The sequence below is a fragment of the Podarcis melisellensis genome, assembly GCF_964234715.1.
Source record: "Podarcis melisellensis genome assembly, chromosome: 5".
NCBI classification, from domain to species: domain Eukaryota; kingdom Metazoa; phylum Chordata; class Lepidosauria; order Squamata; family Lacertidae; genus Podarcis; species Podarcis melisellensis.
In genome coordinates this window covers 99,108,218-99,179,898 of record NC_138537.1, presented here as the reverse complement: position 1 = coordinate 99,179,898, position 71,681 = coordinate 99,108,218, and the positions used below count along the sequence as shown (strand labels likewise).

The following is a 71,681-nucleotide window of genomic DNA, read 5'->3' as shown; positions in this document are numbered from 1 at the left end:
AGACCTTAGCGATGTGGCCCCTTCTGGAACACTTCCTACAGATGGCGTCTCTGAATCGACACTTGGCACGGGAATGGTTGCCTCCGCAGCCGGCACATTCCGGTTGGCCCTTGGACTTCTGTTGGAACTTCCTGCGCTCCCGCTTTGTCTGGTGCACGTCATCGTCTTCACTGGAGGATGCCTCATCACTGCTGGCCTCTTCATGATGCACCGGAACTGGCTCCCTAGCAAGACGCGGGCTGCTGGACTTGCGGATCTCCTGGGCGGAGCGTTCAGCAGCTTCTGAGGCCACAGCCTCCTCAATGGCTTTCTGTAGTGTGAGGTCTGGCTTGGCTAGGAGACGCCGTTGCAGATGGATGTCCCGGACCCCGCAGACGATTCGATCCATCAGGGCATCGTCTAAGTCTCGGAACTCACAGTGCATTGCAGCCTGTCGCAGGGCGGTGGTGTAGTTGTTGATTGACTCCCCCTCTGCCTGGTTCCGGTGGTAGAACGCATGGCGGGCAGCAATCTTGGACGGCTTTGGTGCGTAGTGGTTGCGGAGCTTCTCTTGGATCGTGTCCCATGGTGTTGCCTGGACTGCTTCAGGCGCAACCAATGCTCGGGCCGTCTCAAACACCTCAGGCCCACAGAGGCTGAGGAACAGGCCCCGCTTCCGATCCATTGATACTGCTGTCAGCTCGTTGGCTTGGAGGTAGCAGTCGAACCGAGCGAGGTAGGAGTCCCATGATTCAGAGGCTGGCACAAACGGCAGTAGAGGCACAAGTGAAGCCATGATTCCGATGCCGGCGTGAAGGGCGATGGATGGAACACAGTGCTCTAGCCAGAACAGTCAGCTCTGAATTGGTTCTGCCCAGTGATTTCGCTCTGTGATTTCACTCTGTGATTCAGCTCAGTGATTCAGCTCAGTTCAGAGGCTGGCCGCATCTGGCTGTGCTCTGATGTCCATCCATCCCATCCTCGTCGCCAGTGTTAAGTTGTGGGTTGACATAGCAGCTGGCACAGCGATTTCTTCAAGTAGCTCTTTATTTTGTAAGCTGGAATAGAACTGACTGCAAACAGCTCAGCCGGCCTGCTTTTATAGGCAGCCGGCTGTCAACATTGTAACAACAACAGCCCAGAGTTCCCGCCTAAAATAACTGCCGCGGACCTGAGTGAAAACTATCTACAGACCTGAGTGAAAACTATATACAGTATCCCCCTGTTGGCCCAGGGTGAAACTACACTACATAACAACAATCTATTGCAGAGTTTTCCCAACTTTTCATGTTAGTGATACACTTTTTAGACAGGCATCATTTCATGACACAGCAATTCAGTTTTACTAGCAAACTGGAGGTTAAACTAATCCATAAGAGCGCGGGGAGCATTTGCACGACACACCCACACACTGCAGCCAACACACTAGCGTGTTGCAATACACAGTTTGGAAAGCTCTGATCTATTGGCAAGAACTTAGCCCACCTTACCTCATAAGGCTGTTGCAAAGATAACAGGTGGAGGGAATAATGCATATAACCTGGAGTTCCTGGTGGAAGAGCAAGATACAAATACATATTGCAGGTCATGCAAAGCAAAATAGACAAGCACAAACCTTAGAAAAGCCTTGCTTTAATTGAAATGTTTCATAGTCCTGATGATGCAGGAAAATGCAAAAAAAGAAAAGAAAAAAAAGCATTTTGCTAACCCTGAAGCACTGCAATATCAATGTTAAAACATTGCAGCTCTCTTGCAGTGATGGCAGTCATGTACTTGGGATTCTCATTATCTGTGTTATCCAACAAAGTCTGTATATTCCAGTTCCAAAGTTCAATTGTCTTTTATGACTGGGCTCGGTAATCCAGTCAGGGAAAAAGGGAGGCAGACTGTGTTTAGAGCACCTTTTCTAGCCCTTTCCCTTTTTGGGGTGAGCAGAGTGGATCCTAAATAGGGCTGCTCGGTATGGCCTTAGAATCATAGAAGGGACCTTGAGGACCATCCATTCCCCTGCAATGCAGGAATGTGCAGCTGTCCCATATGGTGCTCAAACCTGAGAATCTGGTGTTATCAGCCCCGCACTCTAACCAGCTGAGCTTTCCTGATTTTAAATTTGTATTCATTCATTCTTTTGTATAGAGACTGGCCTGTTTGTCCTTTGTAGAACTCAGTGGACTCAGTGCTAACTGGGAATGCTTAGGTGGTGGTAGAGGCCAGGGGCAGCTTTTACCAGCTTAGGGTCCAATTAGGTCCTTATCCAGCCTATCTGGAAAGAGTGGACTTTGCCCCAGTTATCCATGGGGGCTAGACTACTGTAAGGCACTCTGCAGGCAGCTGCCTTTGAAGATCATCCAGAAATTTCAGTTGACGCAATTGTAGCCATCTGTCTACTGGTTGGAGCCAGATTGTCAGAAGTAAAGGTAAAGGACCCTTAGATGGTTGAGTCCAGTCAAATTTGACAATGGGGTGCAGGCCTCATCTCACTTCAGGCCGAGGGATCCGGCATTTGTCTGCAGACAGCTTTCCAGGTCATGTGGCCAGCAGGACTAAACCACTTCTGGCGCAATAGAACACCGAGACAAGGGCCAGAGTGCGTGGAAACGTCGTTTACCTTCCTGCTGCAATGGTATCTATTTACTCGCACTGGTATGCTTTCAAACTGCTAGGTTGTCAGGAGCTGGAACAAAGCAATGAGAGCTCACCCCATTGCATGGACTCGAACTGCTGACCTTCCAATCGGCAAGCCCAAGAGACTCAGTGGTTTAGACCATAGTGCCAGCCACCCCCAGATGGTCAGAATACATATTGTACCAGCATATTTCCAGACCCAATTCAAAGTCCCGGTGATTACCTTTAAATCCCTGAAGGGTTTGGGCCTGGGTTACCTTACTTTTTGCCTGCAGCTGTATCAACCTATGTGTACTCTATGATCTTGGAGATGTCTGCAAGTAAAGATAAAAAGGTTGTTGGGCACATGGAACAGGGCCATTTTGGCAGTGGCCCCAGAGTTATGGGATTCAGTTCCACATTAGATAAGGGAAGCCCTATCCCTCAGTATTCTCAAATGGGTCCCCCCACAAATACTTTATTATTTTCACTTATTTATATGAGAAACACGAAGCAACAATAAACATTCAGCAATCCCACCCAACCCCAGCAGAGGCAGCAGTTGACTACTTACAATTAACTTGTTCTATCAATGCTGCACGTTGGGTCTTTTAATTTTTTTTTAAAATGGCATATTTATTTCTGGTGTCATTCATGCACTGGGTCAGGTGATATCCCTGGTCACATGACAAGGAAGGAGCAGAGATTTCTGAGAAGTGGGCCAGCCCATCTCCAGCTTTCTTCTCTGCCTTGTTGACAGTGACTTTTATTTGCTCTGCAATACTTGGGCCTTTTTATTTCCTGATCTTATCTTTGTTCTAATTGACTTTAGCCTTATCTGCCTTACTGATTATTCTGCCTGAGCTCCCTCACAGCCCTTCTCCTCATCCTCCAGAGTGGCTGTGTGCCTTCCCCCACCCACATTTAGTTTCCTTCTGCAGCTATTTTTTCCTAAAACTTTATGAAATTACAAAGAACCTTTCTTCATGTTCTCCCTTTCCTTGCTGCTGCTGTCGGGTGGGAGTGATCAGAGGACATGACGGGGGAGGGGGGAGCCTCAGAGTAGTCCTACTGCTTGCCTGCAGTTTCCCACCCAAAATGCTTGCTGTGTGGTTGGTGGCCTTGCGCCCTCCCTCCTGGCACAGGAGCATATCTAGCCTTAGCCCTGAGTTATTCCTCTTCTGTACCCAGGAAGGAGATCAGAGCAGGAGATGGTGGCAGCAACAGTACCTGAACCCTCTTTTGGGTCCCAGGAAAGCAGTGCAGGAGTCTAAGCATATAGACTGTGCTGCAGAGACACTGTGCTTGCAGGAAAAGGCATGCTGTGCTGAGATAGAATCAAGAAGAGGGCGACCTGATAAAATCTACTCCTCTTCCTCAGCAAAAGGCTGCAGTGTCTTCTGAAGTGCCTGGGGCACAATTCCAAAAACTGGAGTGGGGGATTACTTCAGCCATCAGAGGAATTATGTAGTGTTTTTCATTTTTCCTCCTGTGAGGAGGATGAATTTATGGGGTTTTAAGAAACAGCTTCTTAAAGCCATCTTCCTGAGACCTTAGGGAACTGCTGCTGTTCAGGTACTATGATCAAGGGAGGAGATTTATTTTTATTTTGATGAGCTGGGAGGCATGGATACTGGTTGCCCAGTGTGATGAGAAGAATTCTAGAATTCCCAGTCATTCACTCTATGGCAGTTGGGGCTATCAGGAGACAGTGGCTGCTTCTGGTCCAAGTTTTTTTTTCTCATCCTCAAGATGCACCTTCTATTATTCTTCACTCTCCTCTTCTTAGGCTGGGGTCGTTTTCAATATGCAGCAGCCATGACCCCTTATTTACTGCTACCTCTATTGCTGGTCATATGCTCTGACCAACAAAACTACATCCATCAGCTACAAGAGGACAAACTCCAGACTTCATGGCTGCAGGATGGGCATCCTGGGCATAATCATTTAACAGCTGTAAGATTTGTTTCAAAGACTGGGAAACAGCAGACAGTATTACCACCTGCTCACTGCTGCTGGCGCTGGAAGGTTGCTTTCATGTGTAATATGATTCTTTGGTCAGGCCGGATAGTGCTGGGCCCTAAGTTAGCAAGAGGAGACATCCATCCATCCCGCTGCATCCTCATACAGTGTGCGTCACCTTCCTGCACAACACCTGCATGCCTTCACCGCAACCTGAGCATTGAAGTCTTTGGGCAGGATGTCCAACTCTTCCTGCTTTGGCCGCTCACCCGTCCCATCCACGAGTGGCAGCTGGTGCAGCTGGGCTGGTGTGCACACCTCAGCACTTCAAGGTGGCGTTATCACTACAGCAGTCGGCAGGGTCGTCTCCTCCCCACCAGCTATCATCCAGATTCTGCACACTTTGCCCACTACCATAGTGGTGAACTGCACCACAAGTGCAAATCCTTCTTCAGCTATCGCCTGACTGTGCATTACACACACCAAGGGATATATATTTCTTCCCTCCATATTAAGCAGAGGCCCCAGATTAGCCTTAGCCTCGATTTGCAGGTGGAACCCATTCTGCTACACATTTGCAGTACCCATTCCAAATTGCTTAGCATCTCTCATAAGACCATCAGCCTCTCTTGGAGCCTCCTACCTGTCAACTCCCAAAAAATGGCCTACAGACTATGGGATGTTAAGGGTAGAAGGGTCTGGTCTACTTTCTACAATCCGTATGCTCTACAGAACAATTACACTGTTGTGCATATCCCACAGCATTCCAGGAAGAAAACAGTGGCCAGTATCTACTTTTGCGTAGATGAGGCAGGCTCTGGGGAGCTAGGTGGAGAACTTGGTTACTCTAATACCACCTTAAATCTAACATCAAAGAGTGAGCCCCGGGCGCACCTCACTCTCAACACACAGAAAATCAAGATGGGCACTTACATTTTCAGCCACACACAGGGGCTTTACTATTTCACCCAAGGAGGAAATGCTGCCAGTTCCTCTGGCAACCTCTCAAGCACTCACTACTTTTTCTATCAGCATCAGTCTCTGTCTTATTTGATCGCAATAGAGTTTATCCAACTACGGTGGTACAAGTTCAATGTACATCTATACCTTAACAGGAAAGGAGCCCTTCTGAGTTATTTCTCAAGGAAAGATATAGAGATTCACATTTTCAACAGTGGTCCTTCTTTTTTACAAAGTGTGGTCTATATTGTGTGGTTTATTCCAGTGCAACACCCTCTCTTGCAATTCAAGTGGGCCTTCAACTTAGAATATTTTGATTCAAGGAAAGAATGCCTCTTTTGGAACAATACCTATGCTTACAGGGATCATGTCAGAAATGCTGCCCAATTCATTCCTCATACAGTTTTACCTTTCAACCCTGCCCTGTATGCAGGGTATGTAGCCCAAGTAAACTGCACAAGAACTGGGAATACTCAAGCAGCTTTGAAAGCTACAGTCCACACTTATGCTTCAAAGACTGTGGAGTCCACAGTGACTTGCCTTCAAATGAGTTGTTTAATTAAGAAAGTGAAGATCCAGAAACCTCATCCTAAAAACTGTATCTTAAACCATATTAAAAGGGTACCATTTACTTTGTCCGCTGACACAGAGGTGAATTGTCCAGGTTCTAAACTACAAGACCTAACCTGGAAAATCTTTAAAATCCCAGATGTGAACAGTACTCCAGACTGGTCAAAACCATTTAATGCACCTGGCATTGGAAGCAGAAATCTTCTCATGTTAGAAGTTCCTGCATCTAGCTTAGATTATGGTTTGTACCTCTTTAATTTTACAGTGAAATTAATTGCAATGGATACTTTGGAGAGTGTGGAAGACTCTGATTCAGTGTTTGTAGCGATTGGAGCAGGCAGTCTTGTGGCTGTCATTGCTGGAGGTGCTGTGCAGACCGTTGGTTTCTCTAGCCAGTGGACTCTGGATGGATCCGCTTCCTCTGATCCTGATGCAGCCCAACCCTTTGAAGGGCTCACATTTACTTGGTACTGCACTAAACAAAAAACAGACTATGCATCCATGATCTTAAGTGGAAATGGAAAATGTTATCCAGAACAAGTGGATTTGAAATGGACAGCTTCCTCTGACCCAGTTCAAACAGTTCTACCCAAAACGCTTCAGGAAAATGTTGTTTATTATTTCCTCCTGGTAGTTCAAAAAGGAAGCCGAATGGCTCAAGCTCAGCAAATGATACATGTGCGGTCTGACTCTGCACTGATGCTGAATATCACATGTATTGAAAATTGTGGTAGGTCAATAATACCAACAGAAAGATTTTGTCTTTCTGGTAAATGTCTAAATTGCAGAAAATCTAGCAGACCACTTTACCACTGGTCACTTTTCTCACCAAGTTCCACCGAAATACATTTTGACTGGGACTCTAAGACTACAACTGGCAGATCAAGTCCATACTTATGTATACGTTCTTTGAGTTTTGTGAATATGAGAGAACAATCATATATGCTTGTTTTAAAAGTGAGCATGTGGAAAGGAGAGTCATCAGTCTATAGTTACTTATTTTTTGTAAACTTTCCACCAGTACCCGGAAAGTGTGTCCTTAGCCCTGCCATAGGAATGTCATTCTTAACAAAATTCATTGTTCACTGTAGTGGGTTTAAAGATAAACATTTGCCCCTTACATATAAAGTCAAAGCAGTATCAGATAAATGGACCTCTACTAGACTACATTCTCCAGACAACGGTATATTGGGGACAATTGTGTATTGTGGGCATCAGCCTAAAACTCCACCAACTTTTTTACCCACTGGTGCTTTAACAGTATATGTTGAAATTTATGATGCACTTGGAGCATACTCCCAAATAACTTTACAGACAACAGTGAATAGTCCATTGAAAGGTAAGCAAAATTATGCCATAATAAATGAATTACATGATTTAACCCATGGACCCACAGCTCCAATAGCATCTTTTCTCAAAAGTGGAGACTATTTTAGGGCAGGTTATTTTGTCTACATGGTGGCTTCTACTTTAAATGATATTGAAACCTTGCAGAAATTTCATTCCTCTAAAACTGAACTGCGGGAAATCCTTCTAAATAGGTCTGCAGCTATCCCTACAATAGACATAACAGGGACAAACCAAATGATCTCAAGTATTTCTCAGATAACACAGGAAACCTCTGAAATAAATAGGAAATCGCAACTACTTGCCATCAGAAAACTCAAAGATTTAAGTGAAGAAGTGCAAAGGCAGAGCAATGACAACCTAGGTTCTAAAGAAACAGAGGTTCTTTGCACTAGTATTTTTGCAGGGTTGTCCAATGTCCTGAAAGCTGCTCTGTTAGAACATAGAACTGTTCACAAAAATGGGGTTAAGGAAACCATTTCTCTCAGTGAGATTTTAGCGGACCTAATTTTACAAGGTAAAGTTCCTGGAGAGAGTGAAACTATTATGGAAGCCAATGGTTGGAGCATCACATTAAGAAAAGATGAAAAGTGGGATGTTATCAGTGCTTTCTCAAAGAGAAAAGACTGCAGGAACTGCTTTTATCCCAAAATGAGACAGGAGAACAATGAATTACCAGTGGATGCTGTGATCTCCACTGTTGTTTATGAGTTTGACAAGAATCCTTTTCCTTGGTTGCCAAATACAGATAACATTGGCACAATGGTGACTGGATTCAAGATGATAGGGACTAAATCTAATGGTGACATGCTTGGAATAATGCCTGATACAGCAGAAATTATAATGACCAGAAAAAATGAAGAAACTGTCATCTTTGAGTTGATGATGGGACATGGCAGCAAACACCCTAAAACAACTGGAGAATTTAGTTTTGAAGTGTGTAAGAATTCCAAAGATATTTTCATTCAGATTATGCCAAAACTAAAGGTCACTTTCCAGGCATTTGTATACCTTGGTTTAAGGAACAGCAATCTTGCTGTAGCGGCTTTTAGTATTTTCCATAACAGACCTGCAATACCAAGGAGAAATAGCTCCAGTAATAATGGCTGTGCACTTCAGACTCCGTACATATTTTGTCTTTCCCAGACATTGCTCAGAACAATATTCCAAGGCAACAGTGCAAAACAATTGAACATATCCATTGTTTTACAATCCGACCTTTCTGTAAGTCAGCTAGTTGGCATTGTGATTTTTACTGCCAACTGCTTACACATGGATGGAGTCCAAAGTCATTGGAAAGAAGACCTCTGCAGCCTTGGCCCTCAGACCAGTTGGCAAAAATTACATTGCATTTGCACAGGCAAAAAGCGTATTCCAAGGACTGCAAATTCTCAGCCAAGAAGAACCTACAGAGATAACATCAACTTTTTGGCTGGGGAAGTAACTGCATATCCCAGTCCAGTAGAAATAAAAAAGGTCCAGTTAACCCAAAACGACAAAAATCCTGTGACAATGTTAACGGTACTTTTCATTTTGATAGTATACATCTTCTTGGCTATTTGGACAATAAGAAAAGATAGGGTCGATTTGAAGAGCAGAGACCATGCCATAGTCTTGCCAGACAATGATCCTTTTGATCAGGTGTGCTACCTGGTCACCATATACACAGGCAGCCGTTTTGGAGCAGCGACCACAGCCAATGTTTTTATTCAGCTAATAGGCCAAAGTGCTGTCAGTGACGTACATTGCTTAAGACACCCCAAACACCCGACTTTTCTTCGAGGGGCCATTGATACTTTTCTTTTGACGAGTAAGAATGACCTCGGAGAAGTTTATTGCCTTCAAATCTGGCACAATAATGCAGGTTCTTCCCCTGATTGGTTCTTGAGTAGAGTCAAAGTGGAAAACATCTACTCCAAACAGTCTTGGGTGTTCATGTGCCGGAAATGGTTTGCTCTTGACAAGGCAGACGGCCTAATAGAGAGGACATTAGTTGTTACTCAGCCAGCAGCACCTTTAAACAAAATTGATTTCTTAATGATAAACATTGCCAATGACCTGGTGGATTGCCACTTATGGTTCTCGATCTTTGCTCCTGTCTGTACAACTTCTTTGAACAGGCTTCAACGGCTTTCTTGTTGTTTAGCAATACTATTGTGCATCCTGCTTATCAACGTTATGTTCTTCAACGCAGATGAGGATCAAAACATGTTTTCTGAAGAGTTACAGTATTTGAGATCCATAATAATCGGAATCCAAAGTGCTTTCATTGCTTTTCCTTTGCAAATGATTGTAACAGCTTCCCTGAAATATTCTCAGAAGGAACCTTCACCACTGAATGCAATGGAGACCTACCCTCCAGAATACTCTGCTTTCATGTCTGGGGACTTTAGAAATTGGCAGGAGCGTCTGCAGAAGTGGTACCTTGTAGAAACTGGTTCAAACATCCCAGGACCTAATTTCCCAAGGAGGCCTTCCAGTGTCTCAGAATCATCCGAACTGGAACAATCAAAAAAGATAAAATGGCGACAGGCAGGAAAAAGTTGGACCAACTGCACAATTTCTGAGGGTGATGCAAATGTAATTGCAACAGAAGAGGACATAACCCAAGATTCTAAGCCCAATATCAATTCTAGTAATAATTATGTGAAGAATGATATGTATCCTCAGATAAAACCACCAAATATTCCCCACATGCTCTTTTATAGAAAGCCACAAATAGTGTTTTCATGGTGGAATCAATCTATTTTGTGGATGGTGGCCTTGGTCATATCTGCCGTGTCATCATTTTTTATCATATTTTATGGTCTGCACTATGACTATGAAACATCATTCGAGTGGCTAACAGCATCCACCATCTCTTTTTCTGCATGTGTATTTTTGCTTCAAACTCTGACCATAGGGATTTTTTCAGCCTTGGAGACACTTTATCCCAAATACTGTGAAAATGTTCCATGGTCAAGCAAAAACACCTTCTTAGAGATTAATCTGGAAGATGCAACTATGGATGCTGATGATATGCGAGAATTGCATTATGATCTCGTTAGAGCGAGAGGTACCAAGCACTACCAACCCCTGGAAGAGGATGAAATCACAATTTTTAAGAAAAAACAGAAGATTGAACAACAAGCTTTCATTTTCATAAAGGACATAATATGTCACTTTGTCTTTTTAATTCTAGTTTTAAACATTGCTTACTCAATGGAAAACACTGCTAGTTTTTACTACAACCAGGATATTCAAAACAAGTTCTCTCCGGAGCTTTCAAGTATCACTAAAATAGAGCACATTTACAGTTGGCTTAGCAATGTCTTTTTGCCTTTGATCCACAACAATAACAAACCATCCTATCTTTCAGATACCTGGTCCAAAATCCTTGGGTTACCCAGAATGCGGCAAGTTAGAGCAAAGAATACAGTAAAAGAATGTTTCTATCCACATAGTTTTGTACATAAATTTGTGATTAGTACAAGCCATTGCCTTCATAAGTATGGCCATGACAGTGAAGAGCAAAGAAACCACTTTGGATCTTGGGCAAACACAGCCAATAGGTCTGTTTCAAATAATTTTGCCAATTTTCCAGGCTTCACTTACCACTCCCTCACTGATCCTTGGCAATATAATTCATATGGAGAACTAAACACTTATGGAGCGGGAGGATACACTTTTAATTTTTATCCAGAAGAGCAACTGCATAACTCAACAGAAAGAATCAATGCTTTAAAAGGGAGCAGCTGGCTTGATGAAAATACCTGGGCACTGATAGTTGAGATGACAACTTTTAATCCAGATGTCGATTTATTTTGCAGTATCTCAGTTGTATTTGAGATTTCTAATTTAGGCCCTGTTAACACAAGCTTGATGATCCATTCATACACACTCCCCATTTTCAAGCAGCTAAGCGGTATGAAAAAGTTTGTCTATATAGCTGTTGGCTATATTCTTGTCTTTTACATCATCGATGAGTTTTCTGTGGTGGAGCAACAAAGGCTAAAATACATAAAAACTGTTTCAAATTTAATTAATTTTGGGATAAAGGGTGTGTGTCTCTTCTTCCTTTTGCAGCTTGCCTTCAAATTTAAATTGGCGTCTGCAATAACAGAATTGTTTTTACTTCACCCAGATGAATTTGTTCCGTTCCATAAAGTTTCCCATGTTGATCAAACATTGCGGATAACTCTGGGTTTCCTGGTCTTCCTCATAGTCTTGAAAACTCTCCGGTATTCCCGATTCTTTTACGATGTGCGCCTGGCTCAGCGATCTATTTTAGCAGCCCTTCCTGGCATCTGTTCTATGGCTTTAGTGGTGGCGGTGTACTTCTTTGTATACATGGCATTTGGTTACCTGGTATTTGGACAACACGAATGGAATTACAACACCATGACTCATTCTGCTCAGACAGTATTCTCTTACTGTGTTTCGGCTTTTAAAGACACTGCCTTTACATCCAATAGGATTCTGGGGGGTCTCTTTCTAGCTTCATTCATGATGGTGATGATCTGCGTTTTGATCAATTTATTTCAAGCTGTGATTATGTCTGCCTATGAGGACATGAAGCAACCCGTCTATGAAGAGCCTTCTGATGAAGCAGAGGTAGTAAATTTTCTGTTTCATAAGATTCGCAGGGTCTGGTTTTTTGTAACCTGCAGGTCAGCAGCCACAGCTGATGCAGAGCTTTTCAACAGAGTTCTGTTTGGGCATCCTGAGAGGAAAAGCACTCACCACCTGGGGCTCAAAGCCAGAAAAATAAATGGCAAAAAAATGGTTTATCTTGTCATTTGATTCTTAAGCTGGCTTTTTCAAAACTGAATGAAAACTGCACATTTAAAAAGACAGAAAGGAAGAAGTAAGGAAAAATGGATTGCTCCGAATATTAATCAGTGCTAATTCCCAATGAAGCTGCTTTTCAGTGCTGCCCTCCGCATCACCCCATTTATTCACAGAAGCTATTATGGAATGATTACACTTAATTAACTGCAAGCACTCCCATACCACTAGTCTGGATGAAGAACCAGTATCGGTGTAACCTCAGTTTCTTACACCTCCACCCGTGCCTCCCTCAACCTTGCTTGTCAGGTGAGAAAACAAGGAGGGAGGGTGTTATAAAACTGTAGGAAAGGGTTGGGGAACAGGTCTTTGGTGTATGTATCCTGCATTTAAAAACCCTGCTATTATTATTGTTGTTGTTTCAAATAGAGATTTCATTTGGGTGACCTAATTTATTATCTCTTAATCTCTTAAAATACAGCAATATACAATGTTTGAGATGAGAGGGTGTGTGTGAAGTGTAATGAGTGCCTTTTTGCCAAAGAGGAAGACTGTAACCTTAATAGTAAAACAGTCCTGTCATTTGCATGAGGCGTTTTGTTTGCTTCACTATTTTATTTGTATGTCCTTACTACTATTATTTTACAAGTACTTTGTGGCATTATTAATATCAGGCTGGATCAATTGCAGAGCCATGAGGGGTAATAACATCCAGGAATGAAACACATTGCCCTTGATTTCATCTTTTGTACCCTATATTTTTGTGGGACTACTGTGCCATGCATGTGCTTATGCAGATGCAGCTGAGCATGCAAATAGCTATGGTGTGCACAGACTGTACATCTTGACAAATGTAGCATATATGCTACTGAATCTAGAGACCAGCCCACTAATTCATGGGTTATTAAAGACATTTCAGGTGAACCCTATTGTGTAAGGCTACCCCAACCCCTGCTCATGGCACCCCTAGCAACTGTGTCTTCAGCATACATAAGAAGTAACACTGCGCATCTAGAGGGCTTCCTCTGAAGAGGTGTTCCTGATTGGGCCAGGACCATCACCACCAGCCTTTGCCATGGAGCAGCTCTGCATGTGTACATCAGTTTGCATGTGCTCCTGGGTGAGTGGGTGGCCAATCGGTGTGTCAGCAATGGGAGCAATGGGGTTAGCCCATGCAACCCTGCAGCTCCTTTGAACATGGTTAGGGATACTTAGCAAACTGAAATGTGGCACATATGTGGTCCAATAAATATTGAACACTAAAAGTCTAGAATGAGACAGGACATAAAATGCTCTGCCTATACTACTTCCACATTTGGTATAGACAGAGTATGGGGGGGATCCATTCCTTTTACAGATGTAAAGGTGCTTTTGGATGGAAATCTGCTGATTTCTTTACCTTCTCATTCCACTTTTATCAGAATATCATTTAGTACAGCACCATTCCTTACAGATTTATACATTTTTACATCTATGGTATCCAGGCAACACCAATGCATGGTGCATAACTGAAAGTGCCTATTTCCCCCCTCCCTGCCTGCCCTTTCTCCATGCTTCCCATACGCTACACTTCATAAAGCATGTACAAAAATGACCAAGCTAGGAGTATTTTTTTGTACTGTAATTGTCTGGCCACGGAAAGCATCTGAGTGTACCATGGATTGTGCAATTGTTGTGCATAATTCTTGCTGCCCTTGCACGTGTGTGTGCTTAAATAGGAGCTGAGCAGAACTTGGCCACCAGCAACAAGCCCCGCCTGGAATGTATTACAGTGCTTCTCATTTTTCCCTTGCCCCGTGTAGTGGACTGAGTGGGCAGTTTGAGGCTACATGGCAAAGGGCAAAGGGCTTGCTTGACCCTTCCTTGCTGTCCCCCTTCCTACTGCCCCTTTCCTTTTACAGACACGTCCCACCAGTGCCACAGGAGAATCACAACCAGTCAGACTTGGTTTCTGCAGGAAGGGAAGGAGGAACTACTGAGGAGGCAGCCCATTTCACCACAAGCACCTTTGATGCCTCACCTGTTTTGCAAACTTTACAAACGCCCCAGGACGTGCACACCAACAAAGAGTTGAGCAGCAAAATTCCAGGTCCTGCTCCACTGCTACAAAGATGATAGATAGATAGATAGATAGATAGATAGATAGATAGATAGATAGATAGCTGGATAGCTGTGCCAAACCCGAGCTGAGGCAGCATGGCAGTAGAGCAGCTCTCCCAAGAAATGCCACAAAACATGTCAGACATAAACCGCCTCCCCAAATCAGATGGTTCCACTTTTAAACAGCTGCAGCTTTGAAGCTTTTGCACCTACGTCCCCCTTAACTGCACTAACTAGATCCCCTCCCCTGAGTAAGGGTGGGGAGAAATGGGATGCTGTTGACTCCAGCACAATGTTATGTGGATGCCACCCCCAAAATTAGTGCCCTCCACCTCAGAGGCTTTGCAGTGGCCACCAGAAATGTTTCTGGAAATGAGAAAAAAACTTATGATAGGAGGGGAAACTATTAAGTTACATCATCACATGTCTTAACAATCAGACTAAGAGCCAAAGCAACAGAATACAGAATCCTGGCTAAAATTAGTCAGTCGAGCCAAGTTTTCCTATCTGCAGATTTTATTGAAGAATTATTGTTTATCTTTACTGAAGAATTAGAGCTGAACCTTTACAAAATGATACCTCTTTAAAGTTTGCCTTGAACTTACTGTTTCACACCTGCAGCTCCCCAATTCTCCAAGTAGTGTGGGCATTTCCAAGGGCAGCTGCTAGAGGGGTGTGTTTGTAATCAGAGTCAACATTGACAGTCAGCATCACTAACCACTTGCCAAGACCCACACCTCAGCTGAGGGCCCACTGCCAACTCTTAGAGCCCCCGGGCCCTCCTGCTGCCGCGGCCTGCACACGCCTACCCACCCTCTCCAAGCAAGCCAGCTCTGAGAGGAGCAAGGAAAAGAAGAAGCAACCTCTCTTCCTCCAGAGAGAGAGACGTTGCCAATGAGTCTGCAGGGAAGACCTAGTCAGGTACTGTATTCGAATTCAGGGCCAGCCCAAGACATTTGGGCACCAGAGGCGAACCAGAAAATGGCACCAGCCCCCCCCCCCCCCGCCAGGGAACTAGAGGCTGAGTGAAGATCTACATCAGGAACAAGGGGGAATGAAGACCCACATCGAGAACAAGGTGAAAATCTCTGTGCATATAGTGTCAATGAAAATCACTCAATGCAAAATAATAATAATAATAATAATAATAATAAAACCTCCTCATGTCAAAGAGAAAAACAACTACCAGATTTTAAGAAGACTTGTTATACACTTTTAACGTTTAATAGGTTATCGTCTTTTAATATTCCGTTGGAAGCCGCCCAGAGTGTTTGGGGAAACCCAGCCAGATGGGCGGGGTATAAATAATAAATTATTTATTATTATTATGTGAAATTTGATGAAAATGTATTTAATCCCCCCCCCCGGCATAGCTGGGTTTATTTTATACCTGTGGAGGAACTAGAACTGCACTGGTTTTTATTATCACCTGCGTGATTTAGGTTCGTGCCTTGCGGGGCGGGCGGGGGGGGACACACACCTGGCCTTTGGGCTCCTTTCCAAGGCTACACTTCTATGATTTACTTGGAGCCTAGACCTGCCCGTTTCAGCGGGATTTCATGCCAAGTATTTTCCGTCGCTTGCAGACTTCACTTCCGCTGGTCCTATTTATAGGTTTGCTCGGAAATGAAGTCCTGTACGTGGGACTTCCGTCCGAGTGAGGGAGCGGTCTCAGACTTTGAAGAGGTCAAGTCAAGCAGCTGCTTCCCCGAAGGGAGCCTTTCTCTCCCGCTCCTTGGAAGGAGGCGCCGGGGCGGGAGCGGGGAGCAGAGCCCGGAGCCCCGGAAAGAGGAGGCGGTGCTGACGCCAAGCCGCGCTGCAAGGAGCATCAGCTGAAGCCCCGCCTTCTCTTTCTGCTGCTTCCTCGGAAGTAAAGGCGCAAAGAGCGCGCTCTCCGGTGGGCAGCGGGCCTTAGGAAGTGGCCCCTTCGGCCAGGGAGCTCCGAGCGTAAGTGACACTTCGGACTCGACTGCTCTGGGGCAGAATCGGGGCCCGCCTTGCTGCAGGGCAGCGCCAGGTTGGCGAGCAAGCGAGGAGCCTCCGCCCGCCGCCCTTGGCCTTCGGAGGCGCGTCTCCCTCCTGCACTCGGAGCTGCACGTTGCCCGAGTGTCTCTTCCTTCCCGCCGCTTCTTAGTCAATCCTAGCAGGTCCCTTCCAGGCCCATCTAGTAGTTTCAACGTGCGCCCCCCCCCACACCGGCCCCCGCTTCCCTTTGCCAGTGTGCTGGCAGTTTTATTGCTGCCAGGTCTACGAAAAACAGATGTGGAGATAGACATGTCCTTGTCAATAAGGGATTTGCAACTAGAATGTAATGGCCGGCTCTGTGAGTTTGTACTCGTTACACCTTTTCTCACCGGGAAGTTCTGTTCCTGTTCCTGCCCTCTAGAGGGCAACGGTGCCCACACCTTCGCAGCCTCTGGCATTCACGGTTCTCTTACTGGGGCGGAGTGGGAGTCTTGAAGGAGCTCCTGACCTTGAGCGCAGGGGCTGCCAAACTTTGTGGACCAAGGGGCACATAGTGAAGTTTGAGAAAATGCTGTGGGTTCCACAAACTGGCTGCTATTTGGGTTTGTGGCATAACAAAATTAGAAGAGGGTCATTTGCTGCTGCTCTTCACACCCAGGCAGCGTCAGGTGGTACATCTGCAAGGTCCTGCTGGAACAGGTCTCATCACCACCCATGCCTCTTCCTCTCTCCCTCCCATTCACAGGCCACAAATTCATGCTCTTGGTCTTTCTCACCTGCCTGCACCTCTGCATCTCTGCTTCTGACACAGAGCACATTTCAGAAAAGAAGGAAGGGCCTGCTGTCAGCTCCACAAATGCTGGTGGGTTACAACCAGCTGAGCATATGGGATTATCCCTGTCGCTTCTCCCTCAGCTAGCAATGCAACACCCCTTTAAAAAAATAAATATCTGATACCTTCATTTTACATTTGCAAATTGAGTTACTTAATATAATTACCAATAAATGAAAAAATGATGATGAGCACACAAACCCCAAATACTTACAGGCCCCGATCTTATTCATCCACATAGTAGTCCACATATTTCCCCTCCTCATTGACTAAGAGTTGATAAAATAGCAGACTTCCATGTTTTGCTGTTGATGTGCATGCTATGGTTAGCATATATGCAGCTAATACAATGTTTGTGCTCTTCAAACTTCTTATTTTATTCCTCTCTAACAACATGATTTGAGGGTTTTGTTGCATCCCATTTCCTACTTTCTAATACCTTGGAGACCCCTTTAATCATGTCTGAATGGAGGTGAGGAGGCAGTTTACACCTTCAGGGGTAGATGGGGGCAGCTTGATCCTGAGAACACTCTGCTATCCAATTCTGTAAATATGCTCATTGGTCCTCCTTGGCATTTAAATAACCATGTGTGCGAACTCCCTGCAGCGGAGGAAGGCCACAAGTGCCAGTATGAATTTAATCTGGTAAAATTAAATAAAGGGTATGGAAGGCCTCCCTGACATAAGCCCAAGATTCAGTTCAGGCTTGTCTGCGCAAAGTACATCTGTTTGTGCTTCCTTAATATGCAGAACAATTAGCTGATAAAGAGCAGCTGTGGAGAAATAAAAGCCACATAAAAATAGTCACTCTTAAAGGCTTGCATAAGAAGAGGAGAAGATACCTGCCCACCTTACTTCGCTGTTCTCTTTGGATTTGTAAGAGAGCTTCTGGAAGGAACCTCCATCCTTACTGGCGCCCAGCTCACACATCACATGCCTGAGGATTCCCTCCCAGCAGTGCACATGTGTTATGCGGGCACGACATGCATTGGCCTCTATGCCTTTAGGCTTGATTTGTGTGACTATCCTCCCCTCCCCCCACAACACTTTTTAGGGTGAAGGACATTGGCCCAGCATGTTCAAGCATCGTATCCCAGTGCTCCCACCCTGTGGAAATCACAACCCTCTGTTGGTTGAGCATATAAACTGGGCGCATGGTGGTAAATAGCATGTCTTCTAGTGCAAATAGTTGTATGATAATGACAGTCTAATCTCCTACTGGTTCAACATCATCCTAGTGAAATCTCATTATACTCTACACCAATCATGGTTAACTCGTTTAAGGATTTCACGTGGAGCCACCTAGACGGTCACAGCAGTTGCACAACACAGCCCTGTTGCAACTAAATGCTCCACCTCCATTTCTTTTTAATTAATCTTTCTCCCGGCCTCCTTTCCTCTGCTGTCTCTTCTGTACCTGTTGGGGGAAGAGACCTTTCCTCCTCGCTCTTTGTAAAAGGTGGCATCTGCTTCGAACACTCAAAAGTTCTAGGTTTGTCTTATCTCCAGCTGCTAATCCCAAAATATTTGGTGACATGAGTTCCACACATTTTCAGAGTAAGCAAATAATAACTCCCATCTTAATTCCACACTGGCTGCTTTGAGATGTTATGAAATGGCTGACTGTTTTGAGCAGATGAGAAGATCCCTATTTAAATCAAAAGCCCACCTCACCCCACCTTCTGTCCCTGTATGGCGGCCAGCCAGATGCGAGGCCTCACTGTTTGCATTCTGCCTCTGACAATGGAGGTAATTAAGACCCAGGACTGTGATTTGTCCCCCTCCCCCTCCCTGGGTGTGTAAGAACATGGGGTGCTGCTAATACATGCCTAGCTTTCAGTTTCAGGTGCAGCACATGTGGACCACTCTGGACAGTCCTGGACCAGCTGAGTGGCTCCACGTACAAATCCATCTGTTTGGGCATTTGGTCGGCAGCATTCCCAGATGAAGTCCAGCAAGGAGTCCCAGTGCTGCGGCACTTTTGAGTGTGAGTTGTGTGGATTAACTGCCCCGTACAGCTACTACGGACAGAAACCTCCAAATGCTGCCTGTGTTACGTAAGTACATCTCTTACCACTTACTCCCTGTGCTGTCCACCAATGATAGTATCTCCACTATGGCAAGCAGCTCCTTTGAATGATCAATGCCATGTAGCTGAGGGCCAGTGGCTAGCCCAGAGGTGGGAATTTCAGCCACCTGGTCTCTTTTTGCAGGGATTTGCAGAGCAGCCGTGATGGGTGGTCCCCGGCTTCCCTTCCCTTCCTTTGTCTGCTGCTTTCTCCTTGCTACACCCCAAGCAGATTTTCCTATGAAATTGGGAAAAGTAACAGTTTATGTGTGTAAGCACCTCCCCACACCTGTGTCTTCTGAAAACTGGGTCTGTACCTGCACAGAGAAAGGGAGTCCCAGTCATGTGTTATTTGCCAAATGTGTAGCTAGGACCAAAATATTTGAGGAGTCTTGCTTTCAAAAAAGTACAAAGAGCCTTGTGGCACCTTCAAGCTGAGCTGATGTCATAAAGTATGAATGTGGCAAACAGGCATCCAAGAACAACTGATTCTTGTAAGTTCACTTCTCAAGAGATCCAGAGATTATACTTGGTGAGGGTCTCAATAATTCCCTGCTAGAAATCTTGAGCTCTGCTCAGTGTCTCCTGAGAACTGAGAATGAAAGTTCCAGAGTGTGACCTATAGCTATGGCCTTACTGCAAATTGATGCCCTCCAGATGTTTTCGGCTACAACTTCCAGTGGCCACAGTCAGCAGTGGCCATGCTGGCCTGTGCTGAAGGGAGTTGTCGTCAAAGCATCTGGAGGGCACCAGGTTGCAGAATCCTGCATTATGGATTCAAGAATGGCTTGCTAATAAGACAGCGGAAACTGCTGCCATCTAACATGGGACACAGTTTTATTGAGAGCTTGATATTTAAATGGGGACCATGTTTCTATCCCTTACTTTTTGCAGGGAGTGGGGAGAAGGATCATTTTCAATTTACCTGTCAGTGATAAACAAAACTGTTCCTTTACCTCACAGTGACCCTTCACTGTTTTTCAGCTGCATTCAAGAGTCCCCTAGTTTCATGATGAGAAAATCTATTTTGGTCCCCGGAGCATTCAGCATCTGGTCTTTGCCAAAGGCAGGCAGGGTTGGGGCCAGGAGCAAGTTGTTCTGTGCCCTTTTGGAGTGTGAGAATTGTCCTTTGGAAACAGCAGGTTAATTCCAGAGAGGGCACAAAACGGTTGCCGTCTCTGGCAGATCCCTTCTCTTGTCTTGCCCCTCAGCTGCTCACTCCTACTTGCCTGCGTCTTGGCTCCTGCACGGGAGTTGGTTGCTGAAGGCCGGAAAGAAAGCAACTCCTGACATCTCCACTGTTGTGATCCTTGCTGGGAGGGGGTGTGGCGCTCTAGAGCCTTCGCCTTCGTCTTGAGAAAGTCAGCTGAAGAGGGGAGCTTAGGGAAGGATTCAGCTAAAACTTCCATTCCTGTTCACTTTTGAGGGAGGCCTGGTATGCTGTTTCCTACAGGGGTGAATGGAATGCCTGTGAGAAGGGTATCATGCCTCTCCTCTGAAAATGGCTCTGCCCTGACTCAGTGCCATTAGCCCGCCAGCCCTTGACTCAGTACAGATACAGTCCCTGCTGAATATTAGCCACTGACCTGGTCCTTAAGATTGGATATGGGAATGTGAGTTGCTCCCTGCCAGTGCTAGCTATCTCTTTAAAATGTGGAATGATTCTTTCCCAGCCTTCTGGAGGAATCCTACGTCATGAAGGATCCATTCACCTCCGACAAGGACAAATTCCTCATACTTGGATCTCAGTGCAGTTTGTGTTGCAAGCATGTGTGTGTTGGCACAGTAAGTAGCACGTGATGCCTGCTGCCTTTATATCTCTGATGTTAGTTTCATAGCTGTGACCTAGAGGCTGAAAATCAAGCCAAGTGGAACATAACCTTTTTTCCACCCTTGCTTTGCCATTACCTTTTATATACTACTTCAAAATACAGTTCCATAATTCAGTTTTTTTAATGGCCCTTTGAAGGATCAACACCTTAAGTGCTCCTTTTCTCGGGTCATTCTCTTATCAACAGTTCAGGTTCATTCTGTTCCCAGGCTCAACAGAAAGTCTTCACCAGCAGGTGAACAATTGGCCATCTCATACTTGCCCTTCAGCTGCTTGAATCTTCATAAATATGCTATGGAGCCACAGGACCTTAACTACTGGGTGGGCGTGTTTGTGATCTCAGGACAGTTGGTGCCAGTCACACTGCCCAGTGTGAGCCTGTTATTTACATTGCTCACCATAGCAACATGCCATATCTAATGCCTGGATTATTTGACCATGAAGGGAATGTACATTGGTTTTATGCCATTTTCATTTTTGTGACTTCCTCCAAAGAATCCTAAAAATTGGATTTTGCTGAAGCATTGAGAGTGTCCCTTGAGGAGCCCCTAGCACTTCTCCCCTAGGCTGTGTTTCTAGAGCTTTGGGGGGCAACAAGAATTCTGCCATTTATTTTCATTTGCACAGGACATAGCAAACAGCACAGTCCTTTTGGGAGACTGTTTCTTAGCTTTTGAGCTTTGTTTGGCTTCTCTTGTGATGAAGATCTGTGGGTTGCTTTGGTGTTGCAAGCTTCTCTGGATGTTATCTCCTATGGCCTCATTGCTACACGTTGCGTCATGACAGGCAGCCCTTACTTGAAGAAGGAGTTGTGGATATAAGGAACCATCATGAGGCATTGCAGGAAAAACGGATTTTCCCAAGTTGTGCAACTTGAGGAACTGTTTCATCACATCTGCTACATGCTAAATGTTTCCCTTCCAACTGTAAGATTTTCTGAAAAACGTAATTCATAACCCATTTCTTTCCCCGCTTCCAGTTCTCTAAGATGATAATTGAGCTAAGGATTCCAGATTTGTTCAAAGCAAGTCTGAGAGGAATCAGTTTTGGCCTCCTCCTGGAACGGATCTTTACACCCTTCATTGGCCTATAGGAAAATATATTTATTTAGGCTCGTTATATAGACCTTGCACAAGTTGTAATTGACCAGGGAGCCCCATGCAGTCAGGCCAAGGGTCCATTAATGTTGGCCATAGGTCAACCTTCTGCACTCTATGATGCCCTGCAGCTCCCACCTGCCCCATTCAATCTGGTCAAGGGTCAGGGGTGATGGGAGTGGTAGTTCCAAATGGCTAGAGAGCATGAGGTAAGCTCCCATAAAGGCTGCAGTGAAGATGGTGAGCAGGGCTTGAAAGCAAGAATAGTGTTGCTGTGTTGTTTGCCCACAGCTTTTGGTAATTCAGCTTTTCATTGCCTCTGACCTTGGAGCTTCCATTTAGCCATTGAGAGACCATGGATGTGCAGATTTTTAAAAATTAAAAAGCAATCCCGTGCACATTTACCTGGGAGAAAGCTCTACTGGACATGGTGGGACTTCTGAGTAAACATGAGGAGGGTTGGACTGTACTGCCCGTGACCATCACCATGTCTTCTGACCACGATTTCCTTAAGTGGAAGAGGATTGTGGACATCTTAATTCACCTGCTGGATTAAAGAGACCTTTGATCTTAGATTTCGCTTCATTAATTAGTCACCCTCAATCCAGCTGCAACTGAGCTACTGCCCCACTGGGTGTGGGCCCAGCAGTGTATTGCACTTGCTGAAAATTGGTGTAGTAAAATGTAACAAAGAAACAGAGGCTGGTTGTGAGGAACGTTTAAAAGAGCTCATACAAGCAGGTGGAGCACAAGCCACCCCAGATGGCAAGACTGGCTGTTAAATCTTAAGAAGTGGCTGGATCTTAATTGCATCTTAATTGCTGAGCACAAGGGGGGTTCTGGAGCAGGAGGCGCCACTGGAGCAGTTCAGCATCCTCCTCGAGTCCTTTGAGTTTCAAAGCTAAGAAATGAGTTAGTCACAACTATGCCTCTTTAAAGCACTTGGACTAACCTTTTGACCGGATTGGGGCCATACATAAGAGTAGATGTTGTGTGTTAAGTTTGGTGAGTTTAAGAATTTCTCTGTTCTTTTTCAGGACTGTAGCCTTTTCTACGCAAAAAGATTCTGCCTCCCCTGTCTTAAGTTACACTTAAACGAGTTTCCAGTGGAAATAAGGCAAGATTTGGAAAAGAAAACTCATTCTCAACACCAATCTTCAAAAAAGGGAGATTCCAAGACTTCGAAGAAAAACTAGGTTGTTTTTGGCCCAGGTGTGTTTTTTTGTAACAAATATAAAGCTGTGTCTGATGAATGTCTTTTAGAACAGTTTTTATAAGATAGTTCAGATGGAGGATTTAATTTTCGTACGGAGGCTGCAATGCAGTGTGTCAGTCTGATGCCCACCAGGTGTTTGGACTAGAGCATCCATCAGCCCCAGGCAGCACAGCCAAGGCAGAAAGCCCCAGTGAAGAAAGTGCAGCTTCTTGTTGTTGTTGCTTAGTCGTGTCCGACTCTTCGTGACCCCATGGACCAGAGCACACCAGGCACTTCTGTCTTCCACTGTCTCCCACAGTTTGGTCAGACTCATGTTTGTGGCTTCAAGAACACCATCCAACCATCTCATCCTCTGTCGTCCCCTTCTCCTTGTGCCCTCCATCTTTCCCAACATCAGGGTCTTTTCCAGGGAGTCTTCTCTTCTCAGGAGGTGGCCAAAGTATTGGAGCCTCAGCTTCACGATCTGTCCTTCCAGTGAGCACTCAGGGCTGATTTCCTTAAGAATGGATGCGTTTGATCTTCTTGCAGTCCATGGGACTCTCAAGAGTTTCCTCCAGCACCATAATTCAAAAGCATCAGTTCTTCGGCGATCAGCCTTCTTTATGGTCCAGCTCTCACTTCCATACATCCCTACTGGGAAAACCATGGCTTTAACTATACGGACCTTTGTTGGCAAGGTGATATCTCTGCTTTTTAAAATGCTGTCTAGGTTTGCCATCGCCTTTCTCCCAAGGAGCAGGCGTTTTTTAATTTCGTGACTGCTGTCACCATTTGCAGTGATCATGGAGCCCAAGAAAGTAAAATCTCTCACTGCCTAAATTTCTTCCCTTTCTATTTGCCAGGAGGTGATGGGACCAGTGGCCATGATCTTTGTTTTTTTGATGTTGAGCTTCAGACCATATTTTGCACTCCCCTCTTTCACCTTCATTAAAAGGTTCTTTAATTCCTCCTCACTTTCTGCCATCAAGGTTGTGTCATCTGCATATCTGAGGTTGTTGCAATTTCTTCTGGCAATCTTAATTCCGGCTAGGGATTCATCCAGCCCAGCCTTTCGCATGATGAATTCTGCATATAAGTTAAATAAGCAGGGAGACAATATACAGCCTTGTCGTACTCCTTTCCCAATTTTGAACCAATCAGTTGTTCCATCTCAAGTTCTAAATCTTGTCCCACATAGAGATTTCTCAGGAGACAGATGAGGTGATCTGGCACTCCCATTTCTTTAAGAACTTGCCATAGTTTGCTGTGGTCGACACAGTCAAAGGCTTTTGCATAGTCAATGAAGCAGAAGTAGATGTCTTTCTGGAACTCTCTAGCTTTCTCCATAATCCAGCGCATGTTTGCAATTTGGTCTCTGGTTCCTCAGCCCCTTTGAAATCCAGCTTGCACTTCTGGGAGTTCTCGGTCCACATACTGCCTGAGCCTGCCTTGTAGAATTTTAAGCATAAGTACAGCTTACTTCTGACTAAACAATAGGCATGCCCTGAACAAGTTTGCACTGCAAGTAAGGAAACAAGCCTGAGCAACATGAGACAGAGCTGTTTTCCTGTTTAGACTTGTTGATTGATTAAACAGGAAAGTTTTATCACCAGATTAGAAGAATAATGAACTGTGATTACCATACATATAACTAACGAGCATTTACGACTGTTCTATCACCCCTGACTCCAACTTCTCTGTGCTATCACCACATTTTAACTGTACCTCAGAATTTTTCCAGCTGCTAAAATCTTATAATTATGCCAGCGGATGTTATCAATAGTTAAATCCTCCAGCTCAACAATGAAAATTGTGTTGGTTAAATTGAACACGCAAGGCAGCTCATTTGCTACCCCTTTATGTCAATCATTGTCATAGCCAGTAGCCAGTAGGTATGCTGGAGAAGGGCTGGTTAAAAACATAAGAAATAAAAGTACCAAGATCCTGCTTCATTCAATGTAGTTCAGGTAGAGCAACAATTCAGCAGTCCATATCTATCAGCCGATGACTATGGAAGCCTGCATTGAAATAACTACACTTAAAGGACCAAGCCCATTCCTAAGGCTCTGTAGGAGCTGCAATTGCACAGGAACAGAACAGGATACAGGGTACACCATTCTTCATTTTGCTTGCTGTGTTAAAAGGAAGACTTCACCCTCTTTCAGTTGCAAATACAGACCTGCAATTGGAGACATTGCTTCTGAAAGTTGGGAAGCTGGGAAGTGAACCAATGCAAGAGTCCCAGTGATTTGGGAGGGGCAGATCTTCAGTGCCTTTGCTCTTCTCCACAACTGGCAAAACCAGAATTATGCAAGAAAGGATAAAATGAATAATGTTAGGGGGAAGCAAAGCCATGCAAATTATGTGGACTGCAGAAGTCTTGCTTGTGTTGGAGCTGTATTTTAATAACCATTGCATGACCAGTCTTATCTCTCTTTAGCACACACAGCCTATCCAAACACATCAACAGACAATAGCTTGAATGACCTTCCTCTCTGTCTATCTTGAACCTCTTGGCTATTGGATATTAAACTACATTTTAAGGGCGTTTCATAGATAAATATTGCATAGGGGCAATGAATTTAAGTGATGTAGTAGAGCACCACATAGGGGTTTCATACTACAAAGGTTTTGCTGAGAAATTGCAAATGGGTCATTGACAGCAGGTGGTGGTGTTTTTACACTTACCTCAGAAAAGAGAACACTAAATTAAATGGGGAAAATGTGGGCTGGCATTTTGATTACCATGATGTCATATGGATGCAGCAAAAAACATTGTGTTTGAGAGCACAGATGCCACAACACACACATACCTGGAGGCATCCTAAAGGTGCAATCCGAAAAAAACAAAAACTGGGAGGTGAGCCCTCTTGAAAACAGAGGGACATATCTCTAAGTAACGTGCATATAATTTTGCTACTGTGTTAAATGTCACCACCAGAGGGTAGCAAATAAGTCATGATATTGTAGGATTGTTTTTAAAAAATGCACGCTATATTTATGATTGGCTAACAACAATCCTGTATGTTATTTTAGCAAAGTGTAACTTTCAGGGGTTGACTTGGCAAATGTTGACTTTCAGAATATGTCCCAATCCCAAGACTGAATAACTGGCTTAGTGTCAAACAGGTCACTCATTACAAGCTTCCTTTAACAAGCACATGTTTGACTACCATCTTCAGAAGTCTCAAATGAATTGGGGGAATAATGAGCAAAGGGATCAAACATCCTAAATTAGGCTACCAAGAAAGATCAAATACAAAATAATACATCTAATTGTAAAGAAACTTTTTAAAAAATAAAATAAAATGCAAAACTATTGAATTTTAGAGAAACTAAATTCTCTTTGGTATCTCCTGTTCAGATCAGTGGGAATTATGCAGGAAATTTTCAAGATTGTGGCCTGTCATCTTAGTGCAATATTTGCTGAACACATAGCATGTCTTCTATACAATGGAGCCACAAATTCTAGTCACACAAAAGTTCAGCAGCCCACGTGACAAGTACTGTGTAAGCCTTGAACTTTAAGCAGTAGCATATGATAGAAATATGCATTTTAGAGTAGAAGGTGCAATTTAAGTGATTTCTGCTGTAGATTTAATCTTTGTACTACAAGCAAGTAAAGTGGAACTTATAAAACGTCATAGTATGAAGTGCTCCATTTCAGGATACTCCTATCTATTCCTCCACCTGTTTTCCACTCCTCCAACATTCAGCCAATATTGCATCCACATCAAACACTTCAAGTCCTCAGTGTGATGGCTTTTGTTCCTAAATGTTTTGTACTTTTGCAACCGTGCTGGGCCCTCTTGTGTGCAGCTGGTGACATTTTGACTTCAGAGACCAGTGATCACCTCTTTAACATCAGAAATAGAGGAAATAATAGTGATTGAGCAACTACAAAGCCATTTTTCACCTTCTCACCCCTTGCTTTTTCCTGTAAGACCTATTGCAGTCCTTAAGAGTCGTCAACAGGCTCATCACAGCTATCTGCCAATCACCCATTCCCACCACCCTTCTGAGTAATACCCCTCCCCACCTTCTCACTATATAGAAGGGTCTGGAAACTTCTGTTTCAGTGTATCTGAAGAAGTGTGCATGCACACGAAAGCTCATACCAAGAACTAACTTAGTTGGTCTTTAAGGTGCTACTGGAAGGAATTTTTTTTTGTTTTGACAATCCCTAAAGTTATAGATGCCCTTAGCTCTACTGTTTCAAGCTTTAAGAGGTGTGGTTTTGATGTGAGCAGGTCACCCTTTCACAGCTCCTCACACATTCAATATAGCCTTTGTGGCAGGCAGCATTTTATCACCTTTAATTTTAAAAGTTGCTCTTTCGTGTAGCACTGGAGTGCTTTGCTATATTAAAAAAATTCTGCAACCTGCCTTTTTACACCTGTCTTGCCCCACCCTCCAGCCCTAGGGGTCTTCATGGGGGAGCTGTTTCTCCCCTCACAGTTCTTCCTCTGGAGACTCTCTTTGCTGGTTTCACCTGTGCTGCCCCACCTGCAGCCTGAGGAACCTTCAGAAGGGAGTTGCTGCCACAGGCATTATTTGCAAGGGTATTTTAATACACTGAAAGATTATGAGTCATGGGGGTGTGGAGTGTGCCTGAACTTAACCCTGCTTAGTTTGTTTCTTGGCTCCTGTTGCTATGAATACTGTTTTATAGCTCATAAATGCAGTATTGATTTGTTAATCAAATAGGACAAATAAAGATTTTCTAGTTTTACAAAAGAAAATGCATTCTCTTTTTTCCAAATTGTAGAATCTTCTTTACTTTTGATGTGAGAATGTGTTGTTTCGAATACTGTTGGGGAAGAAGGGGGAGAGGTGGGGGAGAGGGAGGTGGGGTGGTTAATACTTAAGAGTGGGCATGTGTGGTTTTACACCCGTGTCACTGGAGTTCTTTCTATTTGATTATACAGCCAAGACAACCAACCACGCCCAACTTCTCTCACTACCAAGGAAGATCATATATGACTTTTGCTTTAATTGTGGTGGCGTTTTCACTTGTTGCTTTGTTAACAGTGTTTTTTTTAGATTGCAATTGTTTCACTGATGATTTGTTAGTTATTCTATGTTATTTATGCTGTTTTTGTAATGTTCTATTGTGTTTTATCATTTTACTGTTATTTATTGTTTGCAAGCCACTTTAGAATTCATTTCAACAAAAAGCAGCACAGGAATATAATCAGTCAATTAATTGCAAGATGCAATGCTTTTTCTTAGAGCAGGCATGTCCCAAGTCTGTTTTGGGGCCTAATCTGACCCTTGTGGGTAAAAAAACCCCTGGGGTAAAAAACTTCAACAACTTCAATCCTAAAAAAAGGTTATCTTTGGTTGGCCCTCAAGCATGTTCACATCATCAAATCTGGCCCTCTTTGAAAAAAGTTTGGGCACCCCTGTCTTAGAGGCTAACAAAAGCTGTCGTTAAATGTGAGAGGTGTTGCTCTGGGGGTGATAGTGCCCAGAGTTTGTTTGTTTTTCTACATTTTTCTTGTGCGTCATGTGTTTCAGAATAAGCTTAAGGGTTGTGGTTGTACTGTGTGTGGCAAAAGGGTGGGGTAAAAATGCTTTCAGTATCTAAAGTAATAACAATAAAAACCAAGATACATTTTAAATGAATATTTTATTTTATGAAAGACTATTTTAAACCATTAAGGCAAAAATCACACTGTGAAGTGTTTTTACATACATTCATCAGTCCTTACAGAGTTTAAAGTACACACAGATTTGGACAATATTCCAGCAGACTCATTAAATACATTTTTTCTTATTCAATCCTTTGTTGTCTGAACAGGAAAATCAGTCAAAAATTAGAAAAATACATTGTCAATTAATAGGCATTTTTATTCTAAAATGGATCGACCAGATTTAAATATTCTGGGTGAGTTTTTTTTTGCAAGCAGAAAAGGGAAGAATTCAGTGTTACTCCTCTATAAAACTCATATTTTACAAAAGAGATTTCATACCCACATCTAAATGCTACTACATGCAGCTGTTTTATTACTGAATTTAACCTGAGTTAAGATTCCAATCCTATAAGCCCCTTTCAACTCAGCAAAACCTTATTTCTGAGTGAACATGCTAGGGTTGCATTGTTAGTGTTACTCTCAGGAAGGCACATAAGAATCCTCCATCATGTAGAGAAGCAATGTACAAGAATATAGACTGTTCGTCCAGCCCCCTGCAGGCAGCCAGGCACACTATCCATTCCCACTAGTGGGGGAATGGGCAAATTCCCCCTTTTTTCTTTAAGGAGCTTGTTTCATTTTCACTTCCTCTAACCGTAAATGCAGAGGATGACGTAAACCAATCTCATAAACCTGTTCAACAGTTTTTGCAAACAACATGATGCATTTCCACAGGCTATTGTACGTCACAATATAATCCAAAGTTAAGTTTAAAACAAATAATCCAAAATACGTGTGAAGTTATTTCATTTTTATACATTTGTATCAAAGAATGTAGTATTGCCTATGATACTGTACTTAAATACTGCTATTCAAAATTTCCTAAGGCTCTGAACCTGCAGCTCACTCCAAAAGGCACATGACAGGATAGAATGAAGGAAAACATTTTAAAAATCAAGTTGCTCTGCTGCCCTGCTTCACAGCTTTAACCCTGTAACTGATCACTTCAGCCAGCAATGCATATAGCTATTAACTGGTAATAAATGAAAGCAAGAAGTTACCTGCATGTCTAGGATTTCCCATGCCTTAATCCTGGTAGCTTTTATGAAGCTTGAAGTTGCGTTTAGCTTATTCAACCAGAATGTTGTTATCATATGAACTGAAAGACTGAGCTGGTCAATAACCAGGACCTGAATTTAAAACCCAACACAAAATCCAGATGTGCTAGACGATGAAGTCTCCCTAGTTACAACTATTGCATTATGAAAAATGTTGTGAAGCATTGCTTTGTTGTTTAATGCAAGGTCAATTAAAGCTAGAATGCTCTCCACTACTATTTCTCAAGTGTTTTTATTTATAAAGCAAGTATAGTACACATTTCCTCTTCCTAAAAGCTGTTTTTCCGCTTTGGTGGAAGGCCTCTGCATTTCTCAGCTCCCTGCCTCAGGCTTAAAAGCGGGTGAAACATAGTCTTGCAATAAGTTAACCCTTGAGGTGGGATGAGGGAACACATGGAAGGGAAACAAAGGAAAGCTGCTAACGTGCCCCCTTTGTATTACCCAACTATCACTTTCATAGTGAACATAACAGAAGTCTTTTCCCTTCTCCGCCTCAAGTCCCTAGGATCAGAGAGAGAGAGAGAGTATTTGCAGCTGCCTAGCAGAAAAGCACTATTTACAGAACTCAATACAGTCATACCTCCGGATAAATGTGCTTCAAGTTAAGTATTTTTGGGTTGCACTCCGCGGCAACCCGGAAGTAACAAAGCATGTTACTTCTGGGTTTCGCCGCATGCACATGCATGCGCAGATGGTCAAAATGATGTCGCGTGCATGCGCGGAAGCGGCAAAACACGACCCACGCAGACACTGGGTGCGTTCGCTTCAGAATGAAATCAGGGCTCCGGACTGGATCCCATTTGCATCCTGAGGTACCACTGTAACTTTGATACTGTGCACATGGATGCACAAATTCTCACAATAGTGGCAGCTCTAAAAGTATCCCAATCATTGTGGAAATCAGACCATAGTGATGTTCCCTATATAGAGAAGTCAGATGAACCCAACCAGACCATGCCCCCCCCCCGGTGATTTTATTGGTGTGGGAGGGGCTGCATTTCTCATGAAGCATGTGTCATGAAGCATGAACCCGAGTTGTTTCTCTTCCCTCCGTTTTGAACAAATATTACTAAAGTTCCTTAAAAGCTACTGAACTGCAAGACAGAGCTGGGAAGTCTAAAGGCCACCAGCCCTCTCTTAAGGGAAGAGGACAAGAGAGAGATGTCTGGAGTTAAGTTCTCATCCCCGGTATTTCCTTAAGTAACCCACCTTCAAAATAAGGCAAAAAACCCAGCTTCAACTGAATCCTCATTTGATAATTGATATAGTTGCATTAGGTGCACTGAAAAAGCTGAAAACATCAGATTGTTCAAGTGGCAATCTAAACTGGGGGCGTTTGAAGCAACCTGGATTCCTTTCATCTCATTTGCCAACTTGTCAGTGGGATCTCGTTTTGGAAAGAATCAATTAGATAAATGATAGTTCCTCTTTGCCCATCATGTCAGTGTAACCCTAACTGTTTAACCCTAACTTTCATTGCCTTGGAAATCAACATGTTGATAGAATTTTGATTAATTGTACATTTCCTAGGCATTAGCTAGTAAAGCTTTTAAAAAGCAACACAAGTCATTGAATTAGATTAGAAAGGACGCTCAGGGATTACTTCCTTCACCGTATCTGTAATGAGTCTACCTTGCATTCATTGAGTCCATTAATCCTTGGGTGAAATCCTAAGATCTTTCCTTCCATAAGTCTCCATTTGTGAAAACTGTTCTAAATGCAGACATGAGGTTTGATCCTTGGTCATTTTCTTCATCTAACTCTTGCTTTGCTCCCCCCTCTCCCAATTATGATTTAACAAACATCTTTAGAAAAGCCTGATGAATCAGGAGCATAACAGATTCAGAAGCAGAGTCTCAGAAAGCAAGCTTACAATACAGTTATAATACATCTGATAGAGCTTTTCACAGGTTGTTTTATTGTTGCCTAGAAAAAAAATAAACAGTGCAGAAAAATAAAGTTATAGACTATGTTGTCAGTTAGGTACTCTGGTTCAAGCACACATTTTAAAATTGTTCTACACAAGGAGGTGTAAATTGTAAGTATCAATCAGTATATGCCATTGCAAGTAGAGCAGGTATCACCTATATTGCTCAAGGCAACATATTAGAATGCTTCCAAATAAAACTAAAATCACAAATATTTAAGTTACCAACATGTTTTTATATGAGGTTTGTTTCCTTTAGCTCCAAAGTAGACATAATTGGAAGCATCGGGCTCTGTCTCTATGGCTTGTCTCTTTCCTGGGGCAATCAAAAGTCACCATTAACTAGCACAACCTACCAAGGAATGGTGCTGTGCAACTCTCCCATCCATCTCAATGGTGCTGGCACATTAAGTGGGTTGCATAGCAATGTTGGCTTATTAATTGTTCCCTATATATTTTTTAAAAAGTTTTTAATTACAAATGCAGTGCAAATTCAGTGCAAAACATACTTAAATCTAAAGTTTATAGCAACAGAAATAAGCTGGTGGGTCTAATTATGCCTACTAGACCACAGATAAAAATCCTAAAAACTGTAAAATTCAGGTTTATAACTATTGTAAACAGTTACATTAGAGTCTCCTTTGCTCACTGAAGAACTAACCATGCACATGGATGGCAACTGTAACTGCAACATAACTCTAAACAAGCCATTACTGCTATAATATACAGCTCCCAATTTTTCATCTGTGAAAGTGTCCATATTATTGAAAATATTTGCATATTTAGAACTGTGAAAAATTAAATTTAACCCAATGCTTTCTTTAAAAATTGTTACACCACCAATTTTCTATAGGTTTGTTCATGGCATTATTTATATGAAATGGATCAAAACTATCACGTTTGATTAAATAATAGCAGCACAACATCCAATATATTTCACAATGGAGAAGCATAGCAAATTCAACATACCGTATATAATTATTTCCAGGTCACAGTGAAACATCATGAAATGAAACCCAGAGGAGAGTTACACATATAGAAAAGACAGAACAATAGGATCAGTATGTGCTCACTTCTCAATTACTCTTATTATCCCATTGAAGTCAAAGTCAACAACATCAATTTGAGACTCAGTTTGAGGGGGACAGCACAACTGCACCATGCTGAGGTGGTGCTAGATGTCAAAGTGAAGAAATTCTACAAGGCACTGATAAGCAGCAGCTATAAATATGGGCCTAAAAAGAAATCTAGTCACAGGGCCACAGCTCAATCTACGCCTGCTTCCTGTGCTCTCATTGAAAGTGAGCTTGTGTCAGTGTTAAAAGCCGTTGTCCATGTAGTGCCATTGCTGCCCAAGCTACATGAGGTACTGCCCACCCTCCACTTCTTTTGGCGGAAGTCAGCTGTACTGATCTGTTTTAAGAAGCATTTTTGTTACGTAGAGCTCTCTGGTTTTGGTTAGCACAGGGGAAGAGAAGGGAAGTGGTATCTCCAGCACAGAGGCCACAGAGAAAAATCACAAACTTGGCAGCTGGTGCTGAGAGATCTTTGCAGGACTGAAAAGCGTGTTGGGCAACATGGGACTTTACAGGAAAATTGCATTTGCCATTCCTATGGCACACAAAATCTTGCTGTAGTGTGAAAAATGTCAAGCTTTATGGGCTCACTTGGGGAATAGGAAAAAGTCTACCCCAATGTGCTCGAGGAAGCGAGGGGAGCAGACTCAGCTCAAATGTCCATGCATTTAAGTGCCCCCTCACATTATAATTAAGTAATAATTAGTAGCTAACAGTTAATGAAAGTGCCACAGGTTAAATACACAGAAATAATGCAACATGGATATAAGTGTGCAAAAAATAAAGTAGTGTGACTCCCCCCACAAGCTACACAATTTGCATGATGAGAGTAGATATTAGAACTGTTTCCAGTTACCTTTGACTTGCAACCCTGAGTCATATATTATAAATTTATTGAGCTAGTCAGCTTGCTGCCTTCTTTTTCACAATTTGTTGAGGTAGCCAATTTTATTTTTGGAAAACAAGTTTTTCTTCAACATTGCACCTTGAGTTATGGTCCCAATCCTGAGTACTCTGAATGATAGTGCAAGCAGTCTTCTAGTGCACTTTCTGACAGTGCTTCTCCTAAAATACACTGACTAACATATTATATTACTGAAGTTCTGTAGGCTCTCAAAAGTTATTTCAGCACTTGTAATTCATAGGTGCAACCCACAGGTATTCACAAAATACTAGAAATCTTCACATCATCCTACAACTGCATCCCATAGCATTCTAAATTATTCTAAATTACACGGAAGGCCACAGAAGGGAAGGCCACAGAGAGAAAGCAAAATGCTGGTGATTGGTCAGTTAGAAACCAACAGCAGCTTGCAAACTTTTAAAAACAACATGGTAAAAAAACCAGGTATGATCCTAGTTTGTTGACATTAAGCCAGAGTTCTCCAGTTTGGACACAAGAGTGAGCCTGGCCTTAATATAAGCAAGGCTCTTCATGCCACAGCTGGTGCACAATATGAGGAGAGCCAAAGGTTTCAGTCTTATACTGGTTTCAGTCTTAATAAGCCATGGTTTATGAAATACAAAAGATTTAAACGATCTGGAGAAAAACCAGCATATAGTAGCCAGGAACAGAAACCTGAGGCAGGCCACTGTTTCAAGCTATACAGAAACCAGGTCAAATTTAAAAAATAATGGATTGTCATTGGGTAAAGTAATTAAGAATGTGAAGGGTGGAACTATTTGGATCTTGCAATACAAACCGATACTTTTTACAAAATCACAGAATGCCCCTCTTGCAAATGCCATCCATGTATTTTAGTGGGAAGATATTTAATGGAAAGATGGAGTTGCCACAAAGATAACCAACTAAAGCAGATCTAGGATTTTTCTTCTTCTTCCAAAATCAAGGTGACTGATTTTGCTGTGATCTTATAAAATGTTATCTTTGAAACAGGTGTTCTAATAAGGTATTTGCACAGACTACAAATGAAGCATTCCTAAAGAATACAGAGGACCTCACAAATTACAGTTTTAGCAGACACATGTGACTAGTTGCAGTGTGTAGCCTATAAAATAAAAGGTAAAGGGACCCCTGACCATTAGGTCCAGTCGTGCCCGACTCTGGGGTTGCGGCGCTCATCTCGCTTTGTTGGCCGAGGGAGCCGGCGTACAGCTTCCGGGTCACGTGGCCAGCATGACTAAGCCGCTTCTGGTGAACCAGAGCAGCGCACGGAAACACAGTTTACCTTCCCGCTGGAGCGGTACCTATTTATCTACTTGCACTTCGATGTGCTTTCAAACTGCTAGGTTGGCAGGAGCAGGTACCGAGCAACGGGAGCTCACCCCATCGTGGAGATTCAAACTGCCGACCTTCTGATTGGCAAGTCCTAGGCTCTGTGGTTTAACCCACAGAGCCACCCGCGTCCCTAGCTTATAAAATAGTAGTATTTAAAAACATCAAATGCACACACCTAGAAATACAATGAATTAAAAACAAACAAACCCAGCATAGTTTTTGTAATATCTGCAGCCTTTCATGTGCATCCATTAAAAATGATCCTCAAAGGAAACACTGTTGTGAGAAGTTGTGTATGCATCTGATATAAAGAGCTCTAGGGACATATCGACACTGCAGACATGTTTGATACCATTTTAAAGGTTATCACTTTCTCCAAAGAACCCTGGCAACTGTAGAATGGTGAAAGTTCTGAGATATCTGAATGAGATTCCTAGCCCCCACCCCAGAAAGAGTTTTCAGGGTTCCAGGAGAGGGAGACCTATATGATCGGTTTCTGTCTATAGAATACAAAAACTATGTGTAACAACTTGCATTAGTTCTGAGCGTCTGGTAAGCTACTTATCTAGGTTACAGTATTGGAACACTTTGGCCTCTATGTGCCCCCCCCCCCGTATTATGGCTTCGGTAGTGAAAAAAGGGCACTGAATTTGAATATTGTTCACAAGTCCAAACAACACACTACTCTGACTCCTATTCCTTGTTTCAATGCTGTATGGAAGCAACATTCTGTCAGATACATCAACTTTCTTGTATCTATGGTTCAATATAAGACTAAACAGCAGGTTAACATGAAGTTTGCCCAGAGCAGAGCTGTTTTAGAAATTCAATGTTTCAAATTCAAACTCAAGTGCCAGAATACACAAGAAATTATGAATTGGCTCTGCATGACTATAAGGCTTTTTAATGTTGTGTATTGATCCTGCATAACTGACTGGAAATAAGCAGTTTGGCATGAACCATGGAAGAGGGAGGGCCTGGTTGCACATCATTAAATATATCTCCCAATATCACTATGGCTTTGACATGCCAATGGGATTTCATTTCAGTTAAATAAATAAAACAACACAGCAATCTTACACAAGTCGCAGTGACGTCTGTGGAATTTATTTCCCAGAAATTGTGCATAGGATTGCAGCCTTAAGTAGGAAGAGAGGTTTTAAAAAATGCATCCTTTATGGAAAACAATCGAGGTAGGGACAGGATCTAAAGAAACTACAGTAAGCCTACAATTTATTTACCTTTCAGCTTGTGCGCATTCAGTTTTACGCACTTGGCAAAAATAAAAATAAATAAAAGGGGGGCAGACTTCTGGGGGGAAAGACTTTGGCAATCCTACCCGCCAGTGTGGGAGCCCATGTACTTTGACTATACACAATTTTGGCTTTAAGCGCAATCCCCAGAACATAACCCCAGCATAAATTGCGGGCTTACTGTACTTTAGATGCAGGGCTAGTGACTAGGGTGCCCTTCAGATATTTTATCTGATTATTTTTAAAATTTCTATACCGCTTTATATTTTTAATAAAAACCTCAAAGTACAGCATATTAAATCAATAAATAATAAAACAATAGCCGGGCGATGTTCCTCTGGCCTCATGAGGAGGCTCTTCAGTAGGGCTGGGTGAGTGTGGGCCTCGCCCGCTAGGCCAGGTGGATTGTGGACCACAATTCACATTACCTCTGACTTTTGGTCATGCTGGCTGGGGCTCATGGGAGATGTAGTCCACAACATCTGGAGAATACACTATTGGCTACCCCTGATTTAAGGGATAGGGTATGACCAGCAGCATATGACTTATTTCAATGGCAGACTTCTCTGACCCCACCATGTCAAATCCCAATCTGCTTTTGAAACACCTTTGAGTTTCAAAATGCAACTCACCACAAAGCACGGAGGACTGCTGTTGGAGAAACACTGTTAAAGCTTTAATGGACATCACATAAAAGCTTTTGGATCCTGGCCAAAACTCCTAGCTTTCTTACAGTAATGAAGATGATGGGAGAAAGGCTTAAAAGTGCAGAAACTTCAGAAGAAGTGTATGTTGTTAGTAAGTTCAGATGTACTATAAATGATATTACCACTGTTGCCCAAATTTCAAGTCAATCACAGCTTATTGCCATTTTTTATACATACTATACAGTTTCTCTTAAGTACTTAAAAATAACTCCTGGCAAGAAAAATATGATATTACAGTTACCTACCTTTTAGCTCAATAATGCTTTGAAATAAAAGCACAACAGAGAGAACTGTGCACGGTAGTTTGCTCCCATCTATTGCTTTTGTATTTTCACGTCATACAAAACAAAAAACAAAACATGACAAAAAACAGCCTTAGTACATATCCTTGTAGATTTCTTGCAGTAAAGGGTGTAAGTGTGCGTCAGATTCAGTCTTTTTGATAATCTGAACAAGCTGAGCATGTTCCGTGACTAGCTGTCGGAGGTCAGCCATTTTCTGTAGCAGCTTTGGGAAAAGGAAGATGTCATCAGGATGGTTGTTCTGCAAGTGAAGTTTTAGTACATGCACAATGCTCTCCTGCATCTTTTCAATGTGTCTTATGTTTACAAGGCCAGGGCGATCTGTGCACCAAAACAAAAAAAAGCACATCAAGTTATTGTAGAAGAGTTAATCTGTGACCATAAATTATATTTGCTTAAGACCTTACTGAAAGACCCACTAAAAGACCCTCTCCTTAATGTTAACTGCAAGAATGAGAGTACAGTAGTAGGGTTTTTAAGACTGCTAGACTAGGGAAAACCCACTTCAAATCCTCATACAGCCACAAACCACGAGACCAATATAAACAGAAAGCAGCTTTTAAACAGACAAAAACATGTTTTTGATCTGTTAAACTGTTTTGCTATCCTTTTGTCCATTTCTGCTCTCAACCAACTCAAACAACTTATGAAAGGAAATTACTAGAAACAGGGAAAGGTAAAATTCATATGAGGTCCATGAGGAACAGCAGCTAATCATTCATTCTGCACAGTATAAAGCAATAAATATTCCAATCTTTCCATCTGTTTCTCAACCACCCAAAATCTACTGTTATATTCTTTATCTTACTTGCTTAAATAATTGCTTTATTGCTATTGTTAGCTGCCCTGAATACTATTGTAGAAAGGTGGGGAGGTAGTATAAATGGAGATAATCACTAATTAGAATACATAGGTATAGAAGCTTTAAGTCTTACCTCCGCAACAAATTATAGCAGCCACAAAAAGAGCTATATCACTGTCATCTAACTCCAATGCATTGAATTTCATTGCAAAATCAAACTTCGGTTCCATGATATCACAAAATGGCTTCCTTAAACTTTTGAGGAATTCTCGAGTTATAAAACCATTTCCGTAGGCTACCAGCATTCCATCTTTGTTCATTACAGAGGCTAATGTGGCAAAAATGGCTTCATAAACTCCGTATTTTAATAGTGTCACCTGGTCATTCAAGTCTAGGTTAGAGAAGCCAGGGATGGATTTGGCAAATTCTGTAAGTTCTGTTACAGCTTCGACGGAGGTACATTGGCAGCAGTGGAAAATTCGAACTTCTGCCTCCTTGTTTTGTATTCCATTGGCTACCAGTTTTGCCACCAGTGTCTTCTCTGCCATACACAACGTATCCATATCATGTATAACAAATGGCTACAAAGAGATAGTAAAAGTAAATATGTTAACTATTTACAAATATCCTAATAGCAATGGAATATACTAAGATATTAAGAGGAACAAGACAAATATAATCAAAGCCCCTACTGAAGGTGTGTCTTCAGAACCAGGCTTAATGGAAGATGGGATCCACCAATGTAATAAATTGTTCAAGAACATTCAGCATTTTGAAAGAGGTGATGAATACACTAAGATGACACCACCAGAAGCATTTGCCAGATGTGGATTTGCTTGTATAGTTAAGTCTCACAGCCTAAGGTAGTAAGCTTTAAGACAATGGTTTGGAACCCACAGCCTTGGGTACCACATCTCACAATGGCATCCCAACCCCACAGGGGCATATTCTCAGAAGGCAGAGAGCCGCAGATGGAAGGCACAAGCTAATGGCTTTGTAAGCAAAATGCCCACACCCACAAGCAAGAGGGAGACATCTGTGAGCATGGGTGAATCCGAAGATCAGGCGACTGCACACAAGGAGGGGTAGAGGAAGAGTTATCCATGCGTAGGAGAAGGCACTCAAAGCACCTTCAGTGAGGGGCTTGTCAGCCAAGCCACCTGTTCATTGCACAAGCAGCATTCAAAATAGTCAATGAAAAAAAATGATTGTATTGGGTCTTGAGGGAGGAGGAAACAAGACAACTAGTGTGGGGAAGGGAGCAGGAGCACATGGAGATATCACACAAGTTTGGTTGGGGGTCTCGCACATGCATTTATTTCCCTATGAAAACAATTTAAAATATTAGGGTGTTTTATATTTTTTTAAAATATATAAAAATCAAAAAGAAAAAGTCTATAAAGATCATGATAATGGTTGAGGTTGGAAAAAGTTCCCCTGCCTATCAGAAAAAATAGGGGGTTTGGGTGCACAGGCTGCTGGTGCTGGTATAAACACCTAAATGAGCATATTAATGTCAAAGGGTCAAATCCTTTTTGCTCAAAAAAGAAAAGGAAAGGGTGCTTGTTTGATCTGTGTTGACAACACTGCTATTGTCATTGGGATATTTAAAAAGTGATCACAGCCAATGTTCTTACAGTATATACCTTTTGCATTTAACCATTTAATACTGACTCTGACACCACCTCCATCTAATATATCACGCCTTATCTTGAAATGTATCCAGCCTTACATGACAGACCCACAGTAACAACCGTTATATAATGCACCTGAGATCTTTCTATAGTTTAGGACTGGCATGGTGAGAGAGCAGGGCTCTTGTGCCTTAAGCACCGACAACAGAAGAGGCACTATATTTGCGGCAAGCAAAAATACAAAAGTTTTTGCTAGCGTGGAAGTACAACTACGAAAAAGCTGTGCTTGCTGACATCCTGCCAATCAGATAGCTTTTTACTTCTGTGTGTGCCTCAATTTATCTTTTCTGTGGGTCAATGGTCCTTCATATAAAAAAGGTTTCCTACCAGTTTGATATTTACCAAAGGAAAAAGATGGGGACAATATGTCCCCTAACCTGGTAACATAGCTGTCAACATTTTCCTTTTTTGAGGGGAGGGTAGAGGATCTGATCTGCAGTGCACTTTGCCCAGAAAATTATGTTAGCACCTTTGCCTCTGTTTGGAGGAATGCCTTTGAACAGGCAGTACTAGAGTCACTGGCTGAGTTCACTCATGTGCTGCTTTTCCACAATGCCTAAAGTGGCTTAGAGCAAACTTTCAAAACAAATACAGAGTATTAGAAATATGAATATACAAAATACAGAACATGCCAGAAAATTCAAAAACGACAAAACAATTTGGCAAACACAGAATAAATTCAATATAAGTAACAGCAACCATCTAGGTTGTTGAATAGGTACATTGAATAGGTACAAAGCAAAACAAAGGTTAACTGCCAATAAAGATTCTGCACTCCCAGGAGCCTGCCTTAAATGCAGCTCAGAGGGAGGGGCAGATGGCATACAGCTGGCTCCCCCACCTCTCCTCCAGAGGAGGCTGACAGCAACACAAGGTAAGCGTTGGGGAGAGCAATGATGGCAAGTCTCTTCTCCAGCCTCCTGGAAGTACCATCTGGTAGTGCGGGTCTTAAAGCACTTGGCTATTGCACTGCTAACTGTGCCACTGAGGCCTGCTGGAGTGAGGGTGCTTTTCCACTACTGTGTGTGTTGCGATGCAGGGTGTGTCTTGCAGGGTGTACAGGTTCATTGGCTGCCTGTGTGTCATGTGGATGTTGTCACTGCCACAGTCCAGACTGTGGCAATATTTCTGCAGATGCTGTGGGCATTTGGTTTGATGTCCTTATTTCTCCTGATGTTGTACTTCCCTGCTCCTGACTACATGGACATAGGATTTGGAGGCTGCTTCAATAGAGGTGTATCAGCACACCTAGCATAAGGCAAGTACAGGATTGCAAAATGTAACTACAATCCGATGCCCATTTATCTGGAACCAAGTCCCATTGCCATTAATTGAATTTGTTGCTGAGTAATCCTGGATAGAATTGCACCCATCAACCAAATATTTCAATTCAGTGTGGTAAAGACTCCAATTCAGTTTATTCTGGAAAACCCACATTATTAGGACTATTCATGTGGATTAAAAAAACCCACAACACATTTTTCTTTCTTCGACACTCTAGCAACTCTGGCAAAATTACAACTTACTTTTGAAAATTGCCCATTCAAAATCAGGTTACTATGCACCACCAGGAATTGTAAGAAGAAGTCGTGGAATACTGAGCAATTTATTATACGCATACATTGCCTGAATACTTTCACAGTTACATGTGATCTTAAAATAATATAATCTTTACTGCAATGAGGGCGGAAGAGCTCCCTACTGATTCAAATAGACATACCACCTTTAAGTGGTGAAATAATCCCAATTTTCTTTTCAATCCTGTGTTCATTTTTTTGCGTTTGATGTAAATACAATTAGAGAAATTGGTAAGGCCATTTCAGACCATTTTAAACTAGATGTTGTAAAACTTTGCTGCTTTTGCTGGAGAACTAAGGTATTGAAAGCTTAGTCGTTTCTAAAACCCAGTTAATCATTTCCCAATGCAGTCAAAGAAGTTCATTCAGTAATCTCTCCCCGCTCTCTCATGCACCACCCCTGCCCCCACAAACACACCCCAGTGGATCTCCCCCCCCCCACAGCCAAATATGCTTTAGGAACTGTCCAGTGTAAATTTAGCACGCTTGACTTGAAATGAATGAGGTTGAAGGATGTTTAACTTTGGCTGGATTATGCCATTAGTATTTTTAGTGGATTCGTTTACGACTTACATCCTCTAAAAGAGGGGGAGCAGGAGAAACCACCTTCAGGGCAAGATCCAACCAAAAGATAAGCACTTCTAAATCCTGTTGGACTTGTGAGGAAAAAATCTGTGTTTCCTGGTGCCAAGCAGATAAAGTTTCACATATCTCCAATTTATCTCTTCCACCTCCCTTTCCTTCTGTCCCTCTCACCTTCAACACAAAACCATCTAGCCTAGTATGGCTACCACACAGAACAACAGGCTCAAAAGTAAAAGGGACCATTTCAGCATACAGGCTGCAACTTTTCATACTCATCTATGGGCAACACGACAAGGGGTGTGTGTGTTCCTATAATTAAAGCCCCATATCCTTTATTTCTTTTTCATTTGCTTAAAAGCAGTTGAAGAGGTTACGTGGTATGAGACTGCCCAGTTCAGCTATATACTTCTATGAAAATGGCTACATACGTGATAGTCAACTGCCTAGCAACACTACTTCAAAATGCCAGAAGTTACGAAGTTCTAGTCCTTAGGAAAGCTTTCGTCACAAGCTGCTCAGAACGATTGGTGTGGGTTTAACTCGCCATTTACAAAAGTATCCAGAGCACACCCTCTTTAAGTATTACTTTCATGCTGATCTTTTATATTGTGCAATTTTTATCTTTCTGCTTTTATTTGTTTTACTGTCTTTTTAACTTTATGTAAACTGTCCAGAAAACTTGTTAAAGGTGGGGTACATATCCTCAAAATAAACAAATGATAATAATAAGGCTGCCTCCAGATTAAAATAAATTTTGGTCATACAAACGTTTTAACAGATCAAGCAATTAGTCATTAAAATCTACATAAATTTGCACTGAAATAAACTAATATACTTTGAAGAAATTTCCATAATGCATGTCACCAAATAAGCACCTCCTCCTGAGAGAGAGAATGGAAGATGCTTCTTCTAATACAGCAGGTTCCATCCGCAGTTCTTAGAAGTGCTTTTACTTGTCTTACATACACATTAGCTCACCATTTGCTTAGTTTGCGATTTTTAAACTTTATGATGGCAAATACTTACTGGATTGTTGTTGGTTTTTCCTGCAAGTATGAGTCTGGCTTTGACCTTGTTCATATTAAAGTTTTTCAAATATGCTTCATAAATTCTCTTGGCGAGTGATTTAAGATCTGCGATTTCAGAATTTTCTATACAATGATCACCTGTTAGAATTTCAGCTTTCAACTTTGCCTTCTCTGACCTTGGCATCCGTCCAAATCGAATTGCTGAGGAGAAAACATGCATTTAAAGTGGAACAGCACAAACATTTGTTCTCCAGTTGTAAGCCTGATCTTAAGCTCAAATACTAGCTTACCACGATCCTAGCAACAGCAGCACAAGGAGTAAACTAGCCCCACAGGCTGAGACCCCATTCCTATCTATTTGTGACCCCATAAAGAATTCAAGATACCGGGTCTGCTCGTTCCCACATCTTTTTGGGGAAGGTCTACTCAAGTCCATCAGAAGTGGGAGAATGACTGCATCAACGCATCATCTCCTTTTACTAAGAAGCACATGGTAGCAGTGCCACAGTTTTTACAGCCTTTGTGGGTAGCTAACCCACAACTCCTTAATTATGTGAATTGCTGGAAAGCTGCAGCTAAACTGAGAAAGAAGGTTTAGAGAAGGTGTGTGAAGAGGAAAGAAACACTGCAAAAACAGAGACAGAATAAATGGATGGGAGAAAGATGAGGCTTTGGAGAAACCTGTAGAGAAGGGAAAGAAAAAGGGGCAACAATGAGGCGCAGAGTGATGTGTGGTATAGTGAGAAGAAGAGGGTGCAATTTGAAGTAGAGAAAGAAATAGAGTGTTAATGTAGTGAGTTCCCACACACTGCATTAAAACTGCAATACAAACACTTCCCACAGATAAATGCATCAAAAACATATTTCTTATATTAATAAAAACCAAGAAGTGGCTTATTTGAGTTGTGTATCACCAACCAGTGGAGGGACGTGGGTGGCACTGTGGGTAAAACCTCAGTGCCTAGGACTTGCCGATTGCATCGTCGGCGGTTCGAATCCCCGCGGCGGGGTGTGCTCCTGTCGTTCAGTCCCAGCGCCTGCCAACCTAGCAGTTCGAAAGCACCCCCAGGTGCAAGTAGATAAATAGGGACCGCTTACCAGCGGGAAGGTAAACGGCGTTCCGTGTGCTGCGCTGGCCACGTGACCCGGAAGTGTCTGTGGACAGCGCTGGCTCCCGGCCTATAGAGTGAGATGAGCGCACAACCCTAGAGTCTGGCAAGACTGGCCCGAACGGGCAGGGGTACCTTTACCTTTTACCTTATCACCAACCAGACCACAGTCCAATATAGCAGCCACCAGTAGTCCCTCCCTAAACTGAATTCCCATCTGCACCAACAGCACACAAAGAGTGCAACAACTGAAGCAGAACCTAACATTGATTCAGTCATTGGTGTTATCTCAGAATGGTGCACCTTCAGATTCAGACCTAGCAACGTTCTGTGTCCTATTGTAGCAATTTTACACTGAAATTTGTGAATGAATTTTAACTACAGTGTTCAATACATCAATAGTTTGAAACTGAGGCTTGTAGCCCAAGATAGGAAAAGAGGTGGTAAGGGAACACCAAGCTGCTTTAAATGAATTCCAATCTCCAGGGCCTGATAAGGTGCATCCAAGGGTACGAAGGGTACTTGAGGTGGGCAAATGGTGTCCCCATTTTCAAAAATGTGGGGGGAAAGGATGCAGGTAACTACCGACCAGTGGACTTCAATACCAGGAAAGGTCCTAGAATAGATAATCAAATGGTCGGCCTGTGAGCATTTAGAAAAGGATGATGTGATTACTAAGACCTAGCAAGGGTTTCTCAAAAACAAGTCATGTCAGACAAATCTCTCTTTTTTTAATGGAGTTACAAGCTTGGTGGATCAGAGGAATGGTGTGCACATAGTGTATCTTGATTTCAGGAAGGTTTTTGATGAAGCCCCCCATGGTATTCTTTGTGATGAAACTGGCAAAATGTGGGTTGGATGAGGTAACTGTTAAGTGGATTTGTAGCTGGTTGACTGACTGAACCCAAAGAATACTCATTAATGGTTCCTCATCATCCTGGAAAAAGGGCACCACAGTTTAAGTTGGAATGTGTGCAGAGGAAAGCAACCAAGACAATTAAGGGTCTGGAGACCATGCCTTAAGAGGAACGGTTGAAGGAGCTGAGTATGTTTAGCCTGGAAAAGAGGAGGCTTAGATGAGATATGATAGCCATCTTCAAATATCTAAAGGGCTGTCACATGGAAGATGGAGCTAGCTTGTTTTCTTCTGCTCTGGAGGGTAGGACTCGAACCAGTGGTTTTAAGTTACAAGAAATGATATTCTGACTAAACATCAGAAATAACTTTTTGAAAGTAAGAGCTGTTCAACCATGGAATGAACTCCAATGGGAGGTTGTGGACTCTCCTTCCTTGGAGGTTTTTAAGCACAGGTTAGATGGCCATCTGTCTTGGATGCTTTAGATGAGATTCCTGCATTGCAGGGGGTTCGGCTAGATGATCCTTGGGGTCCCTTCTAACTCTATGATGATTCCATTCTTTTCCCTTTGCTACCTCGCAATATCTGGAATTGCTCATAACAATTCTGTGTTTCTTCACCTTCTGACATCAAACTAGATCTGAAGACTGGAGAACAGAAGGGACTTAGCATTCAATAAATGCTTGTGCAAACATTCATGCAGTTACAGATAGGTAGCCGTGTTGGTCTGCCATAGTCAAAACAAAAAAAATTCCTTCCAGTAGCACCTTAAAGACCAACTAAGTTAGTTCTTGGTACGAGCTTTCGTGTGCATGCACACTGTGTATCTGAAGAAGTGTGCATGCACACGAAAGCTCATACCAAGAACTAACTTAGTTGGTCTTTAAGGTGCTACTGGAAGGAATTTTTTTTGTTTTCATTCATGCAGTGTTATACTTAGTTGGTTCCTATAGCAGTTCTCATGTTTCTGTTTGTGCAAGTAGACCATCAACTTTGGATTTGACTTTTCTAGGACAAGATACAGAACAATATTTGCATGAGCAGAAAATGTATTCCATATCTGGATGGGAACATATGAATCCAAACCATGTTTGCTTCAGTCCTGTATCTGCATAAGATGCCGTACCAGCTATCCATGTAGAATCATTGTCCAACTTATTTTTTTGTTGAAGTAAAACAAAAATTATGGTCACTCTTACCTACCATTATGAGACATTCCAACTGAAAGGCACTTTTGAAAACGGCAGTGCTGACATTTATTTCGATTCTTTTTCTGAATTTTGCAGTTGCGATCACACTTGTCGTATATAAGTTTTAGTCTGATTGTTCGCCTAAAAAAGCCCTGTGAAAAGTTTAAAGACCAGACATTAGCATATAATAAAAGCTTCTTATATTTGAAATGCATTACAATCCTAAACCTAAACCTGTTTTTTATGAGAAAACACTTCAAGACAGTAGGACTTACTTCCAAGTAAAAATGTCCAGGACCGTTCTATACACACACCCCCCATTCAGCTATACAGTATGTAGATGTTAAGAGTAATAGTAGCAAATTTTATGTAAAATATTAATTTACACATAATACACCATTGTGAAACTCCTCCTTGCTCTGATGAACCTATGGCTATCACGGACATAAGAGCCAGATTTTCAGGCTCTTAATTCCCCCCATCTCATATATACTCAGGGTGTGAATGTTTTCAGTGGATCTGTTCAATACCTTACCTAAAGGATAATTTACATGGTAACTGGTTTAGTAGTATAAGGATGTCTGTGCTATAAATTATGTTCCTTTGTGTATGATCCCTGTTTATAAGACCATTATTAGCATCCATACATTTTTGCATTTCATTTCCTTCCGACATATCTGCTACTCAGGATAATACTTTGTACATCTGATGAAGTAGACTGTACAGTAGTCTATAAAAACTTATGAACCAATGTAGGTATTAGTCTTTAAGGTGCCAAAGGACTCTTTGTTTTTATTATTCCTACCATCATTTCTGGTTTTGCCAGGGCTTTAAAAATTTTAGATAGATAGAGTCAATGGAAGCCTCAGCTGGACAAAAATGTGTGTACACATTTTGAGCAGGGATAACTCTCTCAAACCACATTCAGTTCTCTTAAACTACAGTGGTGCCCCGCAAGACGAACGCCTCGCAAGACGAAAAACCCGCTAGACGAAAGGGTTTTCCGTTTTGGAGGCGCTTCGTAAAACGAATTCCCCTATGGCGTTGCTTCGCAAGACGAAAAAAATCTTGCATCCCCCCGCGGTTTTTTTTCGCTTTTTTCGCCCTTTTCTTAAGCCGCTAAGCCGCTTATCAGCTGTTCCGCTGATAAGCCGCTTAACAGCTGATCGCTGGAAGCCGCTTGACAGCTGTAGCGCTAATCCGCTAAGCTGTCAATGGGCTTGCTTCGCTAGACGAAAAAACCGCTAGACGAAGAGAATCGCGGAACGGATTATTTTCGTCTTGCGAGGCACCACTGTATCTCTAGCCCTTATTAGAATAGGAATCTAGCAATTTCAATCCAATCTTAAATTCCAAACAAACTGTCCACTAAATTACACCACCAGTCAAATTATTTGCTTAGATTACATGAAATAATTGGGATATTTGAAGCTTTTACAGAATCAAGACATTCTGAATCAAGACAAAACCTAAATTATTGTGTCTTATCAGAAAACAGACTTCCAACTTTACACAGGTAAATTCCAACACAATTAATGCAAATCTTATTCAACAACCTTCTGCAGCTCTGCCAACTCCCCAAAGGCAAGTTGGATGAAGCGAAGGTGGTGAAACATCCCACACAGCTGTACCGAGTTTTAGAGATGCAATTATGAGAAATGATTCCCACCCACCTCTCCAGCTCAAAGCTAGAAAGGAGCTGCTGTTTGGCTGGTGGGAGACCCGTGCACTCCAAAAGCCTCTGTCACCCCTGCCAATATTAGCCAAAGCATTCCTTTTCTAAGGAGAAAGGTGGAGGCAGAAGTTTGAGCAAAGCTGTGGGCAGGAGTGCCTCTGCCATATGAATGGCAAGCAGCAGAGGCAGGCCAAGTGTTTCCACACCCAGCCAACCAGCAAAACAAGTCCCAGAGGGGAAAGCAGGAGTGGCTGTTTGGGCTGCATGGTGCCACTAGACAAGATCCTGCTCCCCTCCTCTAACACTATTCTCAGAGTTAAAAGCATGGCAGAAACTATTCCCACAGTTAACCTGGTTTTCCAAGCTCCTCCAATGCCTAGTGTAGGTTGTGGAAACCCTGCCAGCCTGTCTCCAGCTACAGACTTGGAAGGCAGAGGAGGGAAGCAGGCAATGGGCCCTAATATTGTATGGAAGATACAGCAAGAGGTCAGGGGCCAACAGCCCAAATTTATGCATACCTGCAGTCCAAAGCACACTTACTTATAAGTAAGCCCCACTGAACACAGTGAGACTTGTTTCTGAGTAGATATGCATAAATCTGTTCCAGCAGGATCTCAATTACAAGTTTTGCCTTGGTTACCAAGGTCTGCCCAAGTTTATGGAGCTCTGAACATAACAAGTCACATGAGATATTTTGAGTTAATAGCATAGTGTTAGAATAGATGGCATGAGGCATGTGTACCAATAATTCTTTATATGGCATTTTTCATAGCCACTTCCCATTTTTCTTAATTTCCAGTTCTTTAGCTCGCTTTGCTACTATATGAATCCTTATTTTGCCCCAGAACAAATCTCTCAATTATCTGTCAGTAAAAGCATTATGATACTCATTTCATAATGTATTGTATGCTAAAGCCAGCCTCCCCAAGAAGCCTTCCCCAACCTGGTGCCCTTCAGATTCTGGACTACATTTCCATGAGCCCCAGCCAGCCTAGCCAATGGTCAGGTATGATGGACATATGATGGAGGTATGATGACACCTCTTAGACCAGCCTTTCTCAACCTGTGGGTCCCCAGATGTTGTTGAACTACAACTCCCATCACCCCTAGCTAGCAAGGCCAGAGCTCAGGGATGATGGGAGTTGTAGTCCAACAACATCTGGGGACCCACAGGTTAAGAACCACTGTCTTAGACTATGTTATTGTCCGTGCTAAAGATCGCCATGATGTGCTCCTTACCAGGGCTATGATGAGCACCGACGACTGCTGGACAGATCACCAACTAATACGCTCCATGATGGTTATCAAAATTATACCTCAATGCAGGCTACACGGAAGAAATCCAAGGTGCAAAATGAACACTCAAGTGCTTCAAGATCCCATTAAGTGGGATTGCTTCAAAACAACTCTTAAGGGCCATCTGCATTCAGAATTCCCTGATAACATCGAGGAACACTGGACCAAGCTAAAAACATCAATTATTGCAGCCTGTGAACAAACTATTGGCTGAAATCTTCAAAGTGGGCAGAATTGAACTTACACAACAACTTCACAAGCTCATCAAAAAAATCTGGGAAAGAGAAGAAATCCCAGCAAACTTTTGGGATGCCAAAATTATCAATCTCTTTTTAAAAAGGTGACAGAACTGATTGTGGAAACTATCAAGGCATCTTTCTATTATCTGCAGCTGGCAAAATTCTTGCAAGGATCTTAGCAAACCATCTCTTAACAATATCCGAGGCAACCCTTCCTGAATCCCAAAATGGTTTTCAGCCTTCTAGGGGGACAGTGGACACGATTTACACTGCTCGACAGCTTCAAGAAAAATGCAGAGAGCAAAACCAACCCCTGTATATGCCGTTTATTGACCTGACTAAGGCTTTCAACACTGTAGATCGTAATGCCCTGTGGACTGTCCTTCTGAAAGTTGGGTGCCCAGATAAATTTGTAAACATCATTCGGCTCCTCCATGATAATATGACAGCAACAATCGCAGATAACAATGGCTCTCAAAGTGCACCATTCACAGTGGGATCAGGTGTTAAACAGGGTTGTGTTATTGCCCCAACTCCATTATTTTCATTGCCATGATCCTACACTTTGTCAAAGGGAAACTCCCCACCGAAGTAGAAATCATATATCGAACAGATGGAAAGCTCTTCAATCTGAGCAGGCTGAAAGCAAAGAGTATGGCTACCGTAACTTCCATCATAGAACTTCAGTATGCTGATGACAATGTAGTGTGTGCACGCTCAGAGGATGAACCTCCACACCATCCTAAATATCTTTGCAAAAGCTTACAAAAAGCTTGGCCTATCACTCAACATCCAAAAAAATCAAAGTGCTGCACCAGCAAGTACAAAATAACCCCTCTGCAGTGCCACAAATCCAACTCAATGGTGTAACATTGGAAAATGTTGATCACTTCTCCGACCTATCTTTCCACAAGGGTATCGCCTGAGCTCTGCGAGTGCGCCTTTCTCCCAATTGAAGGGCAGAGTGTTTGAGATTCACAAGGAAACCAAAATGCTTGTTTACAAAGCTATTGTGCTGCCAACCTTACTATATGCTTGTGAAACATGGACCACTTATAAATGCCATCTCCAACTCCTCGAAAGATTCCATCAGTGGTTTCTCAGAAAAATTTTACACATCACTTGGGAAGACAGGCGAACTTATATCAGCATACTGGAAGAAGCAAAGATCACCAGTGTTGAAGCAATGATTCTTCAACATCAACTTTGTTGAACGGATCATGTTGTGCAGATGCCTGATGATCGTCTTCCAAAGCAACTACTCTATTCTGAACTTCAAAATGGAAAGCGTAATGCTGGTGGTCAACAAAAGAGGTGTAAAGACTCTCTCAAGGCAAATCTAAAATAATGTAGTATAAACACTGACAACTGGGAAACACTGGCCTGCGAGTGCTCCAGTTGGAGAACAGCCTTTACCAAAGGTGTCATGGGCTTTGAAGACACTCAAACTCAGTATGTAAGGGAGAAACACGCTAAGAGGGAGGCACGCCTTGCAAATCCACACCATGATCAACTCCCGCCTGGAAACCAATGTCCCCACTGTGGAAGGATGTGTGGATCTAGAATTGGCCTCCACAGTCACTTACGGACTCACTGTTAAAACCGTGTTTATGGAAGACAATCTTACTCGGCTACGAGTGATTGCCAAAGAAGAAGAGGAGGAGGAGGAGGACATTGTAGTCCACAACCTCTAGGGTGCACCAGGTTGGAGAAGGATAACCCAGAGCATCAGAGGCTATCCCTCAATCCACACTTAAGCACATTCCTGCCCAAACCCATTACAGTTGTGCTCAGGTATGAACAAACTGAGGAATGCAGAGTCTTACTAAAGCTGAAGCTATTGTCCAATTTACAAAATGGTCAAATAAAACCATTCTCAAAACATCAAACAAAAGCCTGGTTTATGAGCAAAGTAGTTATAAACTTATTCCAGACTATTTTCAGTAATGTAATTTTCTGACTGAATTGTATATAGTAAAACAACATAGTTATGTGCCCTGCTGCACAGGAAAAGGTAGTTTCCATCTTAAATCATATTTTACATTTAAGTTGTAATACCAAAAAACTTCATGTAAAAAAATGACACACTATACTTTGAAGCAAAATTAATTAGAAGTAAGGCACCTGGGTGTCAATAGAGTTTGTTTTCAAGTAATCATGCTTGGAAACTTACAGCACATTCTCCCCATATCTCAGAAGCTAGCTTTACTGAATTCAAAGGGGCTTACTCCCAGGTAAATGGAGCTAGGACTGCTAACTTCACAAAGGACTTCTCAATAAGATCCAACTACTAATTTCTAAATTAAAAAAACTTTTATTCAACAGCTCTAAAGTAACTGATTTGCTATTCTGGAATATCGTTATGCAGAGAATATTGTGGACAGTACCTTACAACCTTCACAAGCATGGACTCCATAATGGTAGCCTGAAGCTTTATCTCCACATATTCTACATTCAATATTTAACGATGCACTTGGCAGTTCATCTTTGCTGCCCGAAACTGTGGAAAAATTCACAGACAAGGGACTGGATGCTGGCGAGAGAGAGTCTGAAAGTTAAAAAAAAAAGTTAGCAAATACTAACAGCAAACTCAGGTGACTGAAAGCCTATAGGTTTGGAAGCTAAACAAGACAACTCAAAATATTTGAGAGGCACCTATTTAAGCAAAAGAATATATATCTGTGAATTAAAAGAAATTACTATTTTCCAACTGCATGACAGGAACCTGTGAGAAAATATGGAATTCTGATGGCAGCTGAACTTATAGAGGATGGGTGGGTGGAGTATGGAAGAAAAGGGTTCTAATAAATAATAGACAAGCACACTGCATTGTGTCTACCAATCAAGTTTATGGCTGAGCGTGCCTGTCCCATCTTGGCAACCCCTGTTTACGCCGGGGAGTTCTAAACAGAAGAGGCAAGAGCTGAGCAACGAGAGCAAACAGTCTCTTGGGCATGGTGGGTTTCTTTTGCAGGTCCCTTGGGGGCACTGGTGGACACACTGATGACACAAATCCCAAATCATGTTTCAGCAATATAGCAAACCAAGTATTTCAAATTGTATTAGGTGTGATAAGGGTACATAAAAGGTTGCTGCCATACATTAAAACAAAATCTGATCAAATCCATTCTAGGTAATAACATTCGTACCTGTGATTATTGATCCATCAGACCCAGCTCCATTTCCCAGTGACTGGAAGTCTGTTACACTTAATGCTCCTGAACTATCCCCACTTATAGATTGTGAGAGCTCTTGTATGGAATCCATATCTTGTAAGAATTCTTCAGATAAAGGACTACCAAGATCCTCATCCTTTAAGGGAAGGAGGGGGCAAAGCTGGCTTTCTGTGTCCACCATTTCGGTGAAGCAAAGTATGTCGCTCAGCATTTATTAGGCGTCTGAAAGCAAAACAAATATCTTAGCAAGGTAAGATGAGCCACTTATTTGCCATATTTGTATGATTCCCTCTCAAAATACCCAGGGATGTAGCTTATAGCATCAATGGTGCAAACCGTGTTCATATTTTCCGTATTTCCGTATTTCCCAGTGTATAAGACGACCCCCAACTTTTCCAGTTAAAATATAGTTTGGGATATACTCGCCGTATAAGACTACCCCTCTTCCAATGCATAACAGGTTAAGAATGTGCATCAGGTTACGAACGGACCTCTTAACCCGAGGTACCACTGTATTCACATGTTGCTTTTTCATAAAAGTGAAAAGCAGGACAGCAAGTCATGGACTCAACATTCCTATGGAATGCTTACCAAAGCCCCTGACCATTAGGTCCAGTCGTGACCGACTCTGGGGTTGCGGTGCTCATCTCGCTTAACTGGCCAAGGGAACCTGCGTACAGCTTCCGGGTCATGTGGCCAGCATGACTAAGCCGCTTCTGGCGAACCAGAGCAGCGCACAGAAATGACGTTTACCTTCCCGCTGAAACGGTACCTATTTATCCACTTGCACTTTGAGGTGCTTTCGAACTGCTAGGTTGGCAGGAGCAGGGACCGAGCAACAGGAGCTTACCCCGTCGCGGGGATTCGAACCGCCGAACTTCTGATCAGCAAGTCCTAGGCTCTGTGGTTTAACCCACAGTGCCACCTGTGTCCCATTGAATACAATACAATACAATACAATACAATACAATAGCAATGCAGCAGAAAAATGGCAGGCAGCAGAACATACATGTGAAAAATGCAAACTAAAGCTCATTTTAATTTTTTTTGAATATTTTAAATGGCTGTTTTAAACTGATTTTACAATTAAGTTTATTGTTTTATCTCTCTGTAAACCACTTTGAGGGTTTTAAAATATATAATCAAGTGGTGTATAATTCTTAGAAATGGAAATAAATAAAAAGATAAAAAATGCCTGGGGGAAAGGAAAAAAATAGTCTAGTCAAGTCATGGGTTCATGTTTGCAAGTTCAATCACAGTCGTAAACTAGCATTATTTATTTTTCATTTATTTACACCACTCTTCATTTGTAATATCAAGGCAGTTCGCAACATAAAAATACAATATAAAAAACACAAAATACATAGTAAAATTTAAACATGTCACGGGGGATGTTTCCCCACCCACACAGGGCTCTAAATTGCATATAAATATGTAACTAACATTTTGGAGGTGATATCAGAATTCTCAACACTGCTACCATAACTTGGGATCTGAGATAACCGATCTCCCTTAAAACATCTCCCCTCCCCAAGAATTGCTGCACTGCCTGGCATTCTCACAAGTGCTGGTAGGTGTGCGCTTACATTTCTTGGTAAAGGATTGACAGTTCAAGAGTTCCAGCATCTTGTTCTTGCAGTGGCCAACCAGATGCCTGGGGAAAACCCACCTTCCGTTTCTCACAACTGATATTCAGAAGCATGCTGCCTTCAAGAATAGCCATGATGACTAGGCTCCATGCCCAACAGCCACTGGTAGCCTTATCCCCCATAACTTTGTCTGATAATCTTTTAAAGCTATCCAGATTGGTATTCCAGATCATCTTTCCTCACTGCACTGCTAGCTACTCTGCCAGCTACTCTGTTAGGGAGTTGGACATGTTAAATCTCTTTCATTCTGTCAGATAAGAAAAATATTGGTTTTTCCCATCGAAATAGTTTAGTTCTCATTAATTATTATGAAATGTCCAAGCAAATAATTTTACATAGAGAAAATGGAATGCACATGCCGCAGTAAGGAAGTGTGAATGTTGCACATATAAACAAACAGGCAAGGAGGGACAAAATAAATAGCAAATAAATAGATCCATTCATAGTTTTTTCGTGCTAGGAGTCTTTTGTTAGTGGGGAAAGGTAGTACAGGATTAGGAAAAAAATGTAAAGGAACTCACCACCATAAGGTGGGGGCAGACAGAGAGAAGGAAGAAAATGCTTAAATCCAAGATCCGCCCCCCCAAAAAAAACATTCTCTGGTGATTCACGGTGTGTCTCATTTTTATTATGGAATGGTCTTTTAAATCCACAGGCTGCACTGCTCTGGCAGCCAAAACCATCCAGAGCCATATCTCTTTGGAGTTGTTTTCAACCCTCTAATCTCATGTTCCAATAAAGAAAGATTACCAACTGTCCTTGAAAGAGTAGTTAAATATTCACTTCTCATTTAGGACTTTTGACCTCAAGACAACAACACCAGCTTCAACAATAATTCAAGTGCAGAATACTGTGTGATCACGCCACGTGTCCAGGCCCCCTCTCTCTCCTGTATCTGTTATGTTATAACTGCATTGGTTTGTGGTCTTTACAAACCATGATTTAGCTTTCAAACTATGCTGAATCTCAGGTTTATGCAGATTCTCTATTTAGAGATAATCTTTTAGAACTCTGCCCTGCTCTCGGTTTTATTTCATTTTTCTTACTTGACTACTTTGCAAAACAGTTATTGAACTCTTGCCAGTTTTGTACAATTCTACCTCTTATGTATTCTCAAAGATACTCAACAGCACAGTGCTACTTGGTCTCCAATTAATACTTTGGCCTTGTTTTTACTAGTAGTATGGCACAATGAGGGCACCATTTGGGAAAACTTGAATGCAAAATTGAGATATGAAATACAGTATAGACACATTGCTCCCCAGCAAACTATGCTAAAGTTTCTTAAATAATGATTCTATAGAAAACTTAAAATTAATTGGAGAGCTATAATCATATGCAAGGAGAATTTAAGGGGGGAAAGGGAAACCAGAGGGGGGTGGAGGGAGTCATTAAATGCAAATTTGGATTGGATATGTATAAACAAAAGAAAAATGCTGTTATTTTGAAACTTGAAAAAGAAAATATTAAAAAGGGAAAAAAACCTTGTAATCCATACAGAAGTATAGTAAGCAATTCCACCCACAGTCACAGTTTTCTATGCTGCCTCTGCTGAATCCACAGTGCTAGAGGCAAGTCATTGTTTTCATTGCCTCTTCAGCAGTAGGAAGCACAGTAACAGAAATTCCATGCAAGATTCTCTCCAGACGTGCATTTTGTTTATTTGGACTGTACCATAGTTTCTAGCTACACAAGAATAATGTGTCACATGCTACATTTTCTTGTGAACTCAAACCCAGAAGAAGATCATTTAGGAAACTAGTATCATGACTTCACAGCATAACATCTGAACGAAATGTTAGTACACTCTGACTTTTTTTATTTAGCAATTAAATAGCAATTTTTCCAGTCCTAGATAAGTGTCTTACCTCATCAATATCCAGCACAACCAATGCTTATTATTCCTATTCACAGCAAAACTTAAATTTCCGTTCAGTTCAATTTATTTCTCCCACTCCCGCTAATTTTCTCTCTCAGCTGTTTTCCTCCTCTCCTGCCTAAGGAGGCCAGTGCACTCCTCCAGCTCCCCCCCCCCCCGCCATCCCAGCTCTTCCTACATCTGCACAGCTGCAGCCTCCACACCATCTGTAGCCCCTGCACTATTCATTACAAAATACAAACAGACCACAATTATTTACAAGTTGAAAAGCTACAGTGAAACTAACATCTGTTTGCGGAAGAAACTGCACAAGAATGAATTCTTCCTCTGGGCTGAAGAGAAAAACGATACTATGTCCTTTCACTGGTATTCTTTCTTGCTTTTACTGCCAATGCATTGCATCACTCAGTGTTACAAGACAATATTGGGAAAGCGTACACATACTTAACACAACAACTCATATCAGCGTCTTCTTCCTTGTTTGGTTATACACTTTATACACTTTATACATGAACACGTTTTCTGCTGCATTTTCTCAGCAGTAGATACAGAAGCATGCATGCCCTCTCATTCTCTCTCTCTGGTCAACACTTGCATGTTCTGGCAACACAGAGGGAGGGAGGGCAAGGAGTCTTACTAGCACCTGCTCTCCTCTTCATCCCCTCACCTGTATTTATGTACAGTGGTACCTCGGGTTACATACGCTTCAGGTTACAGACTCCACTAACCCAGAAATAATACCTCGGGTTAAGAACTTTGCTTCAGGATGAGAACAGAAATCGTGCTCTGGTGGTACGGCGGCAGCGGGAGGCCCCATTAGCTAAAATGGTGCTTCAGGTTAAGAACTGTTTCAGGTTAAGAACGGACCTCTGGAACGAATTAAGTACGTAACCAGAGGTACCACTGTATACAGAACAGTGGAAGTTAAGTTAAAATAGCTCACAAAGGTTTTCAAGAATATAACCTATTCAGCATATATCTACTTCAATAAATAGCTTTATTTCTTTTTTATTTAAGTATTTATAAACCACACATTCATAGGAAACATAACAAGGACAGGGCCGTCTTACCCATAGGCACTAGCGGTGTGGGGCACCCGGGCGCGGGCTCTCAGTTGCTCCAGGCTGAGAGTCTGGGGATTGGGAAGTGGAGCAGAGCCTGTCAGAGAACCACAGCTTTTCTGCTGCAGGCAAGTGAGGTGCTGTGGCAGCCAGCCGGCCAGATCCACCCTCCTGCGCGCCTGGGATAGGTGGGCTGTTGAGAGGCCTGCCCAGCGCACGCTGGTCACACGAGGCACCTGGCTTCGCTCAGTCGCTGCCACCGCTGCTACCCCGGGTTTGACTGTTGTTGCACTGGGCTCTGCTTGCACCCCCCCCCCAGGTGCCCGCCCCCGCTCTGCTGCTGCCTTGGGCTTCTCTGTTGCTGCTAAGGCAGCTGGCCAGGCCAGCTCTGCGTGCCTCACCAGCCCACCCTAAAAAAGGTCAACAACTCTGGGCAACCTGGGGGGGGGGGCGCCAGGCGGATCTTTGCACCCCGGCACGCCATATGCTTAAGATGGCCCTGAACAAGGCAGTATATAACATAAACCTTAATATAACAGCATCTGCAAAAATATAAGTACCATGTCAATATAACTTGGTTGGGGGGAGGGAATCAAATTCCAAATGCTGGTTTGAGAAATAGTTTTTAGGACCCTAAAGGAAAGCAGGTAAGGAGTTCCACAGGACAGGGTCTGCCACACTAAAGGATCACTCTTGCTAAAAGCTGGCTGAACTTCAGGGGCATGGAGGACCACCAAAAGTGGCCCATCAGAAGATTTCTGTGATCCCAAGGAACCAGGCAGCTCTTAAGGTACTTTGGAGGCAAACTGTTTAGGGCAGGCATAAACAAAATCGGTCCTTCAAATGTTTTAGGACTAGAACTCCCACCATCCCTGACCACTGGTCTTGTTACCTAGGGCTGATGGGACTTGTAGTCCCAAAACATCTGGAGGGCCGAGTTTGCTTATGCCTGGTTTAGGGCTTTGGGACTTAACACAAGAACCTTGACCCTGGGCAAATCAGCAACCAGTGGAGTTTTCTCAGCAAAAGAGTTAACATTTTACCAGTAACCTGTTCCAGTGAGCAGTCTGGCCACCACATTGCGCACTAGCTACAGCTTCTAGACCCCATACAAAGGCACACATGAAGCACATTCCACTAATCAAGTACTGATATCATCTGAAGTAGTTACATTCCGTAATTAGTAGCTCCTGCACTAATTATTTCCTTTTTTGTTTTAATAAAATTATTCATATTTACAAACATATTAAATACTCCTGAAAACAAAGTTGTAGGATACCCTACATACTAACCTCTCTCTCCTTAATTCCCTGCATTTCCCATCATCCCAGGAAAGCCTATTATACACCCTGACATCCTCAGTCAGCTCCAGAGTAGTGGCTATAGCCCCAAGCAGCTGTCCACCCCTGGCCATTTCTGCATCCCCAAATGCCACTCTCTCAGATTTAAGGATATCCTTAGACAATTCACAAGCCCAGTTGCCAGTTCTTAAAATGCAAACATACAGGCTCCTTCATCTTCTACAAGGATAAAAGAGAGATGTAGTAGCACTTTACTCATCAAAAATATAAAATGCATTAAGCTTAGATCTTCTAAACTAGTAAAATAAATACAACAGAATTCTATAATGCATTATTAATTTAATATTATGCTGCTGTAATGCTATTTATAGGCACAGGACAGATAAGAAAATGTAGAAGTCTACATTTTTTCATTAAGAAGGAACACACAGTAACATCATTCTCCAACACCCAGGGGAAAAAAATCCCCCAGAAGGTGAGGAGTAGAAACCCGTGAGAGGGAATTTCTTTGAGCATCCAGTCTCTCATTCTAAGCTGAAATGACTAGATAGCTACATTAGTCTCTGGCTCTAAGACTTGTGAAATACCACCGCTATCCTAAATAATGTCATTTCCGCAGCTAGACATTGCTATTTATCGAGACTTGCAACGTGCCATTCTTTCCCATAGACCTGGGTGGTGTACCCTCTCAGACCAAGTGGGCTGCAAGAGTACATTGACATAGAATTTGTGTGCCAGCACCGAATTAAATTTCCATATCGTTAATTAAAGTATTGACAATATAATATTAGTTAATATACACGACTAATATATTTTATTAAAGAGATAATTAAATACACCTTTAATGAATGTAATATAGTTAATTATTAAACAAATTTAATATACACAATTGGGATGAGTACCTGACAGATTGAAGCACAAGACAGAAATGCAGGAGAACTCAGGATCGGAATGTGTGTGAGAATCTGACTGCTGAAATCCCACCCAGAGAAGATACAAGTGCAGGGAAAGGGAATCAAAGCATCCTCCAAACAACTGACTTCCCAGTCTAGGAGGAGTTGGTACATTTTGGAAAGAGTTTTCATTTAGGAGTTGACCAAATCTGTTTCCAATCTAGATGTTTCTGTCGCAAACCCCTTTTTTAATCTATTTTGAATGTTTCAAATAGTTGATAATATTGGAACCAATCCACTATCCGTTCTCTTATCTCTTCAAAGCTTTTCAGCTTTAGTTCATATTATATTCCGGTAGTAGTTTTGGATCCAAATAAGGCTTTGCATGTATTACTACACCACTTTTTATCAAATTATTAGAAGAGATAAAGTCTAGTCCCAGTCTCTTATTTGATAAAACGCTTTTATGGTTTTTTTGCAACGTGGGCCTCTCGCAGGCATATTATGTCATGTTTCCCCCCCCTAAAACATGTGCCACCCTGTTTCTCTTTGCTTTTTCGTTAAGTCCATTCACATTCCATGTGATAATTTTGAGATCCATGTTGTTGTTTAGTCGTTTAGTCATGTCCGACTCTTCATGACCCCATGGACCAGAGAACACCAGGCACCTCTGTCTTCCACTGCCTCCCGCAGTTTGGTCAAACTCATGCTGGTAACCTCGAAAACACTATCCAACCATCTCGTCCTCTGTTGCCCCCTTCTCCTTGTGCCCTCCATCTTTCCCAACATCAGGGTCTTTTCCAGGGAGTCTTCTCTGCTCATGAGGTGGCCAAAGTACTGGAGCCTCAGCTTCATGATCTGTCCTTCCAGTGAGCACTCAGGGCTGATTTCCTTCAGAATGGAGAGGTTTGATCTTCTTTCAGTCCATGGGACTCTCAAGAGTCTCCTCCAGCACCATAATTCAAAAGCATCAATTCTTCAGCGATCCATACTTTATTATAAATTATGACCCCTGAGTGAGCAGTGCTCAAAATTGGGATAGGAAAGCTAGGCGCCACATGGCACCTGGAACCTGGGTTGTGGGTGCCAAAACACAATGTGTAAATACATTTCTTCCCTGCAGATCTCCCCGCTCGCTTCGTCCTTTTTCCTTACTTGGTGGAAGCTGCCTGGGTCTGGTTTTGTCTGACCTCAGGCAGCGATTCTCGAGCCTCAGCAGCAGAGGGCTGCTCCTGGTGGCCGTGGGGGACAGCAGCAAAGGTGGCAGCAGGATGCTGATGGCCTCGGCAAGAGGTGCTGGGGGTGCTGCCAAGGAAAGGAGCCGTTTGGGTTCAGAGCATCATCAGCGCTACAAATGTGGAGCTGCTTGTTTGGCTGCTCCAACTTCATAAGCAGCTCTGGCAGCTTCTGCACTTCAGCATCAGCACCACCATGGCTCCAAAGAACCCCGTCACTCTTTCACCCCACAAGGCAGCAGCAGGAGAGCTCCTGCTGCCGGCTCCTCTCCCCTTCCTCCTATTCTCTCTCTATCTGGTGAAGCTCCCCCCTCCCTCCCCTTCTTCCGCATCTCCAACGTGGGGAGAAGACTCTAAGGCCAGGGGGAATCAGCTGGCTTCCACAGTATTGGAGAATAGAAAGAAGGGAACAGAATGAGGAAGCTTCACGCTGAAGTGCAGAAGCTTCTAGAGCTGCTTAAGAAGTTGGAGCAGCCAAATGAACAGCTCCACATTTGCAGCACTGATGAAGCTCTGAGTGGCTGCCCCAAACAGCTCCTCTCCTCGGCAGCAAAGGAGACCCTTCAAGAGTTGCTGCCTAGGATGTTTCGGCACATGCGTCTTCTGGTACCGTGCTACCCTGTCAATCAGGCAGGGCAGTACAGCAGCAAAAGAGGCATGTATTTTGGTGCCCTGATGCCCCACAGACCAACTGACTGGCGTGGTATTGCCAGGGGGAGATGTTAGGCACCAAACAATGGCGCCTGGACATCTGCACTGCCTCACAAAAGGTCGGCTGCCAGTCAAAATTAGATGGGTTAATTTTGAACACTGTGAGTGAGCCAACAACAAAATAAGAATTGAACTCTTGAGCTGATGTGAAACAAGACAGACCAGGAGTTATGATATTATAAAAAATACTATTTTGTCAACTTACACCTATTCAAGCAAGAATATCTGTAATAGTTTCTTTCCACAGTGCCTTAAAGAAATCAGAGTGGTTTGCATAATATACAAAATGCAAATTTTACTTACCATTTACAACAGATTCTTGGAAAACTAGAAACAAAAACTGTATCCATAATATGTTTCCCTTCCATTTTCTTGGCAGACTTGCTTGTTGTTAGATTCACCATGAATTCTGGATTTCTACTGTTTTCACTTAAAAAGAAAAAGAGTATTACATAAGATAAACAGAACATGGAAAGGGGGCTCTTAAATGCAGCTAAGGCACATGCAAACTTCCACAAGTCTGTTGCCCCCTCCCCCAAACTTTAATAAGGTATGTCTATTACTATCCAATCTAGCAACTGCACTTTCAAAAAATCTAATCAGCAGGTAAATTATTAGTCCCATATATTAAGATCTATACAAGCAGATACTAGATATCAAGAACAAGCCTGGTTTTATCAATTTGCCCAAGGCTTCTGTCTAGGTATCTTTAATGTTAGCTCTCTGAGCAAAGTGCAGACTTCAAAGCTCTTTGGGACTACAGCGCAAGACACATAACTATTTTACCAATATTTCAACTATATCTTGAATATTGCATAATTCATGCTTAAGCAGTGCATTAAAAGTTGTGCTCTAAGCTGCTGTTTTCTTCCCATTTTTAACTTTTGCTAAATATCTTCAAGATTTATGTGCATGAGATCACTATTATTTTCTCCTATCAGCTCTCCTGCAAGGGAGCCTAGAAAAGCTTTTCTATTTCAGAGGACCTGCCCCTTCCAGGTAGATCTTCTCTCAACCTTTTATGTCCATACCAAAAAGTTTTATTTGTTTAATTTATGTGACTCATATTGCTGCAACTGAATAAATATTCCAGCCTTTTCTTACATTTTCTCCTATGTATACTATTTCTAAGGTTGCCATTTCCACCCTTAGACTTTGTCCTGTGAATTTAACAGTCCGGCTCACACAAAAAACTAAGAAAATGAAATATTTCGTGGCATGGAGAAAAAGTTATGAGGAAAAAACCATCAGCTTAATTTCTATATGCCAGGCTGCTGCTAAATGCATAGGACTAGGGCCAAGAAAAGAGGTGGCAGCCAAAGCAAAAGTCCACATTCAGAATCAAATTTGGGAAAAGATTAGATTAACGATCTTGGTGAATGGAAATGACACAGTGGCCAAGAATGAAAATTAACAATGAAAATTAACAAAAATGACTGATTATAGACTTTAAAGTATTATTATGCTTAGGTGCAACCACCCAAATATCCAATGCAGTATAATTTTGTTGTGTTTTAACTACACAGTTACTTGCCCAAGGCTTAGAGATAGCAGTATGTGATACAAACTAAAATAATTCTATTTCTAAAAAGAGTGCGTTTTCTGACACCTTAAAGATTAATATCCTAGATGATCTAAATTAGCATATTTAGTTTACCTGTAATTAGTTTATTTTACCTTCATTTAGTTTTTAAAAAGCTAAAAACTTTTGAAATATCAGACCAAGCTTGCCTAATACTGTATTTGGAATTGGCAGCCATGGTGAGAACAATATGAAATGAAGAAAAGTAAAGCTGGTTATAACTATGCTATTAACTACGCCAGTGGTTTTCAACCAGTGTGCCTTGGCACCCTGGGGTGCTTTGAATGATGGTTAATAATAATAATAAATTATTTATTATTTATACCCCGCCCATCTGGCTGGGTTTCCCCAAACACTCTGGGCAGCTTCCAACCGACTATTAAAAACACAATACCGCATTAAACATTACAAACTTCCCTAAACAGGGCTGCCTTCGGATGTCTTTGAAAAGTAAGATAGTTGCTTATTTCCTCCTCTAATGTTCTCTTGCATCTCTGCCTCCCAAAGGCTTGCACAGCTGTTTGTTGCAGCAGCCCTGGCTACAAGCTCCCCAGGCGAATGGTGCTTCTGGGGCTGGCCAGGGGGTGCTTGCCAGGCCCCTGTGGGACAATGTGAGGAGGCCCCTCTCTTTGGGGCAGGTGCGAGGGCAGCAGCAGCAGCTGTTCAGAGGACTCCCCAGGAGAGGGAAGAGGAGAACACTCCAAAAGGGAAGGTGTTTGAAAAAGGGTGAGAGGCTGTCAGCTCTGCAGGCAAGGGGTCAAATAGCGGGGCTCCTGAGCCCCACTGGGGTGCCACAGAAAGAATGTAAGTTGGTCAAGGGAGCAGTGGACTCAAATAGGTTGAAAACGACTGAACTTGTGGCCACACCCTGGGAACGGCTTCAACAGGCTGGTTAAAGCAGGTGAGGGTAGCCAATGGGTCTCAAACCCTCAGTGAGTTACAGACTTCCCCCGCATGTGAAGACAGGCTCCAGCAGATTGAGTGGACAAGACCAAGAGTGGGTCCAACGGTCAAGAAAGCGGATTCTGCACACACTGTAGAGGGAAGTGAGGGGCAAATGGGGCTCATCAACCTGGGAAGGGAGCCCAACTAGGAGAAGGAAAATTCTGGTCCTAAGCCTCTGCCACCTTGTGCCTATACTCACGGTAAACCATGAGGAAGAATCCATCATACCTGCTGCCTCGTTGGGAGAATAAAAGGAGTAAACCCTACATAAACCCGGCAAGACAATCGGATGGCGTCTTGTGCACCTCCTTCTGGCAACTGCTGCAGCCAAGCTGATGCCAAACATCTTGCTCTGCTTTCCTTTGGGCTGAGAGGGTCTTGCTCCCTGGCACTCAACTGTGTAACTGACCTTAAGGTGGTCATTCTTAAACAAAGCAATTTGAAAGAGTAACACTTTGCATTGACCAGAATAATACTTTGCATTGAAGTGGACTGTAGACAACAAAAGCTTATGCCATGAGCAAGAATAAATTTGTTTAAGATGATATCCTACAACTTAATAAAAAGATTCCTTCCAGCAGCACCTTAGAGACCAACTAAGTTTGTTATTGGTATGAGCTTTTGTGCGCATGCACACTTCTTCAGATGCACACGAAAGCTCATACCGATAACAAACTTAGTTGATCTCCAAGGTGCTACTGGAAGGAATTTTTTTATTTTGTTTCGACTACGGCAGACCAACACGGCTACCTATCTGTTATCCTACAGCTTAGTTGAATATCACCCAGTCTTTAAGATGCCACAAGACTCTTCGTTGCTTTTGCTGCCACATAAGCTACCCATCTGGAAATAGTTACATTTCTAAAGCTGAAATTGTGCAACAAAACTATATTTATGTCACCTACAAATACCCACAGTCCTGAGAACCACAATTACTTATGTTCATACATTTCTCCAGTTGGACTCTTCCACCCTTTATAAGTCTCAATTACAGAAAATAGCTTTCACAATGAATATTCATCACTATATCATCCATCCAACCAACCAACCAACCAACCAACCAACCAACCAATCATACACTTTATCAAAGTCACAGCTAACCTTAGAAGACACAACAGAAAAACTCTGCAACATATAGGAAATATAATTAAAAACCTTTATTTGTTGTTCTTTATTAAAACCTGTCAAATTCTAACAAGCTGTGCAATAGGTCTTCCAATTTGCTGTTTTACTTCTCTGTGGAAATATTAACAGCATTCTACAAGTCAAAAGTCTCACAATTGTAGTAAAAGATTACTGATAAGTACATTCCTTGTTTCTGCTGGTGTTATGTACACAAAAACAATACCATGCCTTTGCAGTATCAGTAACACCCCTATGGTAGGCGCTTCATTTACATACATTAAAATGCTCATTTTCAAATGAATACACACCTAGTCACAAGAGGCCTAAATTTAAAAATGACCTGAATAAATCCTATCTCTTACACACCCATCCCAAAGGGGAAAAAAACAAATGGAAACTTAGGCTTAATGGATGAGAGCAAAAGCTGGAAGGTATATGAGTCTAAATAAGTAACAGACAATTCTTACATTTAAATTAATTCCTACAACAAATTAAAGAAAATATTTGAAACATTACTTTCATTTACTTGCTACAACAAGCTTTTAATTTCTCCATAACTAATCTTTCCATGTTTGATTTAAATCTCAACAGGTAAATTAAAACAGATTAATAAAGTGTATTTTGTGGCAAAGTTTCCCATCTAGAATTACATCAAAACAACCCATCACATTTGGGCTAATAAAACTCTTGTGATGGGGGGGGGGGATCCAACCTGATAAGGCAGCCATGAGGACACCAGACGTGCAATGCTGGTCCACAGCTACATTTATTCCAATGCAAAAACTTTGAAATTCACATTATATTAATGAAAAAGGCAAGGGTGAAAAAGTAACAAATAGTTAATGTTTGAAAGTAAAGCAAGCAGGTTTAACATAATCTATCCACACAAATCCTCAATTCCAAAATCCCTACCTCCATCTTATTACTGCAGCAATGCAGGGCACAAGGAACTTGGCAAGATTCCTCCTCCCACGTCCCATGATAACTATGCCATGCTTTCCCAAAATGGAAAGTGGGGGAGGGGAGGGAGAGAAGGAATATCCTATGTACTTGGATCATAGAAAGCAGGGGAGTCACCAAGGTCAATCACCAAAAACACTTTGCTAACGTAAGATGAACAATATGCCTCTGAACACAGAAAGATCACCAAGGAAAGTGTTGTTGCCACTGGTTTAAACCTATAATTAGATGCTTTTGCAGGCCAATCTTTCTAGCGTTTACCTGGAAATAAATAATCCCACTAAAATGATGGAGCAGCCTTCATTATTATGCATTGTACAGCACAAGTTCAATTATAGCATAGTATAGTATAGTACAGTACAGTACAGTACAGTGGTACCTCAGGTTAAGTACTTAACCTGAAACTGTTCTTAACCTGAAACACCACTTTAGCTAATAGGGCCTCCTGCTGCCGCCGTGCTGCCAGAGCACGATTTCTGTTCTCATCCTGAAGCAAAGTTACTAACCTGAAGCACTATTTCTGGGTTAGCGGAGTCTGTAACCTGAAGCGTATGTAACCTGAAGCGTATGTAACCCGAGGTACCACGGTATAGTATAGTGTAGTATAGTGTAGTATAGTATAGTATAGTATAGTATAGTATAGTATAGTATAGTATAGTATAGTATAGTATATTATAGTATAGTCATACCTTGGGATAAATACGCTTCAGGATAATTATTTTCGGGTTGCGCTCCGCGGAGACCCGGAAGTAACGGAGCGCATTACTTCTGGGTTTTGCCGCTTGCACATGTGCAGACGGTCAAAATGACGTCACGTGCATGTGCGGAAGCGGTGAAACGCAACCCGTGCATGGGCAGTCGCATCTTATGTTCTGTTCAGGATGCGAACGGGGCTCTGGAATGGATCCCGTTTGCATCCCGAGGTACCACTGTATAGTATAGTATAGTAACGTATTTCACCTACAAAGTGTAGTTACAACCTTCTAAGGTGTTATACTAACTCCAGTTATGAGTTGAATGCTGGGTACAAGTGTCAGCTTACAACTGATAATTCAGATAAAATGGTAATTTTGTCTAGTCTGCCACCTAAATGCCATTTGCCAGAAATACTACATTTTTATAAAATAAATTATATTCATCAATCCACCCAGGAGCAACAAGCCTCCTGCTTTGTGGGTATGGATAGCTTCCAACTATTGTTTATGTCAGGGACACAACTGTTCTGCCCTCGTCTCAAGGATAACACTATCACCCATCCAAGACAACATAATCAACCCATCTATGTTGGTGTGCATATGACCCACATCCAAAACCAAAGAAATACTTCACATATTCAACAGAAAGAATTACCACCTAAATTGTGATGGCAGCTTCTTACAAGATCTTTTTTTTGCGCCAACTTCTATGTTACTCTGTTATAGATATTTTAAGGCCCTTTACGTCAGAATTCACAGGCAGTTTCTTTTGAAACACCCCAGCCTTTGGTTAGGATACAGGGCGCAGTCTACCAACACAAAGTCCAAGAGTGTGATAAAATGCAATTACACCATCCCAGCCTGAGCTTTTGATTCACAAGAATTGATACAGATGGTTCCCCACGTCATCTTGAAGAGGAGTTCTGTGAAACTCAATCGTTTACATAATCCTCAAATAGTCTAGCCAATAATAATAATAATAATAATAATAATTTTTTATTTATACTCCGCCCTGTAAGATACTGGTTTTGCTAGCCTATCACATTGGTACTGCACCCTTCCTTTAATGAGTTCAGGGCGGCATGCACAAATGTAGGTTGCCATACTTTATCCTCACAACAAGCATGCCAGGCTGGTTAGGCAATGGGCCCAAGGTCACCGGCTGAGTTTCAGAGCTGAGCAGGGATTTGAACTGTGACCCCTTGATTCCTGAGACCAGGAAGAAGGTGGGCTGGGGAAATCCACACTTTTATCACCACTAATCCCTGCATAACTTGCACATAGCTCTGAAGACTTTAAAAAAGTTTGAAATAAATAATAATTGCTAAGAGATCTTTTAACCAATTTAACAAGAATATTGTTGGAACATTTCCCCCTCAAGCTATTTATGCAATACCATTAGAGTACAGTGGTACCTCAGGTTAAGTACTTAATCCATTCCGGAGGTCCGTTCTTAACCTGAAACTGTTCTTAACCTGAAGCGCCACTTCAGCTAATGGGGCCTCCTGCTGCTGACGCGCCACCGCCACACAATTTCTCTTCTCATCCTGAAGCAAAGTTCTTAACCTGAAGCACTATTTCTGGGTTAGCGGAGTCTGTAACCTGAAGCGTCTGTAACCTGAGGTACCACTGTATCTGGACTTTACAAGGTGACAAAAATGGAGCTTAAACTCTGTGTTTAAACCAAAAAAGGGAGAAGACCATATATGACAAAGTTAATTATGCTGCACTTAGGTTTCATTTCAGCTGAAAGAGAGGAATACGCAGCCAAACAAACACAAGGTTTCCACTTTTTCATCTGAAAAGGATTCCTATACTCTCTGCAGTCTTTGACAGGCAGGAATTCAACATGTGCAGCGTTCCCTCCCCAGGTGAAACTTTCCCAGTTGCTACACCTGTTGCATTTCTTCTTGACTGCAAAGTTTGAAGGGAAGCAGGCAGCCCAACGATCCCTTCTTACTTCTGTCCCCCTTAGAGTTTGTCCTCCCCGAAGGAAGGAAGGAAGGAAGGAAGGAAGGAAGGAAGCAGGAGGAAAGGCGGCTGCCAGCCTAGCATTGGGGAGCAAAGGAACACACATACCGTGGAGCAAACCTGACAGGCGGCGCGGATTCCCTCAGCCGGGCGCCGCGGCCGCGACCAGGAGCTTCACTGGAGGGCGCGCCAGGGGCCCTTCAGGCGTCCGCGCTGCGCAGCGCCCACCTTGCCTCGCCGGCGCTTTTATATAAATAAGCGCGGAAAGAAGGTCACCCGCCTGACAGACAGCGATTCAACCAGTAGAGCTCCTCCTCTTCCCGCCCGAGAGGTCGGCTGCGGAGGAGAACTTGACTTGTTGGACGTGCGCCTTGGAGACGCCGCTGAAAGGCACAAAGGAGCCGCGGCAGAAAAAGGCCGAGCCGAGGAGGGAGGTGGCGCACACCTGGCTCCGGACCTCTAGCCAGCCGCCCGCGTCCCGGGTCCCGGCCGGCCTGGCCCCTCGGACTCCGCCGCGGAGAGGCAGGTACCGGAAATGAGGTCGCCGTGCACACAGCAGCCCACGTCCCCGGCCCACGCCCGCACACACCTCCCGCCAGGGCCGGCTGCTATTGGGCCGCCAAGGCCAGGGGGACGGGCCGGGCCAGCGGGCGGGGGGAGAAGGCGGAGGCTGGAGGGGGGGCGCCCGGCCGGGGCGAAGCCAAGAGGCGTCGCTTGGGCAGCCAGGTCCGCGGGAGACGCGGCGCCCCCCCGGCAGCGGGGCAGGACATGGGCTCAGTTGTATTTGCCATGTTCTGCTTGTGGGAATCTTCAGGAGGCAGGAGAGGATATATTGTTTAATTATATCCTGCCCAACTTGTGTTAACAAGTTCTACAATTTTTAAATTTACACCGCGGACAGCGTTTTTGCCAGGCTTGCTTAAGCCTCTAAAATCAGTTTCCTGGTAATTCCCTTTTTGTTGTTTAGTCGTGTCCGCCTCTTCGTGACCCCCTGGACCAGAGCACGCCAGGCACTTCTGTCTTCAATTCCCCTTTTACTCCCTCCTAAAAAGAATAGAAGACAGAGGACGAGATGGTGGGACAGTGTTCTCGAAGCTACCAGCATGAGTTTGCCCAAACTGCGGGAGGCAGTGGAAGACAGGAGTGCCTGGCCTGCTCTGGTCCAGGGGGTCACGAAGAGGCGGACACGACCAAACACACACAAACAAACAATAGACACAGCAGTCTTACATAAAAGTATAAAATAGTTGGCTCACTCATCCTGTTCACAAATGGATCCCAGAAGGCAGACGTAAGTTACAAAATATATACACCTGGAATCTATCCCATAAGGAGATAGTTCCTTTGAAGCCAGGAGAGCATCTCAGACTGATGCTTCTTCAAGGGAAGCAAAATGAGGAGGAGCCCGATGTGGTGTCCTGCCCTGTGCTTGTTGTAACCAGCACAGGTGAGGTCACGCCCACCTCAGGTCACATGTGGAGGAAGTTTGTCCCAGCCCAGGAGGAAACAAGAAGTTTATCTACTAGCTGGACAAACGTCCCTCCTCATGTCTAAACACGTCCACTCTAGGAATGTTGTAGTTGACTGCTCTGTGTTTCACACCCCACAAATTCTGTTGTGTCGTGTTATTGTTATTTATTGCTTGTAGGCCGCTTTGGGATTGGTTTAATGAAAAGCAGCATGGAAATATATAATCAATCAATCAAACAAACAAACCAAACCACCAACTCGGCAGGTGCATTTGTGGCAAAAGGGTTCATTTGGGCAGGTGCGAGGGTTTTCCAAACAGGGAGGGCAAAATTGCTGCCCCTGTAGAATGTCAACAGCTATGGGAAACACAGGCCTCCTCCTCAGGAAACAAAAAGGAAGCAGGTGTGGGGAGGAATTGCAGAGTTGGAAGGGACCCCAAGGGTCATATAGTCCAACCCTGAACTGCAAGACTCAGCCTAAAGCATCCACAACAGGTGGCCCCCCAACCTCTGCTTAAAAACCTGCAAGGAAGGAGAGTCCACAACCTCCCAAAGGAGACCATTCCACTGTGGAACAGCTCTTGCCGTCCAAAGGTTCTTCCTGGTGTTTAGTTGGAATCTTCTTTAACAGGGCATTGACTCCCATTGGATTTCAATGACTCTGTGTGCCATTCTTTTCAAGGTGCCCCATAACCAACTGGCTGCTTCCTCAGTTGGTGTGGTAAATGGCCTTCCTAACTTAAATTGAGTGACACTAGCAGCACCCAGCCACTTTTGGTTTTTACCATTTTTAAAAGAAGAGCTGGATGCCTTTGTCCCTAAAATGAAATAAATAAAAGGAAGAGCTAGCTGGTCATTGTTGGAAATCAAATGTTGGACTAAACAGACCTTAGTTTCTTAAGATTCTAAACATAAGGGGAGAAGAAGACATATACAGCATATTCTCAGCATTTTAAAATTAATTATTTTTTTTGTTGGCGGGGGGGTGGGCTGGAACGGATGTGCAGTACACCCAATGCCTGAGCCAAAAATCCACCTATATCTGTAATCAATAAAGTTGTAGCCATTTCTAATCCAGATCATTGTCTGCTTGAGTTTTTAAATCACATCTTACACTTGGTCACTGCCTGTCAGGGTGTCACTGTGACTGGGCTTGCAAGAAACTAACTTTGTGGTGAGTTTCCCCACCTTTTCTCAGTAAGAAAATCACTGAGTTTATTAAAAATATTAATGGAAGCTAAATCTGGGTGCATAAAGATGAAGGCTAGGTGGTGATTCATTAGCATGGTATGCTGAAGGGGGGAGAGCTGGTGGTCCCCCCCGCCCGGCCTAGGAAATGGGAGCAGAGCATCCCGGCCTAGGAAACAGGAGCAGAGTAAACATCCCTGGAAAGTACTTTCAGGAAGATTCTATACTTTGGGAGAATTGTCCGAATACAGTGGT

General features: G+C 42.7%; 3 protein-coding genes across 6 annotated transcripts; 2 read left to right on the top strand and 1 right to left on the bottom strand.

Annotated features, from left to right (window-relative positions):
• The first annotated feature begins 3,756 nt into the window (after window positions 1-3,756).
• On the top strand, window positions 3,757-15,962 carry PKDREJ (polycystin family receptor for egg jelly). Of its 3 annotated transcripts, none has more exons than XM_081913286.1 (2): window positions 3,757-12,498; window positions 15,904-15,962. In XM_081913286.1, exon 1 carries the CDS (start codon window positions 4,336-4,338, stop codon window positions 12,202-12,204), a length of 7,869 nt encoding a protein of 2,622 aa, XP_081769412.1. In that variant the 5' UTR covers window positions 3,757-4,335; the 3' UTR covers window positions 12,205-12,498; window positions 15,904-15,962. The 3 variants fall into 3 exon arrangements, with proteins under 3 accessions (XP_081769412.1, XP_081769413.1, XP_081769414.1); XM_081913287.1 differs by lacking the exon at window positions 15,904-15,962 and adding an exon at window positions 15,876-15,899; XM_081913288.1 differs by lacking the exon at window positions 15,904-15,962 and adding an exon at window positions 12,671-12,775.
• A 203-nt stretch (window positions 15,963-16,165) lies between these two features.
• Window positions 16,166-23,335, top strand: CDPF1 (cysteine rich DPF motif domain containing 1). Of its 2 annotated transcripts, XM_081913398.1 has the most exons (4): window positions 16,166-16,236; window positions 18,927-19,143; window positions 20,828-20,939; window positions 23,120-23,335. In XM_081913398.1, exons 2-4 carry the CDS (start codon window positions 19,031-19,033, stop codon window positions 23,276-23,278), a joined length of 384 nt encoding a protein of 127 aa, XP_081769524.1. In that variant the 5' UTR covers window positions 16,166-16,236; window positions 18,927-19,030; the 3' UTR covers window positions 23,279-23,335. The 2 variants fall into 2 exon arrangements, with proteins under 2 accessions (XP_081769524.1, XP_081769523.1); XM_081913397.1 differs by lacking the exon at window positions 16,166-16,236 and having other exon boundaries at window positions 18,456-19,143.
• A 13,845-nt stretch (window positions 23,336-37,180) lies between these two features.
• On the bottom strand, window positions 37,181-61,941 carry PPARA (peroxisome proliferator activated receptor alpha). Its single transcript, XM_081913342.1, has 7 exons — window positions 61,795-61,941; window positions 52,736-52,984; window positions 51,974-52,134; window positions 46,390-46,528; window positions 43,220-43,422; window positions 38,471-38,918; window positions 37,181-37,856 (listed from the first exon to the last, which is right to left on the bottom strand). The coding sequence occupies exons 2-7, from the start codon at window positions 52,971-52,973 to the stop codon at window positions 37,609-37,611; spliced, it is 1,437 nt and encodes a 478-aa protein (XP_081769468.1). The 5' UTR covers window positions 52,974-52,984; window positions 61,795-61,941; the 3' UTR covers window positions 37,181-37,608.
• Between the last annotated feature and the right edge of the window lie 9,740 nt (window positions 61,942-71,681).

Coding starts and splice junctions, on each gene's coding strand:
- PKDREJ (XM_081913286.1), top strand. CDS start 4,336: ATGCACCTTCTATTATTCTTCACTCTCCTCTTCTTAGGCTGGGGTCGT.
- PPARA (XM_081913342.1), bottom strand. CDS start 52,973: ATGCTGAGCGACATACTTTGCTTCACCGAAATGGTGGACACAGAAAGC. Junction 52,135..52,735: donor TGATGGATCAATAATCACAG/GTACGAATGTTA, acceptor TTTAACTTTCAG/ACTCTCTCTCGCCAGCATCC. Junction 43,423..46,389: donor AGTTGGAATGTCTCATAATG/GTAGGTAAGAGT, acceptor TTTTCTCCTCAG/CAATTCGATTTGGACGGATG.
- CDPF1 (XM_081913398.1), top strand. CDS start 19,031: ATGAAGTCCAGCAAGGAGTCCCAGTGCTGCGGCACTTTTGAGTGTGAG. Junction 19,144..20,827: donor CCAAATGCTGCCTGTGTTAC/GTAAGTACATCT, acceptor ATTCTTTCCCAG/CCTTCTGGAGGAATCCTACG. Junction 20,940..23,119: donor AGCATGTGTGTGTTGGCACA/GTAAGTAGCACG, acceptor GTTCTTTTTCAG/GACTGTAGCCTTTTCTACGC.